At 43.0% G+C, this 72,089-nt stretch overlaps 1 long non-coding RNA gene across 1 annotated transcript; it reads right to left on the bottom strand.

Moving 5' to 3' along the window:
- Positions 1–47,594: 47,594 nt before the first annotated feature.
- On the bottom strand, positions 47,595–51,364 carry LOC138826286 (uncharacterized). The gene is made up of 3 exons (XR_011371636.1): positions 50,660–51,364; positions 49,540–49,633; positions 47,595–48,220 (listed from the first exon to the last, which is right to left on the bottom strand). It is a non-coding gene; the product is annotated as an uncharacterized lncRNA (long non-coding RNA).
- Positions 51,365–72,089: the final 20,725 nt, after the last annotated feature.

Raw genomic sequence — 72,089 nt, 5'->3', positions numbered from 1 at the left:
AATCTTACAAATGGATGAGAATAAAATCATGTCTAGGTGCTTCACGTCTCCAGTCTTGCAAATTGTTATTGCAGATGAATGAATTATGGAAATATAAGCTGATATCAGTTCAAGTGTACGAAGGATTGAAACTCCATGGATAGTATATAAACCTTTCAAAATATTAACAGTTTAACAGAATGACTATCAGGAAGTTGAAACCAGAGAGGAATAATAGTAAAGACAGAATGAATGAAAAATGGAACAAGGGGCAAGTACAGCTAGAATACTCAATGTACACATGTGATAAAGGAAGTGATAAATCTGAAATACATCTTGGAGAAGGGGTTGGTTGAGAATGATAGAAGGAGTCACTCTGATCCAGGAGCATTGGACAATTAGATGGACATATTTATTGTAATACACTTGCACAACCTTTTGAAATTTAATTAAAAAACACAACAAAAAACAAAAACACACAAAAATCATAACCAAACAGCAATCTCTAGAGAGGATATATATGACCTCTCAAAATTTTAAATAGTTCATGAAGGGTAGTCTTGGGAATAGCAAACAAAGCTGTTCAAAGAGGGCAGTTTGGGGTAGCAGAGAATTTTGAACAGATTTAAGTAGATTATCTAAGGTTGTGAATCACCTACATCTGCTGCAAATATTTTCTTCTGTGAGTTCTCTTTGTCTGCAATGGATACTCCAGTCCTCAGCCACACTTGATAGCTTGTGAAGATAGAATGGAAGAAACAAGATCAAGTATCCATTACTCCACTGGAGACAGAAGAGTCCTCTATGTTTTCTCTCTCTCTTCACTACTCTTTCTTCATACTTTTAAGTCAAGTGATTTTGAATTATATCTTTCATTCTTTGCTCTGGCAAAGTAATTAGCCAAACTAATTTCCTAAATATTATTTGCCATTTTTTTCTACCATGCTGTTTACTTGTCCAAGGGAGTCCATTAAGCTTCACCCTTGCATTTGGTTGCCACGAAAATCCAACATCTATGTTAATGAGGACAAACTCTAATGTAAAACTTTGTCTCCAAAAAACCGATCCAAGAAGCTGTGATCACAAATATTTAGCTATAGTTTTTTTCTTTTACCTTGAAAATCTTCTTGTGTCTAAAGTTCCACAAAAATAAGTACTCCACTACTTTTTGGTTCAATCACTTCTAACCTCAAAGATATATTTTGCTAACAAGATGCTTAGAGGAAACCGAAGTATACTCCACTTTTATGTTCTCTCTTAAGACTCTCCTTAGATACCATATCAGGATCAGTGAAGTTATTCTTTGCAAAATTATTTCAATAAATTATTTTTTCTTAGTCTTGCATTTGCTCAGCAAGATGTATGGAATAGAATAGAGTTAAATCATCCATACCTTGGGTAACAGTGTCTATTACAAAGGACAATGCTTCTATGTCCTAATTCTATGTCCTCCTCTTAGCTCTTCCCTGATTTCCAATTAAGCACAGCTTCTTGACTTCAAGTCCAGTGAAGCTGAAAGACTATAAGATCTCCTCCCCACCCCACCCCGCTACATCTTCATTGTTTCTCTTTTAAAACTCTTTTAAGTTGCCTCATTTGGACGTAGAATTTATTTTCCTGTCCTCATTCAAACTGTTCTACATTGTAGTGAGCCAAATAGGCTCTGTAAAATCACTTTAGGTAGCAAAAATATTAAGACAATCTATATCAAAATTTTTGGCCTCCCTCCACTGCTGAAGTCAGTATGCTTAGATAGGGCTTCTAAGAACATTGTTTTCTTACCCTTTCAATTTTCTCAATTCTTTTCTGATCCCAAACTTTTTGGCTTATGTAATAAGAGAAGTCTTCACTACCTCATGTTAATAAGGATATTATTTTTTGTGAGCTACTTAGAAATGTGTAATCATTGGCGTAACCAATCAGATTTTTTCCGTGTTTCAGTGCTTCACGTGCAAAGACATTGTGGAAAGTGTTACAAACAGAAAAGTGTGAACCCAATACCTTCTTTCATTTTGAAGGGCCCTTTCTCCCTAAATATTTTGACCCAAATTATCTTTTTCAAAGAATAATTTGGGTAATTAAAGGTCAATTCACAAAATTTGATGTCTCAGTTTTCTTAAGAACTTTGAATTTCACACAGTGAGAGTATATTTCCTGGGTAAGGACAATTCTCAAGGGAACCTACAGGATTTACAGTAAGGTTTCTGAAGTTTGTTTAGTGTGAAAATGAGCTATCTTTACCCACATTGCTCCCTCTCAACTAGTCCTCCATAGCGTTCTTTGCATGAAAGCCTATTTTCCCAGGCAATTTTCTTAATAGGCTAATTTGTTAAAAATTTGAACAATTAAAATATACCTGTCATAATTTTTAAACTCTTTTGAAATTGCTTTATCAGAATCACGTTTTCCCCAATCCTAATTCAACCTTTTCCATCAAAAACAGTAACATGTTGTTTATTTGATATAGTGTCCATGCAACTATTATTTTCTGGTGGCTTTATGTGTATATATGAACATATAAGCTGATGCTGAGCAAAATGAACTCCAAGATATGGAAACAGAGATTTTTTTGCAGTTGTTTTTAATGTACTATGTGATTTCTATTTTCTTTGGGTTTTCCACCTATGGTTTGGCTTCGGGTGTATTTGATTTTGTGCCCTGTGTATTGTGTATACATTTACCTTAATTAGGGAAGGGAAGAGGAACAACAAAATGGCAAGACAAAGGACAAAGGGCAAGCCAATGCAATAACAATACTCACAAGACAATATGTTGGAAATGTATATTAAAACTTGTGAGGAGTATTGAGGTGAAAGAAAACTGTAAGAAAAATGAAAGAGGGGGTAAAAAGTTTGAAAAGTTATGTTTTCACTACCTTACAATTACTGTAAACCATTGTTCACCAATTTGACAATAAAATTAAATTAAAAAATAAGCTACATAAAAAATAATTTCACTGTATTGTTATAGTAAATATTATTTTATGTATTAACTTTTTAAAAATCAATATTATTTGGCATCTAATTTGAATTGATTACTCCTTTTTTATCAGAGAGTCATCAACTTGAATGTTATACCACTAGACAATATTTTCACAATAAACTTGACAATATTTTGAAAAAAGGAAAAATTTAGTACTTTCTCATACTAAAACTGAATGTAGTTTAATTCTATGGAAACCCATAACTTTTAAAAGTAAATGAGTTGTTAAGAGGACAGAATATATGTGTTCCTCAAAATTCCTATGATTAATAACTACTCATTTTCAAATTCGGAACATTCCATACCTGAGCGATTCAAAACAGTACCTGTTTGCATGTTATGTAATTTTGCAATAGATGCAGTTTCCAATGGAGTGTTACAGATTGAGAAGTCAACAGAAAAATAGCCACATTCTGGTAGAGGATAAAATTATGAAGCATCTGTAATTAATTCTTCAAGAGTAAGCAAATTTTATCAGAGAAAGCTATAATTTCTATGAATCCAAAGATTTATGCCATAAAGTCATCCTAGTCCAATAATTTCCAACTTGTAAAGTGCACCTTAATATTCCCTTAATTCACATCATGAATAGCTTATCTCTATTGTGAAAAAAATACTACACCTCTGATAATGTGATTCTCTCCTTCTTCTGGAAAGAATACTACAATTAACTGGGTTGCATCACTTTTCCCCCAGTAAGATTCTTGAGATCAGAACACTTGCAAATGTTATTTATATTTATACTTTTTTAAACTATCACAGATATTTAGGATGCTAAGGTCAGAAGATTATGGTTCAAATATCCAATAAACTCAGAAAATGTCAGATACAAGTGGCACTGAGATTGAAGTGGTAGCACACGAGCCTTGAGCATAAACAGGCTCAGAGACAGTTCCCAGGCCCAGATTTCAAGCCCTAGGACAAACCAATAAAACAAAAACAAACCCCAAATGTAGCATTTTTCTCATTGTATACAGAGGCACGTAATTAAGGAAATTGTTTCCTGTGTTACATATAGGTAGAAGAAAGAAGATGTCACACAATTATTCTCTTCATACAATGTTATACAAAACCCTCAAAAATTGCAATTTTTCTATAGTTATAAATTAATATCGATTTGTTGGCAACTCTGCCTAGATTATTTACATTATCATTTTATACATGAATTGTTGGAATTTTCTATTAACTAAGATCTAATTATAACTCTCTTGAAAGCATATTCTAGGCAAATAGAATGCCAGAATCATTTGTGAATTTGTCAATTAAACCCTCTACTCAAAAAAATTTTGTAGTATCCTATAAAATATGAAATTAGAAGCAAAACTAAAATATTTATGTTAACTCTAAATTCTAAGTTAGCAAGATCTACAAAGTCCTGCTTTAGATGAACTTTGAAATTCCTCTAGGCTTAAGATTTTGTAATCCTTCCTCATTTCTTTGGAATCCAACAGAATGATGCTTACTTACTTTTTCAAATTTTGGCTGGGAATCATGAGCCATTTTGAATCTAGGAATGTTCTGTAATGAAGAGAGCATTTAAAACAAAACTGAAGATTATATACGAGTTGCATTTCAATAGGAAACTTGACTTCTCAAAACATAATAACAAAATTAGCCCAAACTTCCAACTGTGTATTCCTTTCTTGTTGTTTGGTTTGTTTTATTAGACAAAATTATACTACCTGGTCCAGGAAATGTATCACTATTTAATTCCACTCTCTAATCTCCTGCCTTAGTCTGAGTGCTAGAATTCCAGGTTTGTATCACATTGCCCTGCCATGTTTGTTGGTTTATTTAATCTAGACATAGACTAGCAATTCTGAACTTCTCCAATGATATTATCCACTAGACAGACTGCTCAGAGTGTTTATGTACTATTTTAGAAGATCTTCTAACATTTGACACAGGATATGATCATTTTCAGATGCACCTGCTGGGATCTCTGATTCATTCGGTCCCTTTAATCGTAATTACTTGACTCTCTTACTATCTCTCGTCCCTACCTATGTAATAGTCTCAAACTTTTTTGAAGAAAGTTCATGAGGACTTTCTAATATTAAAATTCATCTCTTAATTCTTACTCAGGACATATTTTCTATTGCTATTTTAAAACTTTTCTACATATTCTAAGAGTTGTTTCATTTGTGTATTTGTGTGTACACATATAAGTGCCTCTGTGTGTATGTGTATGTTTGTATGTATGTATGCAAAAGCCTCAAGCTCTTATTCATCAATCTTGCTCATGCCTGGTATTCCATCACCTGAGACATTCTTCCAATTCAGGTTTTGGCTGGTAGTGTGGCAAAGACTGTTCTGCCCAGGCTGCATGCAAACTGAAATTCCCAGACTGCTTTACATTCTTAGGTTTTATATCTCCAGAAGTATCAACTTTTAAACTACGAACATTTTTGTGAGTGAAAAGTCTAAGTTGTAGCCCACATTTTTAACTCAAAAATTCATATAAAGATAGATGAACATACACATTGCATATGCTGAGTGTATACTGTTAGAAATGTGATCTTAAGCTGCGTGGTGGAGAGATCTGGGGATTGGAGTTCAAAGCCAGCCCAGCTAGGAAAGTCCCAGAGACTTTTTTCTCCAATTAACTACAAGAAAACTGGAAGTGGCACTGTGGCTCAAGTGGTAGAGCAGTAGCCTTGAGCTGAATAGCAGAGGGACAGTGCCCAGGCCCAAAGATCAAGTGCCAAGACCAACAACAACAACAAAATGCAAGTAAAGGAAAGAAAAAGAAATGTGATCTTAGCCACTTGTTCATTGCCAGTATAATCCCTGCTCTCTGGAGATGGACTTGTTTTTCCAGTTAAGTCCATGCCCTTATATCTGACTTTCATTGGAACCAGAATTATTCTTCCATTCTATTTTTAAAAATTTTGCGATTAGGAAACGTGATTGAGAAAGGGAAAGGCCTCATACTTCATATTCCACTTAGGAACACTCCCATAAATCTACATATTGGACTTGGCTTTATTGTTTCGATGTTGTCTTATTTGTAGTCTTCTATATTGTATTGAACCCTTATACTTAAACACAGAACTTCTCTTTCTCCTATTGTTGCAAATGTTTCTCTTACTGTTAATCCATGTGTACTAGGGAAATAACACCCAGCAAATACACTCACAAAAAGAATGATCTGAGGACCTTCTTCCCATTTAAAATTTGGCTTAATTTGCAGAGCAATTATGAAGTTTGAACTAAATGTACTCATGGATAACATATTTATAAGCAATATAAATTTTATATTTTCTCTTTTACTAAGTTTTCTCTGAAACACCTATTACCTCATGTCCAAAAATGTCCTTGTGTTGTGTTATTTCAATGAAGACAGAAAACATTCATTAAACCTCAAGAAGCACCAATGATTGTTACTGGACTTTGTGGAAACTGATCCCAGGAGAGGAATTGAACACAGAGAAATGATAAAGTTCAAATTAACTTGTGCTTTCCTTTTTACTGTACAAGAAAAGAATCCCAAGGATTGAAGGAAACTCTGTCCTTTACTTTTTCCAGTGTGTTTTTTATTCATATAAACTTGTCTGTAAACTTCTAGTTGAGAGTATTACAAAAGATAATAATGTGCCATGTGAAGGCCAGCATAGAATAAAAGGAATTAACGTTGTTGTTTTTTTAGTTAGTTTATTTGTTTTTGCCAATTGTGGGGCCTAAAGTCTGGGCCTGGGCGCTCTCCCTCAGATCTTCATCTCAAGGATAGTGCTCTACCACTTGAACCACAGTGCCATTTTTGACTTTTTCTGTTTATGTGGTACTGAGAAATCAGGGCCTCATGCATGCAAGGCAAGCACTGTACCACTGAACCACATTCCCAGCCCCTAATAACATTGTTTTAAAGTTGTTCTACTGCAAAGAAACAAAGACATGGAGGTTTAAAAGTGTCTTATGTATGGATATTTCATCCCTGAGAAGATTCTCTTTTGGCAGGAGTCAGTTATCAATTCCTTTAGTCTGGTCCTGAGTTCTCCATAGCAATAAGGATTCCAAAAAAGCAGTATCTTGTGAATATGTTCAGCACAAGCAGCCTCTTCTCAGAGCAGTACTCCTTTAAGGACAGTCCCAAAGAAATATCTGGGGGTTGTTTTTGTTTGCTTCTTTGTTTAGTTTGTCCTGGTTCTGGGACATGAACCCAGGGGCTGGACCCTGTCCCTGAACAGTTGTCTTTCTTGCCCACCTATCCTCAAAGCTAGTACTCTACTGCTTGAGCCAAAACTCCACTTCCGGCTTTTTTTAGTGTTTATTTAGAGATAATAGTTTGACAGACTTTCCTGCCTGGATTAGCTTTGAAATAGGATAGTAAGAAAGCCAAGTGATATCGACAGTATGGACTTCTCTTTTGAAAAAAAAATATTAGATGAAGTTTATTATAAAGCTAATATTTGACAATTTTTAAAAGAAGAGAATATGCCCAGCAAAGAAGCCATAACTTAAATAACTCAGTGAAAGTAGGTGCACTGAATCATTTTGTAATTATTTTTTATGCTTGGAAAGATTACTATTGACCTTGTCATTCCTTTTGGGGAAACTGAAAGTCATATTTGCACTTTTTTTGTGGGCGCTGTCCCTCACCTCTTCATCTCAAGTTGAGCACTCTACCACTTTAGCTACAGCACCAATTCCAGGTTTCCTGTGATTAATTGAAGATAAGGGTCTCATGGACTTTCCTGACAAGGCTTGCTTTGAACCACAATTCTCTGGTCTCATCCTTCTGAGTAGCTAGGATTACAGGCTTGAGCTACCAGCACCTGGCTCATATTTGCATTTATGTGTACTTAATGACACTATGTAGACAAAGAATGGAAATTTGAACCAAATGATGACATTGCAGCTTTTCAGAAAAATTGGGGTAGGAATAAATATGTCCTCATTTTTCCATGTTGTTATATTAATGACTCATGAGCTATGGGACTCTTACATTAGCATCCTCTGCCATCTGTGTAGGTGTTATTTAGTACTAGGCAATATTCATAGAGTAATATAGAAAGACTGAGGTTTTTAGAAAGCAAAGGAGATCAGGTATGAAAGAACAGCATAGAAGGAGATACATTTATCACACAGAGATTAAAAACTAGCCTAAGAGATTTACAATGTTAAAGGCAATGAGGTATAAACCTAGTTGATAACTAGTTCTTCAATAACCAAAAATATTTCCCTAGAACAGTTTCTGGTATATGATAGTTACTATCATTTATTCCTTCCATCTGGAGTTATTCCTTCTCTTCTATCACAACTGTTAATTAGTCTCTGCCTTTTTAGTGCCATGACTGACCAAAAAGATTTCCAAATCTCACTTAGACTAGCCTTCTCTGTGATTACCAGTGACCACTCAAAAGCCTGGAATCTTTTAATTTCCAGAATTCATCTTCCCTTGACATCTAAGTACATTCTGGCATTAACTGCAGTGATCTAATGAACAAAATATTTTTTTTTCAACACAGTATCCTAATATAGGCAAAATGCATGAATTAGGGACTATTGTCAGGTATCAGTATGGAAGGAGCAATTATATATTCCAAGTATGTGTTCTTTATTTTGCACTTACTAACTGTTTTCTTTTGTTTTTGACAGTCCAGGGGGCTTAAACTCAGGACTAGGGAATTATTCCTGAGCTTGCTTTTTTTTCCCTCAAGGCTACCACTCAACCACTTGGGGCACAGCCCCTCTTTCAGTGTTTTTCTGTGAGGAATTGAACCCAGGCATTCAGGCAGGCTAGGCAATCACCACACCATGAAGTCACATTTCCAGAGCCCTAAATGACTTTCTTAAAATGGCATTATATTTTCATTCCATAACTATGTATCATAATTTTGGCCAGGTGCTAGAAAATAACATACAAAAAATACTAAGTCCAGTAAGGGTGGATGGACAATGAATACCCGTTATAGTTTAGCCAGGGCACAGAGGGGCTTACCTCATGGAGCTGGTTCAACAGGCTGAGCAAGACAGCTCCTAACTCACAGTCTACCTCCAGAATGAGAGGGCCAACTTGGGTTCCAACCACATGGGGACGCTGGGCCACCTCCTTCAGCACACATTCAACCAGTTCCTGTGAGAGAGAGAAAAAAAGTCAGAATTAAACTTAAGCCGGGTGCCCATGGCTCAGACCTCTAATCCTAACTACACAGGGGGCTGAGATATGAGGATCATGGTTCACAGCCAGCCCGGGCAGGAACGTCTGTGAGCTTCTTATCTCCAAAGAAGCACCAAAAAACTGTAAGCGGCACTGTGGCTTAAGTAGTAGAGTGCTAGTCTTGATCTGAGGAGCTTGGGGATAGTGCCCAGGACCAGAGTTCAAGCCCCACGACTGACAAGAATTGGACTTCTCACCACAAGAAGTGGACTGAATAGCACCCATTGTCCTAGGGAGTATGGCAGAGAAGTCAGGCAGAGCTTCCTGTGAACTGGAGGTCATGAGTATGTCACCTGGCTTCTCCTTGCCTCAGTATCCCCAGCTGCAAAACTGAACACAGTGAAGGATCCCCTTCCTCATGGGGACAAGGTAAGGATGAAAGAGAGACATGTTTTGTTTCATAATCCCTCACCGGTTCCATGATTTATAACAAGCCCCATGTGAGCCTTTTCCAGCTATCTTCCTTTCATTTGCTCACAGAATTGTCAGGAACCGTATCTAATGGCCGCTCCCTCTGTGCCCTGTGCCAGAGATCCCTCTGTATAAATCCCTTGTTTCCTCACAACTGTTCCAAGAGGAGACTGAGGTCCAAGAGTTGAAGCCTAACCCAGGGCTTACCCTGTGGTCAAGAATTGACTGCTGTGCACTAAGAGTTTGAGATAATCCATCTAAACCGATGACTGAACATGGTGCTACATGTCTACTATCCCAACTACAGAGGACCAGGCCTGGTGGAGCATGCCTGTCACAGATAGGAGTACCATGATCCAGCCCAGCCTGACCATATATTTAGTCTCTATTTTGGAAATGCCCAGGACAGAAAGGCTTGGCTCACATGGTGGAATACCTGACTGGCAAGCCTAAGGCCTTGAGTTCAAACCCTAATATACCAAAAAGAATCAGAGGCCCAGAATATGCCTGTAATCCCAGCTACTCAGGAGTCTGAGATCTGAAGATCATAGGTCAAGATTTAAAATAGGGTTGGCCTCAACCATCAGACATCATGATGAGAAGACCCGGAGTCTGACTTATGCTGGTGCACTCCATACTCGCAGGGTGCATATCCTTACTAAGTGCTGGCCACACACTCTGTCCCCCTGGGAAACCACCCCCTGTGAGACGCACCCCCAGGTCCTACCAAGCTGCCACTGCCACCAACCAGGCCCAAGGGAGTAGAGAGCTCCAGGGCACCTAAATCCCTTGGTCTTGTAATTTAAAGGTGATCAGTCCCCTTCAAGCACCTTACCCTTCCAGGCCCCTGGACCTCAGCCATGAAGCCCATACACCCCCCCTCCCCTCGCGAAGATAGCAGGAAAAGTTACCAAAAGGTTCGACCATCTTTGTTGTAACCCACTTCTACACACACACAAATCCAGACTGGTGACAGAAGACTTATCCATGCAGCACCTGAAATTTGCCAATTGATCACTCACCTGAGCACTGTCAGGATGTACAAGTAGAAAGATGTCGAGAGCCCTGCAGGGAGTCTCTCTCTCTGCATGATAAGCTTGACTATCTCGCTGGAACATCTCTCAAGGTTATTTACAGAATCTGGTCTTTTCATCCTGCCCCAAACAAAGACCAAGTAGCTGCTATGGACCACCTTTTCACATTGCCCTAAGCAAACATCTTGCAGCTGCTACGGTCAATGAAAAAGCTTCCTTATTCTAAGCATATAAATACCCCTGTGTGAAAAATAAAATTTGGCAGCTTGATCAGAATCCTTGTCTTGCTGTCCTTCTTCGTGTCTCTTGTCCCTTCATTCCTTCTCGCTTAGGTTCATTGCCCTGGTTGAAGTCCTGCGGGTCGGGACAACTGGCGCCCAACGTGGGGCATGAGCCTCTGACTAAGGAAGGAATGCCATCCTCTGGGAAAACTTGGCCAAGTACAGTCCGAGATTATGAGATCGCCTCGACAGACCCCGCCGAGAGACAGATCCAGGAGGAGAGTGGGGACGGCGCATGGTGAGTGACCCACTATAGGACAAGCAACATTGTCACATGATCTATTTCTGTCAGACCTCAAGGAGGCCCTCAAGACATGGGGAACGTGGGTTAAGAAAAAGGATTTAGAATTATTTTTCTCATTCATAGAGGACTTGTAGGAATCATAGATACAAAAAGATGACGAAGAGTAGGAGATTGTTTAAAAGATTATTATGAAACCTTTGGTCCGGAAAAGGTTCCTGCTACCGCCTTTTCCTATTGGAATTTGATTAATGAAGTTTTGAAATGTTCTCTATTTGATAGTGGAATTTTAAAACCTGTAAAAGCAGGAGAGGAGGTTCTCCAAAATGCCTCTCGGCCCCCCACGGCTTGCCCATCAGTTGTATTATATATGACTGCTGGTCAATTTATTGAAAATCCCTCCCTTTTGTGACCTGGCCTTTCAAGGGCCCACTGCCCCTCCAGATCCAGATTTTTTTCTTCCCGCCCTTTACCTAACCTGGCACCTTTATGCAAGACTCTTCAACATAAGCGAGAACACCTTCAACTTTTAAAAGAACTGTGGTCCCTTATGAACTCCGCATACTGGCCTTGGCCGATATGCCAAAAACGCCTGATAAAATTAAGGTTAGATCAGGCCATCAATCAGTTCTCGCCTTTCCAGTAACTTGGAGCCAGACAGATAGGACCTCAGAGGGTGGGGAGGATGAATCAGAAGAAGAGGAAAAGGAGGATGAGGAACAGGATACTGGGGATGAAGAGGAACAACCCACCCAGGGAAAAGGCCAACAAGAGTATAAGAGGCTTAGGCATCAGTTTGTTGAAAAGCTTAAAAATGCATGTGCCCAATATGGCCTGACTGCCCCTTATACGTTAGCCTTGTTAGAAAACCAAAGTGAGCGCTGGCTCACCCCTAATGATTGAAAGTTTCTGGCCCACGCCACCCTTAGTGGAGGTGATTTTGTTTTATGGAATGTGGACTTTAAGGAACAATGTAGAGAGACCGCGCAAAAAAATTTGGCTAAAACATCTTCAGAAACCTGGACCTATACTAAACTTTTGGGTAATGTACCCTTTGATACCAATGTTAAACAGGCGCGCTTTCCTGCCGGACTTTTGGCACAAATTCAAAATGCTGGCCTTTATGCTTGGAAGCGTCTCCCTCAAAAGGGATTGGCTACTACTTCCCTGGCAAAAGTTAGACAAGAGCCAGATGAACCCTACAATGACTTTGTCTCGCGGCTTAACATGGCTGCAGAAAGGCTTCTTGGGCCTAGTGAAAGTGAAAGTGCCTTTGTTAAACATCTTGCCTTTGAAAATGCTAATCCGGCATGTCAAGATGTCCTCCGACCACATAAAAACAAGGGTGACCTCTCTGAGTTCGTCAGGCTTTGTGCTGGAGTAGGAACCGCCCACCCCATGGGACTCACCATAGATGCTGCCTTTACCAAGCCCTTTCAAGGTTCAGTCCCCAGCTCACATACTTGCTTTAATTGTAAACAACCTGGTCACTTTGCTTGTGAATGTCCCTTCAGCAAACAAAGCCAAGGGGAAATGCCCTCCCAAGCTACAGGTAGACCACTCCCTACCACTCTTTGTCTTTTAGATCAAGAACAAGTGGCCCCAAGGTGGCTGCCAGAATGCTTGATAAAACAGGTTAATGGCTTACCACAACCCAGGGGAAACCTTCCCCCGAGGATGATGCCTTTTCTCTTGCAGATGCAGCTAGAACTCCAGACATGGACCATCCTGTTTGAATTTATTAAATAACAGATTAATCTCTTGGCTTCTAAGCCCATACAGGTTCATCACCATCGCCTTGATATGGCAGACTGCGGCATTGAGATCTAGGATTTACCCCAGGTTTTTAATTAGTGATTTCCCATGAGCTTGTTCCAGTGGGAAACAGCCCTCTTTCTTTTCTTATTTAGAAAATCCTTCTCCTTATTCATAACTCCTGACGATTCAACGGGCAAGACCTATTGCCATAAGGGATAGGTTCACCCCTCCTACTATAGGCCCCTGCGCTTGGGGGAGGATGCACCTATGGGAGGAAGAAAAAATGCTCAAATCAAGGGTGCAGTTAAGACTGCAGGGGGATGGATCTGCGAGATCCCAAAACCCAAGACCCCTGAGTGGCAAGCTCTGGTGCATGACGGTTGGCATGCATATCCACAAGCCATCTCCTCAAAAAACATGCCAAGGCCTGTAAAACTCCCCACCCCGAGTGAGGATGCTTGCTCCGAGCAGAGAAAAACCCTGGGCCCTTAGAGGAACAGAGCCTCTGTCACCCCCTCAAAAAGAGCAGCCAACAATTGATGGTCAATTTTCTAAATAAGAAAGGAGGAGATGTCGGGAGCCCTGTAGGGAGTCTCTCTGCATGATAAGCTTGACTATCTCGCTGGAACATCTCTCAAGGTTATTTACAGAATCTGGTCTTTTCATCCTGCCCCAAACAAAGACCAGGTAGCTGCTATGGACCACCTTTTCACATTGCCCTAAGCAAACATCTTGCAGCTACTATGGCCAATGAAAAAGCTTCCTTATTCTAAGCATATAAATACCCTCGTGTGAAAAATAAAATTTGGCAGCTTGATCAGAATCCTTGTCTTGTTGTCCTTCTTCGTGTCTCTTGTCCCTTCATTCCTTCTTGCTTAGGTTCATTGCCCTGGTTGAAGTCCTGCGGGTCGGGACAGAAAGATGATCTCTCTCTCTCTCTCTCTCTCTCTCTCTCTCTCTCTCTCTCTCTCTCTCTCTCTCTCTCTCTCTCTCTCTCTCTCTTTCTCTCTCTCCCTCTTTCTCTGTCTCTGTTTCTCTAATGCACACACACACACACACACACACACACACACACGACTCAGAGCAGTGCCTCTGTTCTTTCCTCATCTGGGACAATGTACAAGCTGGAGCATGGAGGTTCCCTTGAGACAACCAGGGGCTCCCACCCAAGCGGAGCACCACTCAAATGATGCAACACCACCCCGCCTCTCTGTTTCTCCAGGGTCAGATCCTTCCCCTTGGGAACAACCAGCCTTGACTCTACATTCACCAAAACCCTAGGCCAGGATGCTGGGTGAAGGAGTCCTGAGACAGGTGTCTCCTCAGAGCCTGGGAAAGGAAACTAGCAGAGGATCATGTTGACCTCAGAAGGGTGTCTGACCAGGGGTGGGGAACTGTTGGTGAAATGGATGGAGTCCTGAGGCTACATACATCGACATACTCCTTCCTTCTGGCCTACATGCTTCTGGGCTAATTGGTGGATTCTTGGGGAGGACGAGGAGACCAAATGGACCAAGCATCAGAATATGCTGGCAGAGCTGGGAAAGGTGATGACCCTGTGAGAACTGTTGACAGCTGAGGGGTAGGGGAACAGGACGGGTGTATGTGTGTGTGGGGGGGGGTTGGGGTTATTCCTTCCAGATATTCACCTTCTGCTTTGACCGCCAGCGCCCTTCACCTGCCTTCTGGGCTTTTCTGGGACCCTCTTCAGGTGAAAGGATGACCAAGCACAGAAGACAAGAGCTCACACAGCAAGGGGGGGGTCTACCTTCTGCATCCAACAAAGGAAAAGACCTGAGAAGGCAGGTGTGGAGGTGCTGTTCCCCACCTTTGACTAAAGCCACCAAGTTCCCACTAGGGAGAGAAAGGGTGCAGATGCATGGCTCTGTAGCTCCCACTGCTCCAGGCCAGGGACAATGTGGTACTCCCTTTTCACCCATCACTGCATCTGCCCTTTTCCTGGGACATTGGTCACTAGGGATGGGAGTGGGATTCCCCGGTTAACACCCACCCCCTACCCTTGGGGCGCATTAGTGGCAGAACCCTGGCTGGACTGTGGGGTGTGAGGGAGGTGCAAGTCCGTGACCTGGGGGGGTGTCACCAGGTATGGGTGTTGCAGGGTGCAGGCCCACTGGGCGACCACTCACCTGTGCTGCTGGGAGAAGTTGTTGGTGGATGCTCCTGCATTGCAGACACTCAGGTCCAGAGCAAAGGACTAGGGGCCCAGACCAGGTCAGGGCTGCAAGCCTGCCAGCAGCTTGCCACCAACTGAGGTTTGAAATGCAGTGCCTTGGAGGAAGCAGGGGAGGGGGCTGGGAAGCAGGAGGGCACATCAATTTCCTACTCCAAAGTAGCTTCAAGACTCTTGCTCACTACTCAGCCATCTCTACCTTCTTCAACTGCTGGTAGTGGTGACAACCAACCTAGGGAATTCCAGGGGGTACGAGGCAGCATGGAATGTGGGCGTGGACACCATTCTTGTATTCCATTGGTCAGAAAGAAACATGAAAGAATGGTGGTGTGGCCAGAATCATGTGATGCAGGCAGCATGGGCAGAGTCAAAATGACAGCAACTCCCCCAGCCACTTTCCCAGGGAACTATGTCCAATTCAGTTGGGGACAAGAGGGTAACCTGCTTTAGCCAGATGACTGCACAGATTCTTGTGTGTGCCTATTTTATTTGTTGCCAGTCCCAAACCTTGAAATCAGGATCTGAGCACAGTCCATGAGCTGCTTTTGCTCAAGGCTAGCCCTCTACCACAAGAGCTACACTGCTCTTCTTCTGGCTTTGTTGGCACTGAAGTTGGACAGGGGTCTCAAGGACTTTCCTACTTAGGATAACTTTGATCCTCCCATCACAGCCTTGTAAGTAACAAGGAGGATTGCTGAGAGCCACTGGGCCTGCCTAATCACTGGTCTTGTTTATGTTCTTGGACAGACTGGTGAGTTCCCTATCCTCAGGTTGAAGTGGTGGGAGCTGGAGCCCACTATTCGAATCCAGGTCCTGCCACCTCTAAATGGTAGGAGATCCTAAGAAACTTGTTCCTATCCATATGATTACCAATGTAATGTGATGTAAGTCATGATTGAACAGTTCTTGAATAATTCTAGGATAAAATGATACACAATTATATTATAAGACACTGATTGATTTTAATTAATACTTTATTAAGCATTTAAACAATCACATTCATAAAATTGAGGCATAATGAAATACCTAAGAAATGGACCTTATATACTCTAAAGGTGCCATTTTTTCTGCCAAGACTGGGATTGGAACTCATGGTCTGGGTAACTCTCTTGCACTGTGTGGGAAGGGGAAGATTTCCTCCTTGAAGTCAAGAAAATCAAGTCTGTTCCTTAAGCCTGAAATTGATCCCCACCACTAGAAAATATCCTACTCATGTACAATTTACATATATGATTTATATTTATATACATATGTTGACTCCATATTGCATTCAGTGGAGTTATTCATTTTATTTTTTGTTTTAATCATGTATTGACCGTTTATTTTATTGACTATTATGACACATAGAACATTGATTACATAGGACATAGGTCTGCATATGTATTCCACTTCATACCTGACACCCAGAAGATTCACAGTAAAGGAAAACATGTCACCATCAGATTCTTACTCCATGATTCATTGTTTGGGAGTGCTGGCATCTGAACTCATGGCCTACAAGGCCAAATTCATGAATGGGTGAGTGTCCACATGCCATCCTGGGGCAAATTGAGCTGACAGGCAATTCCTACGACCTAAGATTGAGCCCCAGGGATTGACAAAATAAGAACAGATTGACATGCAGGTGGCAGTATACTAATAAATATATATCTTTATACCATTCCAGAGATGTCTGTCCATTATTCACTTATATAGACTACATTTGTACCAATTCTGGGTACAAATAATAATTACTATTATTATTATTGTTTTCATCTTTAAACTATTAATGAACTCTGTGTCTTGAAATTATTGTGTTCCTATGCTTCATAATATTAAATAAAATCAATCAACCTCCTGAAATTATGCTGTCTAATTTTATAGAAGCATCATTCACAATCAACTCATTCAACCGTGACATTGATAACATTCCATTATTATTCCTATTGATGTGAATAAGTCTCTTAGTATCTCCTGCCATTGGTTGTGTCAGGACAGGGATTCGAAATCAGGGCTTACATTGCCACGTGGGCCTATGGTTTTCCCGGTATTCTGCCAGTCTTCAGCAATGCAAGGTGAAGTATCCTTTGCAACAGTGTCATTTAGACCCAGGAGGTCACCGTGCAAAGGAAGAAAACATAAAAAGCTGTCTCACAGCATTTTTCTGTGCATTTTTTCCCTGCAAGGCCTGGGGCTTTAGGATCCCAGGAGCAGCTATGGGTCCAGTGCCTCCATCCCAGTCTTGAGTGATCAAAGATGAGGCAGAGTTGCCACGACCTGAGTTCAAGTGCCGTGCTGAGCATAAAATAAAATAAAATAAAAAATAAATTAGCTCTCTGGCTTGCAATTTGCACTGTTTATTCTGCACAGTTTTCAATTTGAACTTACGGTCTGGGTACACCTGCAGCACTGTGTATGAACCGGAATCTTACCATACTTGAAGATAAGAAAGTCAGGCCTCGGAAAGTAAACTTGTTCAACCACTTTGGAAAGCAGTATGGAGGTTCCTCAAAAGACTTCACATAGATCTCCCCTATGATCCAGCAATCCCACTTTTGGGCATTTACCCAAATGTTTACAAACAAGACCACACTAAAGCTACCAGCACAACTATGTTTATTGCAGCATTATTTACCATAGCTAAGATATGGAACCAACCCAGATGCCCCTCAGTAGATGAATGGATCAAGAAAATGTGGTATATATACACAATGGAATTCTATGCCTCCATCAGAAAGAATGACATTTTCCCATTTGTTAGGAAATGGAAAGGTTTGGAAAAAATTATATTAAGTGAAGTAAGCCAGGCCCAAAGAAGCATAGGTCCCATGGTTTCCCTTATTTGCAATATCTAGTATAGGTATGAGTCAAGCGGAAAAGGTCAGATAATGTGATGTTAGGAAAATGAACCCTTAAATATGTATTTTAATGTTTTCGTTTCTTTCATGCATGTGTTTCTAACGCATTTATAAGATTATTTCTTTGTTGCTTTGTATGTCCCTCCCCCACAGTGTAACCCCCGCTTTCACTATATTTGATGTCAGTATAACATGTGGAGGAGATGGGGACAAACAAGTCGTTTAAGGATTCAGGTGGACCTGTTGCAACAATGAGAAGTACAAAATGTCATGTCAAAACCAACTTTACAATGTCGGTGTGGGGGGGAGGTGGGTATAATTGGGTGGGGGGAGGGGGGAGGCTGGGAAGGGAGGTGAAGTGTAAACAAAGGAGGAGGCTGCAATGCTTGGTAAGAAATGTATGCATTATCCTGCCCATGTAATTGTAGCCCCTCTGTACAGTATGTTCTCAAATAAAATAAAATTAAATTAAAAAAAAAAAAGTCAGGCCTGTTCATTAGGCACGAATTCAAGCCCCAGCCCTGGAAAACATACTATTTATATACATTGTAAAGATAGGATTTATACTTACCTATAGATATTCAGTCCATACATGTTTGGTGTGGTTGTTCCTTGTATTTTTTTATTCATTTATTTACCATTGATTTTATTTACTATGATGACACCCACTCCATTTATTACATTGATGATATACTATCACATAGCATCTAGATTTGTAGACATATTCTCCATCATGCCTAACACCCAGGACTCTCAGAGAAAAGAAAAATAATTTTCACACTCAGTTTCTTACTTCATGATCCACTTGGTAATGCTGGGATCTGTCTCAGGGCCTAGCAGGACCAATTGGTGAATAGATCAAGGTGAACAAACCAGCCTGTGAGTAACTAAGGAGCTAGGCCATTCCCAGGATCTGACATTGATCCTCAGGGTGCCCCATTATAGTCATAAATTCATTATTTAAACATAGGATCTATATTTACATACATGTGTGGACAGCATTTTGCATTCAGTGTACTTCTTATTTTGTGACTAATTCATGGAGGTATTGTGTATTTTATTGAGTTTGGTGACAGGTATAACTGTGCTGACATGGATAACAACCTGTTCCTATGGTTATAGGGTTGCCTATGCATTCTCCATCCTTGTTGAGACCCCACATTTCACAGGAGAGGAAAACATGTGCAATGATTGCTTTCTGACATAAGGATGAATTTTTGTCAGTGCTGGGATTTTAACACAAGTCTGGGTAGCTCTGTGGCACAGTGGGGGAAGGGGAAGCTCACCATCCTTAAAGACTAGAATGTCAGTCCCAGTCCAGAGCCTAATTTGAAGCCCCAGCACTGGACAAAATAATAAACCCATCTTTTGTAAACATACGATCTCTCTTTACCTACAGGTGTCGTATGCATCTTGCATTCAGTGTAGATTTTTTTTTTATTTTTTATTTATTCATGGATATATTGTGTATATTATTGAGTATGGTGACAGATATAACTGTGCTGACCTGGACAACCTATTTCTATGGCTATAGAGTTGCCTATATAGCATTCTCCATCCTCTCTGAGACCCAGGACTTTCACAGGAAAGGAAAACAGGTAGATCGATTGGATTCTCACATCAGGATGAAACTTTTGGCTGTGCTAAGATTTGAAGTCAAGGCCTAGCAGACCCAATTGGTGAAAGGGTCATCGTGAGCACACCAGCCTGTGAGCCACTAAGGCGCTAGGTCATTCCCTAGACCTGAGATCGAGCCCTGGTGGGGGACAATATAGTCATAAATTCATAATTAAACCAAGGATCTATATTTCCATACATGGGTGGGCAGCATCTTGCATTTGGTGTAGTCATTCTCTTTATTTTGTCTCTTATTCATTGATATATTGTGTATTTTTTTGAGTATAAGATGACAGATATAACTGTGGTGACCTGGATGACAACCTAGTCCCATGAGTATAGAGTTGCTTATACATTCTCCATTCTACTTGAGACCCAGAACTTGCAAAGCACAGGAAAACAGGTGCAATGACTGGCTTCTCACATCAGGGTGAATTTTTGGCAGTGCTGGGATTCACACTCGGGGCCTAGGAGACCCAACTGCCCAATGAGTCTACGTGAGCACACCAGCCTGTGAACCACTAAGGAGCTGGTCTGTTCCCAGGAGCTGAGATCGAGCCCTAGGGAGGCCACAATAGTACTCAATTCATCATTGAAACATGGGATGGATATTCACATCTGTGTTTGGACTGCATCGTGCCTTTAGTGTAGTTATTCTCTATTTTGTATGCTATTCATGGATATATTGTGTATTTTCTTGAGTATATGATGACAGGTATAACTCGGCTGACGTGGATGACACCCTATTCCCATGGCCACAGGGTGGCCCATGCATTCTCCATCCTAGCTGAGACCCAGGACTTAAACAGGAAAGGAAAACAGGTGCAACGATTGGCTTCTGACATCAGTATGAATATTTTGGCAGGCTGGGATCTGAACTCGGGGCCCAGCAAGCCCAATTGGCAAATGGGTCCATATGAGCACAGCAGCCTGTGAACCACCAAGGAGCTAGGCCATTCCCAGGACCTGAGTTTGAGTCCCTGGGGAGGGAGAAGGAGAGCACAATAGTCTTCCATTCATAAGCTGAATTTAATATGCTAATAAGTACATATTTGTATAGAGTAGGAGAGAAGGCGACCTGTGATGGAATCCAATCTACCGTGTGACTTCCGATTTTTGGATCTTTCCTGATGCCTTCATTTCATGACTGTGATGATTATTGTCATGCTTCATCAACTCTTCATTACAAATAATTGATATCCTATGAGTCTTGCCTATCATTTTCTACTCCCATCATGCACAAACTACTCATTCAAGGATGATAACAGTTGCATTCCATGGCTCTTTCTAGGTCCAGAAACGAGAATCCCAGGATCTCCTGCAATTCCCTCCTCCTAGGGGGGCTGAATTCAAGCCTCAGTCCTGGAAAACATACTCCTTATATACCTTTTAAAGAAAGGATTTCTACTTCCATACAGATATTCAGTCCATATCATGTTTGGTGTGGTTATTTATTTTATTTCTTGTTTTATTCATTTATTTACCATTTGTTTTATTGACTCTGATGACACCTATAACATTTATTATATTTTTTACATCCTATCACATAGCATCTAGATTTGTAGATGTGTTCTCCATCATGCATGGTATTGCTAGGATCTGAACGCAGGGCCTAGCAGGCCGAATTCATGAATGGGTGAGTGTGAGCATGGCATCCTCTAGCCAATGAAGCTGTCAGGTGGTTACTAGGCGCTAGTTTGTGCCCCAGGTTTGGCCAAAACAGAGATAAATAGATAGTCAGATGGTGGTATACAAATAAATAAACATTGGTAAACAATGCCAGAGCCTTCTATGACTGAATGACACCTACTACGTTCCTACCAACACTTAGGTATTTATTTTTCCACCATTAAAGGAATATTATTCTTTTCATGCTTAATAAACTATTAAGATCAATCAGCAACCTAGGATTATTGCATCCAATTTTAGACTCAATTTGTGCATGAACTACTCTTTCAATTGGCATTCATATGCAAAGGAACAAGTCCCTTGCATTCTTCTACCATTATTAGGTGTCAGGACCGGGTTTGAACCAAGAGCCTATGTTGACAGGTTGGCCTATGGTTTCCCTGATAGCCCACCAGCTTTCAGCAATGGCAGGTCAGCTCCACTTTGCAACCAGGTAATTAAGACCCAGGATAGTCACCTTGCAAAGAAAAAAATCCTAAAACCCTCCAGCCCTCTGCAGCTCAACACTTTTTGTGCTTTCCAGCTTTTTTTTTCTTCCTGCAATCCCTCTGGGCCTTGGATCCCCCAATCGAATATGGATCCAGATGCTGCGCCCCAGCCTAGGGTGATCGAAGCTAAGGCAGACTTCCACGACATGAGTTCAAGCCCCATAGTTGGTCAAAAAAAAAACAAATAAAAATTAATTAATTACTTAATTAAATAAAAAAAATAAAGCTCACTTGTTTGGAATTTCTGCCAGTTTTCTTTCCTAGCCTGGGATTTGAACTCAGGGTCTTGGTAAATCTGTAGCAATGTGTGGGAAGGTGCAGTGTTGTCACTACTTGAATTCAAACCCTGTGTCAAGCCAAAAATGAAAAAAAATAAGTCACTGACCTGGGCAGTGAGAGTAGTTGTGGAGATGGTAGAGAAGGTATGGTAGGGGGAAAACAAAGGAAGAAGCAACAATGCTCAATAGGAAATGTACTCATTACCTTGCTCATGTAACTGTAACCCCTCTGTCCAACATTTATACAATAAAAATGTACAAAAAATGAAATAATATAGTTCTCAGAGAAGCACTTTAGGGGTAAAGGAAGGATGTCTGAATAGCTGTACAAAATTCGCCACTGCATTTTTGTTTAATGCTCAGTATGAAACTAAATAAACATAACTGCTTCCATTAAAAAAAATTAAGTCTCAGTCTTGGAACTGGTGCCAGTATTTCTGCTATTGCTGGGATTTGATCTCACTGTCCAGGTAACTCTTTTGCACCATAGGTGAAGGCAAATCTCACTGTCCTTGAGGAAAAGAAATTCAGGCTAGAGTTCCCAGGGCCTGAATGAAGGCCCTGCAATGGAAACACTATTTCTATACATGTGTAATATATGATATATACTTGCATATGTATGTTTATTACATATTATGATACTATTGATTTTGTATTTTATTTTTATTTGATTCATTAATTTATTGTTTTATTATTATACACATAATATTTATTACATTTTGAACATACATTATAAAATTATACACAATAATTTAGGATATTAACTCATTTTTCATTAATATTTTATTAAGTGTTGAAACATGATACATAATTAAATGGAGGCATTTGTCACAGTCTTCACATGTTTAGAGTCTCACTCAAGTATGAGCTGTGTTTTACCTTTGCACACCTTACTATAGTGATCTCTTTAGATGATTTATAGTCAGAAGCCTTTTCTTGAGGATAGGCAAGTTGAGGGATAAAATTGTAAGGGTGGGGCAAGAAATGTGGCTTAGTGTTAAAGAGCTCACTCAGCTTGCATGAATGCCAGGGTTTGAATCCTCAGTGCCACATACTCAGAAAAAGCCAGAAGCTGTGGAGGGGCTCAAGTGGTAGAGCACTAGCCTTGAGGAAAAGAAGCCACAAGACTGTCAAAAACAATAGGCCAGATGCCAGTGGCTCACACTTGGAATTCTAGCTTCTCTGGAGGCTGAGATCTGAAGACCACCGTTCAAAGTCAGCCTAGACAAGGAAAGCCTGTTAGACTGTTATCTCCAATGAACCACCAAAAAACCCACGTGGCGCTGTGGATCAAGTGGTACAGTGTTCGCCTTGCTCAGGAAAAGTCCCTAGACTTGATTCAATTCACACAACTAGAAAAAAGTAAGGGTTAATCAAAGTACTTTTTCTATTTGCTAATTAGGAGAACATTCTCTGGAAAATGAACGCTGATATATAGCAGAATTGAAATCAGAGCTCAAGGTTCAAGTGTAGCAGATCCATAAGCCCAGCCTCTCAGACTATAGCATTATAACCTTGTGTCCTACAGGGTTCTGAAAGGTCAAATGTTGAAAGACATAATATGCTCCCCAAGCCCTTTGTGATGAGCAGTTGACTTGTATTGTCGATGTCATTACACTTCTGAACCCAGCAGAACAGCAGTGACCCACACCCATCACCTAGCTCAGGAGGCTGAGATCTGAGGATCATAGGGTGAAGCCAGCTAGGGCAGAAAAGTCTAGGACAATCTAACTTCCACTTTGGAAAGGTCAGATGTTCAAGAGCTTCCTGTGTTTCTCTTGGTGATGAGAAGTTACTTGCACTCTAAATGTTCTTAGAATTCTTGAGCTATGATGAGAAGTTACTTGCACTCTAAATGTTCTTAGAATTCTTGAGCTATAGAAGCCGAAAAGAAACATTTTGACCCATCCTGGGTTCAAATGAAGTTTTCAGGATCCAAGCCCTAGCCCTTTTAGCAGGAAGAACTCCTGTGTAACATTGTATTTGAAGGACCAAAAACAGTTTCAAAAGACCTGCTAGGTGAAGAGACCTAGGCCTGCAGGATTAGGAGGAAGAATGTACATAATCAACAGGGAAGTCAGCTGCAAAACCACTTCATGCATTCCAGGCACAGCCAGCAAAGGGGGGAACCCTGAAACATTTGTTAGAGTTACACCAGGGTCAGGCCTTTCTCAGCCTCTTCAAACAATGACTAATTAACCTTCCTCTCTCAGGTGAAGGGAGCCTCAGGCTATCTTTAGGTTAACAATAGAGCCAGTTTAGAGGGGGAGAGGGGAGGAACAGAGAAGAAAAACCCTGCTCTCTTCCTTAAGGAGTGGGATTTTGACTCTCCATCTGTCAGATTTAAAGACCATTCTTCTACCTCTGCCAGTCCATTCTCCTTCCTTCATTCTGCACATCATTAATGCAAATTCCCAGTCCAAGGAGAGGCAGGGCCCTTTCTCTTCTGTCTCTAAGCACCTGAGTTAAAACCTGGCTCTGCCCTCTTGGCTCTTGGGCCTTCCACTGCCTGAGAAGTGGGACAGAGACAGTCTTCCTGCTCTGTGGTTGTGTGAAGGCAATGTGGTGGCCTGGCTCCCTGCAGAAGGCCTCACACTGGGAAGTATTCCCTTCTTTCTTCCTGACGTCCAAGATCTATCTATCCACCTATCTACCTACCTTCCTTCCTACTTACCTACGTAGCTAGCGATCTCTTACCAGTTCTTGGGATGAACTCAAGGCCTGGGTACTGTTTCTAGCTCTCTGCTACTTGAGCCACAGCACCAATTCTGGCTTTTTTCTGTGTGCTACTGAGGAATCGAACCCAGGGCTCTTGCATGCTAGGCAAGCACTCTCTCACTAATCCAAATACCCAGCCCCCTCATCTTTTTCTTCATTGTAGTTTTTACATAAGTATGCTACCATTTTATGTCCCCAAGTTTAATTCTGAATACTGGTTATTTCTATGAACACTTTTCTTCCCCTGCCTGATTTGTCACTGTCCCTGCTTTGGCCTCATAATAAAATGTAAATAAAGGCAGTTGATAGCTTAAGTGTGCATCATATAAAGACACAGGCCTGCTACCCTGGAAGAGAAAAGCCATGGGCTTGAAATGAAAAGAATGATGCAGTATGTGCAACGAGTATATCTGAAAAATAAATCAGTAAATAAAGCAGAAGCATTGAATATGGTCTGTTTGCACTCAGGGTGGTAATATACACACATAAGTAGGTAGGGCACTGATACATAACTTGGTATTCTCTTCTTTAATTTATTTTGTGGCCATCCCAGGGCTTAATCTCAAAGCCCGATGCGTTCCTCAGCTGTTTTGCTCAAGGGTGAGGCTCTACCACCCTCACAGCTCCACTTCAAGCCATCTGGTCATTAATTGGACATAAGCACCTTCCAAACTTTCTTGCCTGGTCTGGCCTGTTTTTCCTGCTCGGCTTTCTCTCTCAAAGCTGGAGCTCTACCCTCTGGGCCACTGTTTCACTTTTGGTTTTCTGTTGGTTTTGGAGATAAGAGTCTCAAAGACATTCCTTCTTGGGCTGGCTTTGAACGGCAATCTCCTGAGGAGGCTTCAAGCGGCTTTCCTCAAGGATTCGCCAAGGAGGTGCTCCACAAAAATCCTTAGTCTAAATCTTGAGACCATGAGCTCAGAGCAGAAGCCCAGAGCTTTACCATTTTGTGACACAGCTTCACTTCTAGTCTGTGTGTGTGTGTGTGTGCGCGCACGCACACATGCTTCTGCTGTGAGCCCATGGTCAGCACCTAGTCCCTGTGTTCAACCCCAAAACCTAGCCACCAGGGCCCAACTAAGAGAAGTGAAACATTTCAAAACCTGATGAGCTTCACCAGATTCATATGTCAGGAAGCATTGTGATACAAGACATGTGCTTGGATTTCCCAAGCTTCCAGAATCCTGGGAGAGGCATCATAGGTCCATCATTGCTGCAGGTCCTGGGGTTGAACTGTGAGCCTAGGCATACTCTCTGAGCTCCTTTTACTCAAGGGTATTGCATTAACCTTGAATCCAAGACTTACTTCTGGGTTTTTCTGTGATCTCTCAGAAATAGCAATGTCAGGGACTTTCCTATGCTGGCTGGATTCAAACTAAGGTTCTCTACATCTCAGCCTCCTCAGGAGCTAGGATTACAGTCAGCAGCCCTTGGCACCTGCCTTTCTTTTCTTCTTCATTTTTTAATCCGGACAATCTGACTTCTTAACAGGGTCATTCCAATGGTTTGAATTTATAAGTAAACTACCCCAATGTTCTTACAGCTGCTTTCTCTGAGAAGGATTTTCTCTCCTCATCTTCTCCTCTGGTCACAGGTTTGAAGCCAAAAGTGAGAAATGGGTGTCCCAGGATTTGGGAGCAAATATCCACAGGACATGCCAGCTTTGTCACTTAGCATTGAGCTGCAGTGAATTTACTGTTTCAGGATGAGAGAACCGAAAGCTGGAGCAATCCTCATACTCTCTGCATTGCTTCTTTTCCCTATAAAATGACCTAATAATTATGAATGATTTTTTTTGTCTACACCCTTAAGTATCTAGAACACACTAGAAGCATATTCATGTTTCTGTTTTTCTCTAGCATACACACATGCACGTACAGCTTCACTTCTGGTCTGTGTGTGTGTATGTATGTGTGCGTGTGTGTGTGTGTGTGTGCGTACACGCTCATGCACACACGTGCACATGTGTGCATACACCAGTCCTGGAGCTTGAACTCAGGACCTGAGCACTGTACCTAGTTTCTCTTATACAAGGATAGCCCTCTCCCACTTGAGCCACTGAGCCACTTCAGGCTTTTTTCTAGTGATGTGGTCCTGAGAAATCAAGCCCAGGGTTTCATATATGCAAAGTATTCTACCTCTAAGGCACATTCCCAGACCACTAAGTCAGGTTTGTTTGTTTGTTTCTGTTTTTTTTTTATTGTTGTTGTTGTAGGTTGTAGGAGTTAAAGTCTGGGTCTGGTGCTGTCCCTGAGCTCTTCAGCTCAAGTTTGTGCTCTACCACTTGAGCCACAGAGCTACTTCAGGTTTTCTGGTGGTTCATTGGAGCTATATGTCTCAAGGACTTTCCTGCCCAGGTTAGTTTTGAACCATGATCCTCAGATCTCATCCTCCCGAGTAGCTAGGATAACAGGCATGAGTCATAAGCACCCAGCTTCCACTTCAGTTGTCTTAGTGGTGAATTGAAGATAATAGTCTCATGGGACCTTTTGTGTCTGGGATAGTTGGGAACCCATATCCACAGATCTCAATTTCTTATAAGGCAACAGACTTCAGCTATCAACTCCTAGGCCGTGGCATTCTGCTGCAAGGTGGTTAGTGGCTCCACATGGTGGAGTGTTAGCCATGAGCCCAAGAGATAAGGGTCAGCACCTAGGCCCCGAGTTCAAGGTTCATGACTGAGAAAAATCAAAACAAAACAATTGTCCACAGGAGACAACTCACTAGTCTTCAGTAATACATAATTTTGTCTCTGCCATGGGGACATATCTGAGCCTCAATATTCTTGTCTGCATAATCATCTGAGTTGTGGAGGTCTTTGAGTACCAGGTGAAAGAGTGCACCCAATGAAGGACACAGCACATGTTACTCTCTGCAGGACTCAGCTGAGAGCACCCTATGAAGGACTCAGCACATAGCTCTATTCGATAAGCTGTCATTAGGATTGGGGTGCTTTCAGCAGTATCACCATTCTTTGAGGAATATTTCCCAAACCAAACAAGTTCACATCTAATGGTTTAATGGGATTTTTTGGGGGGGAGTTAGCCAGGGTGCTGGAACTCAAAGCATGGGGATACCATTCTAATAACATTTGCTCAAGGCTAAAGTTGTACCACTTCAAGCCACATTTTAAAGTGTCCCGCAGACTCCCTGCTAGGACTGGGTTTTAAAGCCCCCAAGCAGCCAGGATGATATGGGTAAGCCAGCAGTGTCTGGTTCCTTGCAGCTGGGTTGCAGGGGTTTACATCTGGCTAAGTCAGGTTAGGTGGAAGCTCTCAGCACCAGACTCCTAGCTTGCTTTGTGAATAGGTATTTGAAGTCCTGTCCTTCTACAGTTGCAGTTAGAACATTCTGCCTTTTTGGCAGCAGTCCTGGGGCTTGAGTAAGGGCTTCGATAGTGTCCCTAAGCATTTGTGCTCAAGGCTGGCACTCAATTGAGGAAAGGCAGCAGAACTTCCAGGTTTTCTGTTTATGTGGCACTAAGGAATCAAAACCAGAGATTCGTGAGAATTCAACCACTGAGCCCCAGGAGTGAACAAGATATAAATAGATAGAGATTGCTGTATATAAATATTATATACGCAAAAAGAGTGATGCCTGTATATTATTAAATTATAGATAAGATTACTACCAATTATTAGGTATTAAATTATGTCTCTGTTTAATGATGTGTCCCAGTTGAACCATTAATAAAGCATTAATTAATAATTACTCAATATCCTGTTATTATTTATCACATATGTATATACATCCATACATATAATTACATATTTTATAGAACAAGACAGATGTCTACATATAATTAAATTACGTATGCATCATGTGTTACTACCAATTATTATGTATTTAATTATGTCTCCATGCAATTTTTATTCTGTTAGTGCTTAATAAAATATTCATCTTAATGCAGTCCTATAGTTCTTATATCTAATTTTATCCTACAATGATTCACTACTAATTCAATTTGTTTATCATTTACTGTAGTGATAATTTTTCCACCTATGACATTTATTACATTTATGACATCCTCTTACATAGCATATAGATTTGCATACAAATTATACATCCTACCTGACACTGAGCACTTTCAAAGAAAAAGAAAACATGTGTCATGCTCAGCTTCTCACTCCACGATTACATTTTTGGCAGTGCTGGGATCTAAATTCAGGGCCTACAAGGTTTAATTCATGAATGGGTGTCTGTCAGCACAGCAGCCAGTAGCCAATTCATCTGCCAGGCAGTTCCCAGGCCCTGAGATCAAGCCCCATATGTTGACTCCATATTGCGTTTAGTGTATTCATTTTATTTTTTTGTATTATTCATTTATCTACCATTTATTTTATTGACTGTTAATACACATGGAATATTTATTACATAGGGCATAGATTTGCCTGTGTATGAAACTTCACACCTGACACCCAGACCTTTCACAGAAAAGGAAACATGTGTCACTTTGGGCTTCTTAATCCGCGATTCAATTTTTGTGAGTGCTGGCATCTGAACTTACAGCCTAAAGGTCCAATGCATAAGTGGGTGAGTGTCAGCATGTCAGCCTGGGGCATATGGAGCTGACAAGCAGATCCCAGCATCTGAGATCGAGTCCCCGGGGTTGACAAAATAAGAACAGATTGACATGCAGATGGTAGTACACAAATAAATATAGATCTTTATAGTGCCAGAGATGTTTATACATGATTCAGTTATATATGTTACATTCCTACCAATTTGTGGATATTCATTATGACTCCATGTAATTAATATTATTGTTTTCATCCTTAATGAATTATTAATTAAATCAACCACTGTCCTGAAATTATTGTGTCCATGTAATTAATTGTATTCTTTTAAGGTGTCAAAAATATTAATTAAAATCCATCGGCCTCCTAAAATCACTCTAATTTTATAGTAGTATCATTCAGGAAGAACTAATTCAACCTGGACATTCAAAACCTTCCATTGGAATTCCTATGAATATGAACGAGACTCTTAGAATGTCCTGCCATTGGTAGGGGTCAGAACTGGGCTTCGAACTCAGGGCCTATGTTGCCATGTTGGCCTATGGCTTCCCTGGTAGCCGACCAGCTTTCAGTAAGCCACGTTAAGAGCATTTTTCAGCTGTGTCATTCAGGTCCAGGACGGTCACCTTGCAAAGAAAACACATGTAAAACTGTCAGCCATCTGCAAGTTGAACAGTTTTATTCTGTGTTGATTTATTTATTTTTTCCTGTCAGCCTTTGGGGCCTAGGAACCCAGCATTGGCTGTGGATCCGGTGGCTGCACCCCAGGCTAGAGTGATCAAAGCTGAGGCAGAGTTGCCACGACATGGGTTCAAGCCCTGTGGCAAAATAAAAATACATACACACATACACACATACACACATACATATGTACACTATAAATATTTTAAAAATTATGAGGCTCCTTGGCTTGGAATTTATGCCATTTTTATCTGGCAGGCCTGGGATTTGAACTCAGGATCTGGGTAAATCTACAGGACTGTGGGGGAAGGGCAAGCTCACTGTGTTGGAAGACAAGAAAGTCAGGCCTGTTCCCAGGGCCTGAATTCAACCCTAGCATTTAAAAAAAAATATTCTTGTACATTTTAAATACATGACTTACATTTACTCTCAATTGTTTATTGCAGGGGCTGGGAAGGTGGCTCAGTGGTAGAATGCTTTCCTTGAATGCCTGAGGCCCTGGGTTCGATTCCTCAGCACCACATAAGCAAAAAGAAAAAGGCCAGAAGTGGCACTGTGGCTCAAGTGGTAGAGTGCTAGCCTTGAGCTGAAGAGCTGAGAGACAGCACCCAGGCCCAGAGTTCAAGCCCCACAACCAGACCCAAAAACAACTGTTTACTGCATATTACAGTTAGTGTATTAATTGTTTTATTTTGTTTTTAATTATTTGTTATGTATTTTAGTGAGTATGATTACATGTATAACATTTTTTACATCCTATCACATAGGACATAGATTTGCATATATATTGTACATCATACTTGAGACTCAGGACTTTGACCGGTAAGGAAAACATGTGGGACAATTGGCTTCTTTCACCAGGATTAAGTTTTTGGCAATTCTGTGATTTGAACTCAGGGCCTAGAAGGCCCACTTCATGAATGGGTCAATGTTAGCATACCAGTCTGATGCAAGTGAAGTTGTCGGGCAAATTTGAGGACCCAAGTTCATGTCCTAGGAGTTGCCAATATATAAACAGATAGATGTGTAGACTGAAGTGTGTGTGTGTGTATTTGTATATGTATATGCATCTATCAATAAATGTATACAGAGACAGACATTCATGTAGATTCTAGTGTATAACTATATATAAAGTGTGATATCTATATTGTATTTATATATATATATTCTATTACTACCAATTATTTGGTATAAAATTATGCCTCCATTAATTAATCACGGTAGAAGACTTAATAAAGTATTAATTAAATTAATCAATAATCTATATTTATTGTGTACAATCTTATACTAGAATGACTTGCTAATTAGTGATTCAATTATGACATGTCAACATTCTATTAGTGTTCCTATAGATAGGAACTAGTTTCCTAGGATCTTCAGCCATGTGTAGGTGGCAGTCCTAGGATCGAACTAAGGGCCTCTGTGCATGGATTGGGCTCAGGCTTCATTGACAGCCACCCAGCCTCAGCTATGCAAGGTCACATAAAATTTTCAAGCCTAGTCACTGTCACCCAGGATGGTTACAGTGCAAAGGAAACAAAGGTAATACTGTTGTGTAAAACTTCTTGGTTTATTCATCCTCCGTTTTTGTTGGTTTGATGATTTTTTGCCAGTGAAGGGAGTTGAACTTGGTTCCTAGGATCCCTGGGTCATCTGTGGGTGTAAAAACTGCACCCCAGCTTAGGGTAATCAAGGCTGAGGCAGAGTTAGGAAAACCTAATTTTAAGACCCATGCCTGCCCCCCCCAACAAAAAATGTTAAGGCATTGACTTGGAATTTAGGCCATTTTTTCTGCCATACCTGGGATTTGAACTCAGGGGCTGGGTAACTCTATTGTGATCTGGGTGACATAGGAGCTCACCGCCTTGAAGAAAAGAAATTCAGGAACATTTCCCAAGGCATGAATTCCAGGCCCAGGATTGGCAAAAATAATCTTTATATACATTTATAATGTATATCATATATATGTATGTATTTGCATAGATATTACATATTGTACCTAGGACACAAGATTTTCACAGCAAGGAAAACAGTTCAAAATTGGCTTCTTACTCCACCTATTAACTTTGGCACTGCTAGGATTTGAATTGGGCCTGGAATGCCCAATTCATCAAGTGGCCATTAAGTACAGCAGCCTCAAAAAAATTTACTGCCAGGCAGTTCTCAGGACCTGACTTCTAGCCCAAGGAGTCGCCAATATATAAATAGATAGAAGTGTAAATTGCTGCAAATATATATATATATATATATATATATATATATATATATATATATATATATATAATATATGTGTGTGTGTGTATATATATATATATATATATATATATATATATATATAGAGAGAGAGAGAGAGAGAGAGAGAGAGAGAGAGAGAGAGAGAGAGGGCTGGGGGAGAGAGAGATTTATAGGTTTATTTGATTGTATATTTAAATATATAAAAATATTTATAGAATGCAAGATGTTTACATATTAAATTACATGTAATATATTACTAATAATTAATAGATATTGAATTATGCGTCCATTTAATGATGTATCATGTTTTAAGGCACAATAAAATGCTTCCTTGAGCAAAAGGAGCTCAGGGACAATGTCGAGGATCACAGTTCAAGACTCAGGACCTGCTGCAAAAAAAAGAGCCAGTAACTCCACCTATCTGTGTATATATGCAAGTATTTCTATCGGTGAACATCCAGAGTCCCTATGAAGAAAGGAACCCAGCTAGGAAATTTGCTTTGAATAGAATGATTTCATAGCACAGCTTTCAAGACAGTGCATGTTCCAGAGCTCTCCTCACTGTTCCCAGTGTAACTTGAGGGTTTCTCCACACCCCAGGCTGCTGGAGGAAGTCTGCTTCATTGTTGGAACAGGCAAACAAAAAGCCTTACTCCTGTACAGCTGTGTAACAAACATTTCATCTGGGGCAATTAGTGAGGATGAGTGTGGGTGGGCTCTAAAGGCCAGGTGAAAAAACCCTCCTTTTCCCCAAGCTATCTCTCTTCCCAGTGCTCTGTTTTGACAGGAAGCCTTCATTTGTGCCACCTCCTGTGGCAGGCCAAGTTCCCTGCACTCATCCTGTCTTTGTTACACTATGTTCCAATGTTGAGACAAACTGCTACAATTAATTGAAGAGTCCTTCTGGCAGACAACTAGGGCCCTGAATCTAATGAAATGATTCATTATTGGCAGTGTTGCCTCCCTAGGTTTCCGGAAGCTTGCTAAATCTAAGCACTTGTGCAAAATCACAATGCTTCCTGTCATCTAGTGCTGGTGAAGCACATCAAGATTTGAAACCTTTGACCTCTCCTAGTTGTGCCCTTGGTGGCTAGATTTTGGGGTTGAACACTGGGCGAAGCTGCTGACCATGAGTTCAGAGCAGAAGCTCAGTGTTTTCCCATTTGGTGTCACAGCTTCACTTCTGGTCTCTCTCTCTCTCTCTCTCTGTGTGTGTGTGTGTGTGTGTGTGTGTGTGTGTGTGTGTGTGTGTGTGTGTGTGTGTGTGCATACACTAGTCCTGAAGGACTCAGGAACTGACCACTGACCTAAGTTTCTCTTGTACAAGGACAGCACTCTACCACTTGAGCCACAGAGCACTTTAGATTTTTTTTTCTAGTGAGGTGGCACTGAGTATTCAAGCCCAGGTTTCATGCATGCAAAGCACTCTACCCCTAAGACACATTCCTAGCACTCCACTTCAGGTTTATTTTTTCTTATAAGTTGGAGGAGTTGAAGTCTGGGCCTGGGTGCTGTCTCTTCAGCTCAAGTCTAGAGCTCTACCACTTGTGCTAAAGAGCCCCTTCAGATTTCTGGTGGTTCATTGGAGATAACCATCTCAAGGAATTTCCTGCTCAGGCTGGCTTTGGACTGTGATCCTCAGCTCTCAGCCTCCTGAGTAGCTAGGATGACAGGTGCGAGTCACCGGTACGCAGCTTCCACTTCAAGTTTCTAAGTGGTGAATAGGAGATAATAGTCTCATGGGACCTTTTGTGTCTGGGATAGTTTGGAACGCAGATCATCAGATTTCAGCTTCCTGAGTAGGCAGGATGACAGACCTCAGCTAAAGACACCTAAGCTCTCACACTATACTGAAAAGAGTCATTGGCTCCACGTGGTAGAGTGCTAGCCATGAGCCCAAGATGAAAGTCAGTGCCTCGGCTCTGAGTTCAAGGTACATGATGGAGAAAAGTAAACCAAAATAATTGTTGCAGGAAACAACTCACTACATTTCAGTACATACATCATTTTGGCCCTGACATGGGGACATATCTGAGCCTCAACTTTCCCATCTGTACAATCATCTTACTTGTGGAGCTTTTACAAGGACCAGATGAAAGAATGAACCCCGTGAAGGACTAGGCATACAACTCATGAAGAACTCATCACATAGCTGTATCCCACATGCTGTCATTAGAATTAGGGTGCTTTAATCATTATCACCATTCTTTTAGAAACACATCACAAACCTCACAAAGTTCACATCTAATGATTTAGAGGGGTGGGGTGGTTTTTTTTGGGGGGAGTCAGCCACATGGATTGCACTCAAAGGTTGGGGGTACTATCCTAAGATATTTAGCTCAAGCCTAGAGCTCTGCCAGAGTTTCGCAGACTTCATGCCAGGACTGAGTTCTAAACCCACCACTGTCAGATCTCAGCCCCCGAGTATCTTGCATGACAGGGGTGAGTGAGCCAGCAGCATCTGTTTTGGTGGAGCTGGGTTGCAGTAGTTTACCTCTGGCTAAGTCGGGTTAGAAGTCACCTGTCAACACCAGACTCCCAGCTTGCTCTGTGATGAGGTATTTGCTGCCTATCCTTATATCATTGCAGTCAGAACATTCTATCTTCTTTTTTTTGGTGCCACTACTAGGGTCTTGAATAAGGGTCTAGACACACCCCCTATGCTTTTATCCTCAAAGCTAGTACTCAACTACTTAAGCAAGACAGCACAACTTTTGGATTTTTCTGTGCATGTGGTAGTGAGGAATCAAACCCAGGGCTTTGTATGTCCTAGGAGAGCACACTACCACTGATCCCCAGGAGTGACAAGAGTACAAACAGATAAATGTGTAGATTGGTGTATAGATAGGTAAGTAGGTAGATAGATAGATAGACAGATAGATAGATAGATAGAGAGGTATATGCTTAAAACAAGAAAGAGATGTCTGTACATTATGAAATAGCATATACAATATTGCTACCGATTATTGGCAATTAAATTATTCCTTCCTTTTTTAAGTATCATGATTGAATACATAATAAAGTATTAATTGAAAATTAATGTAGTATAATTTTTGTATATAGTTTTATAATATAATCATACACTAGTAATTTATTTGTTACTTTTATAACATTTCATTTGTATGGATGTATATCAGAATGCGCCTTAGAATCTCCCACCATTCATTAGTGGCAGTACCAGGATTCAACCTCCAGGCCTAAGTTGCCTCTTTTGGCTATGGCTTCCCTAATAGCCCACCAAATATCAGCAATGCAAGGTCATGTACACTTTCTGGGCCTTGTCATTTAGACCCTGGATGGCCACAACGCAAAGGTGGAAGAAAAAGTAAAACCACCTACTTGAACGTCTCAGTTTTTCTTTTTTGTGTGAGAATACCATAAAGAGGAGTTACAATTACATGGGCAAGATAACCAGTACCCTTCTTATCAAGCATTGTTGCCTCCTCTTTGTTTCCCCTTCCCATCTCAATTTATCTTTCTCTTTTTTTTTTTTTTTTTTTTTTTTTTTTTACTAGCCTCAAGATTTGAACTCTGGTCCTAGGATCCCAGGGTTGGTTGTGGCAGAGATGCCAAGACCTGAGTTCAAGCCCCATGCTTTGGCCCAAAAAAAAATAATAAGGCCCTGGCTTGGAATTTGCACCATTTTTCTGGCAGGCTTTTGATTTGAACTCAGGGTCTGGGTAAATCTGTGACACTGTAGGTGAAGGGGAAGATCACCGTCCTTGAAAACAAGAAATTCAGACCAATTCCTAGAGCCTGAATTGAAGCCCCAGCACTGGAAAAACTAATATTTATATATGAGATCTATTTATATTGCATGGTTTTACAGCTTATGACGTTTATTACACTTATTAATTTAGTATTATTACACATATAATGTTTCATTTCCTCATATCACCTAGGATATATTTGAATATGGATTATACATCATACTGAGACCAAGGACTGTCACAGAGAAGAAAAAAATGTGTCAAAATTAGCTTCTTACTCCATGAATAAATTTTTGGCCATGCTGGGATTTCAACTCACAATGCCCAATCCATAAATGCAGTCACAATTTTAGCAGACCAGGGTGTGGCAAACTGAGCTGCCAGGAAGTCCTGAGGACCTGTGATCAAGCCACAGTAGTGCACAATAGATAGATAGATAGATAGATAGATAGATAGATAGATAGATAGATAGATAGATAGATAGATAGATAGATAGATAGATAGATGTATATATATGTGAGTATGTGTGTATATATATATATGCATATATATTCAGGGAGGGAATGTTAAGATATTATATATATAACCAATTATTAGTGATTACATTATGCCTCCATTTAATGAAGTATTATGGTTGAATACTTACAAAATCTGTAATTAAAAATTAGTCAAAACCCTTTCATTAGGTGCTAGAATGGAAGATATAAATCCAGTAATTTGTGTGTGGCACTCTAAAATAGAATCAAGAATTAACTGCAAATTATTACTTTTATGCATTCCATTAGCATTCACATGAATAGGAATGAGTTTGTCAGATTCTCCCTCTATTTGTGGGGGGCAGTCCTAGCATTCGAACTCCAGGCATGGGTAGTTTCCTTCGAATGCAACCCATTGGAATGGCACTGTGAAGACTTCAGATTGTCACGATTAAAAAAAGAACAAGAAGAAAAGAAAGCCAGGTGTCAGCAGCTTCTGCCTATAATCCTAGCTCCTCAGGAGGCTGAGATGTAGAGAATGCCAGTTTGAATTCAGCTGGGGCAGGAAATTTCCTGACACTCTTATTTCTAAAAGACCACAGGGAAAAAAATGCACACATGGGTGTGGCTGTGGCTCAAGGGCAGAGCACTCCCCTTGAGCAAAAGGAGCTCAGGGACAGCGCCTAGGCTCATAGTTCAATCCCGGACCTGCCAAAAAAAAAAAAAAAAAAAAGGAGGCAGTAATTCTATGTCTCTGTGTATGGATGGATGGTGTATGGATGATGGGCATTCACCAGGTTGCCCATGCCCAGCCCCCAAACCTGGGCAAGCTGGGACAAGCACTGAGACAATACTAAGTCTGAGCCGGCAGCTTGAACAAAGCATCCTTCTCTGCCATTTAAGTACTGAAGCCCCAAAGGCTTTGCCTGGGCTGGTGTGTGCAACAGGTGCATTATATTGTGGGTGAGGTGTCCCATCAGGACACCTAGAAGCCAGCCACTGCCTCCAGGGAGACCACAGTTCCTAGGCTGTAGGAGTTGTCCAAGGTTCTGGCTCCATATTCTAGATCCCTCTGTAGGATGTGGGGCCTGGTGCCTATCACTCATTCATCATTCCTGACTGCCAAGTCTCAGGCTGGTCCCAAATCCTGGGAAAGATAGGACATAGCCAGTGATTTCTGTGCCGAAAGGGGTTAGCCAATAAATTCCACCCTCATAGCTCCTGTTAGAAGTGAGCCTTGGACTGCGAATGTGGCTTAATTGTAGAGTGCTTACCTAGATTGCATGAAGTCATGGGTTCGATTCCTCTGTACCACAGAAAAAGAAAAAGCCAAAAGTGGCACTGTGACTTAAGTGATAGAGCGCTAGCCTTCAGAAAAGAAGCTCAGGAACATGCTCAGACCTTGAGTTTAAGCCCCAAGACTGTCAAAAAAATAAAAAGGGACCCGGTTGAGACATATTCTTCTGGGACTCAGAGGTCAGAAGTAAGAGGTAGAGGTCAGGTACTGGTGGCTCACCCCTGTAATCTTAGCTACTCAAGAGGCTGGGATCTGAGGATCAAAATTACAAGCAGGAAAGACTATGAGACACTTTTCTCCAATTAAACACCCAAAAAGCCAAAAGTAGAGCTGTGGTTCAAGTACTGGTGTGTTAGCCTTGAACACAAAAGCTCAGGGATACTGTCAAGGTGATGAATTCAAACCCCCCAGTCTGGCAAAACACACACACCAGTCAGCCTTCACAAGTTCCATCTCTAGCAATTCTATATTTTTTTTTTAAAAAAAGAGGGAAAAGTGAAGGTAAGAGCTGCTCCAGGAGGTGATACAACCTGTGCCAAAATTCCACAGGAGTTATAAGATGTGGAACAGGACAGAGAGCCTCAGGCAGAAGGTACAGCATGGGCAAAGGTCCTGAGGTATGGTGTAGAGCCGGTGGTGTGGGTGGAATGAAGGTTCTGTGGCTTCAGACAAGTCTGGCAGGACATTCAAGGCTGGGTCAAGGTTTGTACTTGAATCACAGGTAGGGCAGAGGGTGGGGACCCAGAATGGGGCCCAGAGGGAAGATTAGCTTGGCTTTTCACCATGGACCCCAGCCATTTTCAGTGGCTGGAAGCCTATTTTTCACAGCTCCTGACCCTCAGAGGCCTCCTTTGCATGGAAGAGTCAGGGCAAATGCAGGGAAGAACTTTTTCTTAAGAAAAGTTTCTAGCCATCAGTGGCTCAACCCCTGTAAATACTAGCTATCCAGGAGACTGAGGTCAGATATAGTGGGTCAAATACAGCTCAGGAGAAAAAAGTTGGTGAGACTCTTTTCTTGCCAATGAACTACCAAAAGACAGAAATGGAAATGTGGCTCAAGTGGTAAAGTGCCAGCTTGAGAAAAAGTTAAGAGACCAGGGCTCAAACTGAGTTCAAACCCCAGTACTGGCACAGAAAAAAAATAAAGAAAAGCTTTAAAAGCTCCTAGCCCACTGTGGTGAAAGGCCAGATCAGCTAAGTGCATGTGGCTCTTACATGTCCTCCTAGATCCTCAGGAAGCTGAGATCAGAGGATCGTGGTTCAAATCCAGCCCTGGAAGAAAGTCCAGGAGACTCTGATCTCCAAGGAACCATCAGAAAACTGGAGGACACGCTGTGGCTCAAGTGGTAAGCTGAAGAGCTGAGCTACAGTGCCCAGGCCCAGAGTTTGAGCCCCATGATCAACACCTGCTTGTAGCTCACTCTGTGACTCTAGGCAGAGTACTTTCCAATGGGTCCCTGAGAGTCGGGTCTCCCAATGTCTAGGTGTCTTCAGAGCAGTCTCTTTGACGGCCTTTGTGTATGGAACGGGCCACAGTATCAGAGAAGGGTCCCGCCTTCGGGCATGGAGGTCATCAGCCTGGTCATCAGAATGGCATCAGTCATGGGTACAGTGTGCATCTGAGCAGTAAACCAATGTCTCAGACCATGGTTCTGGGCCAGGAGGGCCAGGAGCTGCAAGATGGCACAGCAGGTAATGCCTACTCATGCGGGTATCACAAGTTTGCGACTCTGTCAGGCACACCTTGGGCAGGTGTTGAGTTGGGCTCATGAAAGACTTGTAGGCTCAGGAATCCACAGCTGGCTGGCTGATGCTTGTAGCAGTCGCTATCCCAGGAGTCACAGGGCTCGGAGCCCTGCTTTCCTCTCCACTGCTTGGGGACAGATGAAGGTCTTCAATCTTGGACTGACTACAAAGGAGCATCCATAGTGTCCTTCCCTTGGTCCTGTGGCCCCGTGCACGGATGGAGGGGCAGATTCCATGGAACTTCCTGCCATGGCCCAGACCCACTTGGCCCAAGAAGGACTTATGGAGAAACCACTTGATCTACTTTGAGAGTTTACTATGACTATGCCTCAGGAGTGCCCCCAGTTCTAGCTCAGCTCATCATTATCACCTTCTTCTGTGTGTGTGTGTGTGTCTGTGTGTGTCTGTGTGTGTGTGTCTGTGTGTATGTGTGTGAGCATGTGCATGTGTGCATGCATACCCATGCATCTTTGTGCTAGGGCTTGAACTCAGGGCCTGGGATCTGTCCCTCAGTTTTTCCATTCAAGGCTACCACTCTACCAGTTGAGCCACAGCTTTTCTTCCAGCTTTTGGGTGGTTATTTGCAGAAGGGAGTCTCACACACTTTTCTAGCTGGACTGGCTCTGAATGGTAATCCTCACATCTCAGCCTCCTGAGGAGCTAGGAATAGGACAGCATCAGCTAGTAGCATCTGGCCACACTTTCCTTCTTGGCTAAAACAGAGTACCTCTCTCCCAGCTGAGTACGCAGCTGCAGCTACCCCTCCTAACCCAGGCTTCAGAGGAAACATTCCCTCCCCTGAGGACAAAGAAATAGGATCAAGTTTGAGCTTTATGTTCTCCACACAGTCAGGGGCTGCTGGGAGCTGATGTGGAGGTCAGAGGATCTAGGCAAGGGCAAGTAGACAATGTGTTAGAACAGAAGAGAGTATGAGAAGACATCCTTGTAGCTAGATGCCAGTGGCTCATGTCTGTAATCCTAGCTACTCAAGAGTGACACCTGAGGATCAATCAAGATTCAAAGCTAGCCTTGGCAGACTCTTCTCTCCAATGAATCACCAAAAACACTGGAAAGCAGAGCTACCCTAGTTCAAGTGGTACAGCACCAACCTTGTGCAAACAAGCTAATGGATACCTCCGAGGATCTGAGTTCAAGCCCTGGTAAACACACACACACACACACACACACACACACACACACACACACACACACTTACATGTGCACGGACACACACATACACACGGTAACATCTTTAGCAGTTGCCAATGGCTCATACCATCAACCCCAGCTACTCAGAAGCTGAGCTCTCAAGATGGCAGCTTGAAGCCAGCCCAGGCAGGAAAGTCCACTAGACTCTTCTCTCCACTAAACTAGTAAAAAGGTTGAAAGGTGAGCTGTGGCTCAAGTGGTACAGTGTTAGCTCAGGGACAGTGCCTAGGCCCTGAGTTCCAGCTCTGAGATATTTTTTCTTAATAGACACCCTTTGCCATCCCCATCCCCACAGGCCATACATCCAGATTTTGGTTATCCTAGATCTCATTTCCACTCCTGCCACTTCCACAGCACTGCCACAAGAGGCTGGTGTGTGGCCAGCACTGGATTAACAAGTGAACATACACAAGGGGGGCATAGCCAGATCAAGGCTAATGCCCCAGAACATTGAGGTATTGGCCATACCAGTCTCTCATCCCCCAGTTCCCTGGCCATGGAATCTAAAGCCTGTGCCTCTGTATTCTGGGCATCTGGAATTGTCTAGAAGGACCTAGAGAGGCCCAGCTGGGGCTGGAAGATACTTTCCTGTGGTAAGGTACATTGACATTTCCTAGACACTGACAGATACTTCCAAGCCACCATGGCCTCACCTCCCATGTAGCCCCAGAAGATCCTTGGTTGGGCGGCCTTCAGTCAGCTATCATGCTTGAGTTGGCCAGAGCCACTGGCAACCACCCTTCCCCAGCTCCACTACCAGCCTACAGGAAGGGACATGCAGCCAGAAGCCCAACTGAGAAAAAGTACAGGACATCACATGAATGAGCCCTCGCCCCCCTCACCCTGTTGTCAGGGGAGAACCTATGCCAGCCTGCCCTGCTAACCCAGAATCCCCTGGAGGTGGCCAAAGACATGTATGACCAGACTTGGGCCCCAAAGAAAAGCTGGAATATGCAGGTCTCTGGCAATTTAAGACTCATTGTAGACCCTGGTAGGGGGCTAAAGGCAAGGTTGCTGTGCAGGAAGGGCACCAACTGAAGTCAGAAAGAGGCAAACAGGCACCAATGAAGGGGACAGAGAAAGATGAGGGAAAAATACACACACACACACACACACACACACACACACACACACACACACACGCACACACACACACACACGCACACACACACACACACACACACACACACACACACACACACACACACACACACACACACACCATGGGTAGCCCAAGGCCTCAGCAGTCCCTGAGCACCTTAACATCCCAACCCTTGAGAAGATGGCACTACCACCCTCAGACCAACTGTAGACAAAACTCAGAAACTCTCACATGTCTGGAATGGCTCATGACACAGCATGCCATTTCCTACTGTACACACCGCTATGTAGAATACTCAGCTATCTTATTTTTATTTGTTGCTCATGGGGTTTGAACTTTGGGCTTGTGCGCAGTCCCTCAGCTCTTCAGTTGAAGGTGCACGCTCTACCACTGGAGCCACAGTGCCACTTCCGGTTTTCTGGTGGTTCACTGGAGATAAAGTCTCACAGATTTTCCTGCCCAAGCTAGCTTTGAAACTTGATCCTCAGATCTCAGCCTCCTGAGTAACTAGGATTACAGTTGTGAGCCACTGGCAACGCCTGGCTTCAGTCACCTTCTCACACCCAGGGTAAACCCACCTTGTCAGGCCACAAACTACATGCAGCCCTTCCCTTCAGACTTTGACACCAGCATACAAAACCATTCTGCCATGGATGGGGAGAATATAATTGACACTACCCTCCCACCCCTATTCCCATTCGCCACTCCTTGCCTAAGAAAGGCCACGACCTCTGGAGTTCTTGGTAAGGCAAAGCCCACCATGCTGTAACTTCACCCTTGGGCAAAACTGGGCAGTTAGAAATGTCTGTACCCTGAGGCCAGCACCTGGTCCCCAACCACAGCAAACCCACTCCTTCACCATCTCTTGCAGGCAAGGGCAAGGGGTGTCTTTCTTTCTTGGTTTTTTTTTTTTTTTTTTTTTTTTTTTTTTGGTTGAGGGTCTTAAACTCAGGGCTTGGGTACTGTCCCTGATGATGATTTTTGCTCAAGGCCAGTGCTCTACCATTTGAGCCATGGTGCCACTTCTGGTTGGAGATTGGAGATGATACTCTCCTGGGACATTCCTGCCTGTGCTGGGGAAACAAGATACTCCCGAGTAGCCAGGATGACAGCCATGAGCCATCAGCGCATGGTTTATGGTGTCTCAGACTTTAGAATTTCCAACTAGTCCTCCTCTAGACACTCCCACCTAGTCACTCCTCTAGATCCCTTAGGGACAGCAAAGGGAGGCTCAGAATCTGGGTAGGGCCATAGGCATTAAAGTGCCCCTTCCATATCACTACTCCTCTCTAACCTCCCATCTACCTCCTCTGGAAAGCATGGTCATCTGGGGCAGATCAGACCCACTAGGACTTCTGGGGCCTGCCCTGTATCCCCCTGCCCCACCCAACCGGTATCTGAGGATTTCTGGGGCCAGCTGTTCCATGTCGTGGTGGATGTTGGGAGGGTTGCTGATAACTGGGTCCAGGGGATGCCAGGGCAGAAGGAGTGTCCAGCTCCCCTCTGTCAAAGAAGGAGACACATAAAAATGGATGGATCTACTAAGAGCTACAGGGCATAGCCATCCACCTGTCACCAAGGACTCTTGGAGTGCTGTTTTATGTTGACAGTCTAAGGGCTATACCTCGGGGTTTAGGTGCTATACACAAGCTTCTTTTGGTCGAGGCCAGTGCTCTTCCACCTGAGCCACGGTGCCACTTCCAGCTTTTTCTGTGTATGTGGGACCTAGGAATAGAACCCAGGGTTTCCTGTGTGCTAGTCGAGCCCACTACTGCTAAGACACAATCCCAACCCTGGATAGCTGTTCTTCTGTAACCCCTCAGGCGTGTCTCAGGACAGTCTTGCACATCTGTACTGAGTTTCTCAGCAGCAGCTATGGCTGAAAGTGAACATGCTCCTCTATGTTGTTCTTTATGTACAGCACCTTTGCTCTGTGTGCTTCCTGTCAGAAACTCCTTGTTAAGCAAGACCCCTTTTCAAGTGCTGCTTCTAAGAAGCCTGCTCCAATCACCCTGGCAGAGTGGGGTCTTCTCTCCTCTGCAGGATGTTGGCCTTGTCACGCTCTCCCTTCCTGCTGGTGTGGGTTGAAAGCAGATGAAGGGGAAGGTCTGGCTTTTACCACCCAATTTCTGAAGGCTCTGATACACTACCCAGGGACTGGTTCTGTATCACACTCCGTGAGAGGGCACTCGAGGCCCAGGCAATCTGGGGGCAACAACATGGGTCCATTTCTTTGGTGGGCTTGAACTGAGGATCTGGGAGCTGCGTCTGTGAGTTTTTGTGCTCAAGGCTGGTGCTTTACCACGTGAGCCACAGCTACACTTCTGACTTTTTGGTGGTTCCATGGAGAGAAGAGTCTCACCAGCTTTCCAGCTTATGGCTGGCTGCAATCTTTGATCCTGAGATGTCTGCCTCCCAAGAAGCCAGGATGTCAGGTGTGAGCCTGAGCCAGTGCCACGGACCGGCTCTGTCGGGACGATGGAGGACACCTGGTGGAGGTAACTGGAACAGGTGGGGAGATGGCAAACAAACAACTCACACACAAGAGGAGTGAATGCTGAGTGCGATTTATTGCAGAGGATAACAAGCTTTTATAGCAAAAGTCTCCATGAGAAAGGGCAAAAAGTTACACAATCTTGTTGCAAGGCTTCGTTCTTGGGTGGTCACCAGCTGGTCGCCTGATCTTGTTTTTTGGATGACGAGTTATGATGATAGGCACTTGTTTTCGGCTTTATCTCTATTTTTAAGAAATACAATTGGTTTTGATGTTTATCACCTATTAACCATTAACCAGAGCATATGGGCAAAGTGCTGGACAGAAAGGCATGAACTCTAGTACTTTATTATTATTTTTGTTTAGTTTTGTACTTTATGTGTTTTAAATCTTTTCTAAGCAATTGTGCTTCTTTGCCATTCTTTAGAGGGTCCCCAATTTGTGGCCAAAAATCATGATATTCAGTATACTTAGTTAAATCTGGCCATATATCAAATTTAAGCTCATAGTGTCTTCTCTGTAACCCATTCACAAAATTTTTTACTCTTTTTCATAGAGGCCTTAACTGTCTCATAAGGTCTTTCTTGTTTCTTTTTTTTTTTTTTTTTATAATAAGCACTAGAGCTAGCAAGTCTCTCAGCAAATAGAGAGTAATAGGAAGTTCTTTCTCCTAAGTAGTTTACCCAACGGTTGCCATCCTTATCATACACACCTGTAAAAGGCTATGGATCTGAGGGAAGTCTTTGGGGTCCTCTAGATAATGGAGGATTCCACCGTTTTCTTTTGATAAGTCATTGCCACCTTCCATCTACCAACCTTTTAGGAATCTTATTTAGCTTTTGGTCTAAATATCCCTCTACATCTTTCTTATCTACAGGATATCTATATGGGTCTATTGTATATGTTTCAGGATTAAAGGGAAGTCTCCAATAGCCATGCACTCTTTTTGTTTTAGCTGTGCCGACAGCTTCTTGTAAATCTCTTACAAACAATTCCTTCTGCTGAAGTGACGTCATGAAACCCCCAATACTTTTATATTTACTTATGACTTGTCTAATAGCCTCCATAAGAGGGGCTTTTAGGGTAGCACTTAACTCTGGTGAGTTAGTCATATTCTTACGACACTCATCAGATGTTGGAGTCATCAACACTTCCAAGAAAGAGCCCTGAATAAGGGAACTTTGAGCATGAGTAAGTAGAACAAACAGCAGGAACAGTAAAAGATTAATAGGCACTCCTATACAGCGAAGAAAAGAAAAACAGGAACAGAAACACATCTTTCCCAGGGGCTTGCCAGCCTTTCCAGGAGGTAGGCCTCTTTGAAGCCCCATTCTCTGAGGTAGACTTCGGTGAAGTCCATTCTCAGAGGTAGGCTTCTGTGAAGCCCCATTCTCAGGTCTGAAAGTAGGTGTTCCATGCTAAGCAGACTCCGCCGGAGTAGGCGTGGCAGTGACGGGCACCAAAGCCTTTCTTTTGAGCTTCTTTTTATCTCATGTCAAGTAGCGAGCCCTAGTTAAAATAGTCATTTACAGGGGATCAAGTTCCTCTCCTAGGTCAGTTAATCCAAGGAGATGAAGTGTCTTTGGAAAAGCTAGTCTGAATTGGCTTGGGTGAGTATGTGTGTGTGTGTGTGTGTGTGTGTGTGTGTGTGTGTGTGTGTGTGTGTGTGTGTGTGTGTGTAAGTTTTGGGGATACCTACTCTATCTCTCTGGTTCCTTATCCTCCCTGTGGTGAGTACAACCAGGCTCCCCACCCCAAGGAAGGCGGGCAGGGGAGGGTACACAAGGTCACATTGAGTGGAATGATCTGAATTCTATCCTTCAACTGAAGCCTGGAAAGATAATGGAGAGAAGGAGAAGTTTAGAGGAACATCAAGAGAAGCCCATTATCTTTGGATACAAGTACCAGAGAGAAGACTGAATCCATCCTTTTTGGTAGTAAGGTAACAGACGCCCATTCTTCATTTATTTCATTATTTTTTGTGAGTCCTAGGGCTTGGATTCAGGGCCTGATTGTCATCCCTGAGCTTCTTTTACTCAAGGATGAGGCTCTACCACTTGAGCCACAGCACCACATCTGGATTTGTGTGTGTTGTGGGGTGGTTGTTGCTTTATGGGAGATAAGAATCTCACAGACGCTCCTGTCCTGGCTGGCTTTGAGTCACGTCCATCAGACCTCAGCCTCCCCAATAGCCAGGATGATGTGCAGGAACCACCGACACCTGACCACCACCATCCACTTATAATCCCCTAGGGCAAGTGCTGGACCACCTGCACTGCACCCCCTTGTGAGTGGGAAGCAGACATGGGTGGGTTTGATACTTCAACAGCCTACATACCTTTGAGCATTGTTCCAGGTCAGTCTGATGGCGGCTTCCTCGTCATACACAGCAATGACTTGGCTCTGTCACAAGAACAAATGTCCCCCAGGAGGTGGCAGTTCTGGGGTCTTTCCTCTTCACACTGCCCCCACTCCTCGAAATGACACCCCAGCAAAGCGATATAGACATAGAGTGAATTCATTTTCTTATAACCAGGGTCTGGCCAGAAAGGTAACAGTGAGGAATCCCGATGCAGACCAGCCTGAGCATATATTGAGACTCTATCTCAGAAATGCCCAAGACAGAAAGTCTTGGCTCGCATGTTAGAAGACCTGACTAGCAAGTCTAAAGCCTTGAATTCAAACCCTAATATACCAAAAAGAATCAGAAGCCCTGGTGCCAGAGGCTCATGCCAATAATCCTAGCTACTCAGGAGGCTAAGATCTGAAGATCACAGCTCAACATTTAAAATAGGGTTGGCCACACCCATCAGACATCATGATAAGACCCAAAGTCTGAACCATGAAAGTGTGCTCCATATTAACAGGGCTCTCATCCTTACTAAGTGCTGGCCATGCTCTTTGTCCCCCTGGGGAGCCACCTCCTGTGGGCTCCACCCCCAGGTCCTCCTAAGCTCCTTCTGCCACCAACCAGGCCCAAGGAAGTAGACAGCTCCAGGACATACAAATCCCTTGGTCTTATAATTTAGCAGTGCTGAATCCCCATCAAGCATCTCACCCTTTCAGGTCCCCAGACCTCAGCCACAAAGTCCATGTACCCACCACAGAAAGCACGCAGAAGTTACCAAAGGGTCCACTGCTCCTTGTTACAGCCCACTTCCACACTCACATACACACACACACACACACACACACACACACACACACACACACACACACACACACACACAACCTGCAGGGGTGGTTCATGTTTGTCTTCCATGCTACTCAGGAGGCTGATGTTTGAAGATCACAGTTCAAAGCCAGCCCATTCTGGAAAGACTGTGAGGCTCTTATCTACAGTGAACCACCAAAAATCTAGAGGTGGAGCTATGGCTAAAGTGTCAGAGCAAAAGCTTTGATCACAGAAGCTCAGGAACAGCACCTAGACCCTGAGTTCAAGGCCCAGATCCTCTAACTCCAAACACACACACACAGACATAGACACAGACACAGAAACACACACACATGCACACACACACACACACACACACACACACACACACACACACACACACACACACACACACACACGGACAGCCCAAGGCTTTGGCAGTCCCTGAGTACAGACCCATGAACTGTCTCAATTAGGATCACATCCTACCCTCAAGAAGGTGGCACTACCGACATCAGACCTACTATAGAAAAACCAGTAAGCCTCTCACATATCTGGAATGTATCATAGTCCAACATGGCAGTTCTTAATGTACATACTGCTATGTGGAAAACTTAGCCCCCTCTTTTTTTGTAGTTGGTCATGGGGTTTGAACTCTGCACCAGGGTGCTGTCCCTCAGCCCTTCAGCTGAAGGTGAGCAATATCCCACTTGAGCCACAGCACCAAATCCTGTTCTCTGGTGGTCCATTGGACATCAAGTCTCACAGACTTTTCTGCCCAAGCTGGCTTGGAACCATGGTCTTCACATTTCAGCCTTCTGAGTAGCTAGGATGACAGTTGTGAGCCACCAGCGGCTTCCGGCTTCACCTCGTCAGGCCACAATCTTCTTTCAACCCTTCACTTCAGACTTTGTCACCCAGCATCCAAATCCGTCCTTCAATGGAGAGAATACAGACATAATAATCCCACCCCTGCACCCATTTGCCCACTCCCTGCCTGCCACAGTCCAAGTCCTCTTGAAGCTCTGGCTTCAAACTGGGGCAAACGGGGAGTTCTTAAAAATGTCTATACATTGAAGCCAGCAGATGGTCTCCCAAACAAAGCCTCTCCCACACACACACCTCCACCATTTTGCTTTCTTTCTTTTTTCAGTTGTGGGGCTTGAATTCTGGGCCTGGGTGCTGTCCTTGAGTTCTTCAGCTCAAGGCAAGCACTCTACTACTTGAGCCACAGCACCACTTCCAGTTTTCAAGTGGTCCGTTGGAGATAAGAATCTCAGGGTCTTTCCTGCCCATGATAGCTTTGAACCATGATGCTCAGATCTCAGCTTCTAAGTACCTAGGATGGCAGCCATGAGCTACTGGCACCTGGCCAAAGATAATTTTCCATCCTTTTCATCCTATCCCCTCAGGAGACTGATATCTGAAGACTACAGTTGGATTCCACCCATGGCACAAAGTCCATTAGAACTTTTTTTCTACAATTAAACACCCAAAAATGTTGGAAGTGAAGCTTTGGCTCAAATGGTAGAGGACTAGCTTTGATCATCAAAGACAAGGGATAAAACCCAGTCCTTAGTTTCAAGCTTTTTCTAGCAAAGACCCACCCAAAAAGGGAAGCAGGTTGGTACACGGGAGCTCAAAGTTCACACATAATACTCAGGACTCCCAGAACAGACCCCATCCGGCTCTGATTCTCTAGATTCTATGTCCTACATCATGGCAGTCTTAGATGGGACTGACCATGCACCAACTTAGGATGTTGAAGTACAATCTCATACTGAGGATCCCCTGACCTTATCAAAGACTCAGGATCTCTCATTCTCCTGCATTGACACTGGGCAGCAAGGTGAGTTGCAGTTATCCAACCACAGGATGTGAATATGAAAGGATTTCTCTGCCAGGGACTCCAACTGGAGGGGCTCTAGGTCCCTCTCTCTCTGGAAGAAAAGTGCTGGTCCATCCCAGGAATGTTCCTAGGTTGTAAGTATCCTCAAAGAAACAACCCTGCTCAGAGCCCAGTGCCTCTTGTTTTCCCACCAGCCTCTATCCAAGCCTGCCCCACCTTCAGTCAGCCCTTTCTGAATCCCAGATCTGCCATGTAGACTAAAGGTTGAGCCAGCAAAGAGACCCACCTCTGCCTCTGAGAATGGCAGTCACGTGGTCCTAGTGCCCTCTACAGGAAGTCTCGAAGTAACTCAGGTCTCCACTCCTTCCTCATTCCCTGACTGTCCTGTGCCAGTGGCCCACTTACCTCTGTCTATGTTGGCGGAATAAACACCGGGAGTGTCATCTTCTGATTGAGCCAACGAAAGTCCCGGTCCCCAAGGATGTACTGCACAGGCATCCTGCAGTGGACAACAGCCAGGCAGACAATGGTGAACCCAAGGTTCCAGGACTCTTAATAGAAGTGTGGCTGGGTCAAAGACTCTATAACTGGTGGTCTATAGTGTCAGGAAAGGTCATGGCTCCAATGTCCTGAAACACCTGACCTTGGATCTTCCTACCTCTTCCCTCATCCCAACACCTCCCTAGCCCTTAGACAATTTCTTATTATCTGTCCAGGAAATAAACTTGCTGGGGCTGGGATAATTGAAACCTGGTGACCCCCCCTGAGCCCTAGGTCCTTCCTGAGGCTGCTTCCCCCTGCAGTTGGTGACCACACAGCTCCTGGATGTCATGAAGTTGCTGAAGGGTCAGTGGCTTAATCCTACATACTGGCTTTAGGCTCTGAAATGTTACCCACAGAGATTGTGAGTGGTTGGCTTTCTTGATCCAGGGACTCCAAACCAAGGCTCGCATGCTCCCTTCTTCCTTCCTTTCCTCTTTTTTTCCCTTCATCCTTCCTTCCTCTCTCTCTGTTTCCTTCCTTTGTCTCACTCCTGGCCTTGAATTCAGAGCCTGGGTGCTGTCCTTGAGCCTTTTTACTCAAGGTGACCAGTCTACAGCTTGAGGTACACATCCATTTCTGGCATTTTCTTTTTGGTTGTTAGTTGGAGATAAGAGTCTTATAGTCTTTCCTGTCTGGGCCTTAAGCCTTGATCCTCCCATCTCAGCCTCCTAAGTAGCTAGGATGACAGGCATGAATCCCCAGCATCCAGTTCAAACCAAGGTTTCTTCATGTGCTGTGGAACCAGCACCAGAACCTTTCATCATCTATGACCCCCACTCCCTTACCTCCTTGAGCATGGCACATACTGTAACTCTTTGTTGGATTACTAAATGAGCATCTGTCTATTACAATATTATAGAAAAGTCCCATTCAATTCATGTAAGTATCCTGGGGCAGGGCGGGGGGAGGCAAAGCCTGATGTAGCTCTCCCACAGTTCTCCCTCGTCCCTCTTCCCACCCTCCTGATGCCACCACACTTAACTGTTTTGGCTCCCAGGATGTGAGCCACGATGTGCTCGTTGGATTCTGGGGCCACTGGGATGCCTATCTTCTCAAAGATCTCTGTCCAGTGGCGGACCAACTCTGTGGCACTCCATGCCCCCTCAGGTGTGAATGAGGTTGCCGTGAGCTGAACCCCTGGCTCAAGTGGCCTCCTTTCCTCTCCGTGGGGCCAGACAGGATGGTCCACTATATCTGGCCCCAAGTTTCATGTTACAGAGAAAGGATTCTCGAGGCATCCCGGATCTCTAAATCTCCCACAGTCCATTGCAGGTGCTGAAAATCATCTCTGCTCACAGCTGGCAGGCTGGGGATGGTGAGGTCACTCTCTGCTCCCCATGACATCCTTGACTGTGGTGGTCACCCTAGAGAGAGCTGTAGAAGAATCAGCACCTGCCAGAGAAAGGCAGTCAAGGCACGACATTCATAGCAGGAGACCATCTGGCTTGGGAACTCTGTGTGTGCCACTTTGAACTTCACTGTCTGACCGCTGAATTGGTTCATGTAATTTGACCCATGAACCCAGGCATTAGTGGAAATTGCCAGCTTCAAGAAAAAAAAAACCTGGAAAAGGTGGCATATCACTTGTCCCAATCAAATTTAAAGGGTTCCAAAATCAGTGGTCCCCTTTTCCTTCCAGACAGCCTACAGCAGGTTATAGAAACTGGCAATCAGAGAGCTCTAGCTAACTGCCACGGTATGATACCGAACAGGCTCCAGGAGGGGAAACTTGCCTACCACTGTCTAGCTGGAAACGGCCCAGGTGGGACACAAATTGGAGACTGCAGGACTCTAGGGAGGACTACACATGGATGCACTGCCCCAGGAGGGAATCCACGCCACCAGAGGGGGCCCAGAGCCCTCTGCCCAGATGCCCATAGACACCGTCAATGTCGTGGGTAAGGTTCTCCTCTCATCCTTGGTTGTGGTGAACCATCTGCCTTGTTACACCGTTCACCACTCCCCAGACACTCCTAGCTTCACAGCCCTTGCCCTACTCCCACCCATCTCATTCCTTAATTATGTTTGGCAGGCACATTCCCAACCCTTGAATTAGCTCCAACTATACACATGAGAGCAGAGTGTCTGGCTGGAAGAGTGTGGCTGTGGTCACACTGGCCTCACGAGACTTCTGGCTGAAGACAGGACAGGTGTCCACTCTGTTCTGTGGTTCACACAGGCCTCCTAGGGAGTCCATGCAGGTCCAGCAGCTACTGTGGCTGCAAGAAAGTGGAAGAGGGAGGTGGAAAGAGGTGGAAAGGAACATATACTGAAACCTTCCCCAAAGGAGCCATGAAATGGTGAAAGAGAAAACAAAAATTGTGGCTGAGCTCATACTGGGCATTATGAAAAAAGAACAACAAATACACACATACACACAAATAAACTGCTTTTGCTCTTTTTAGACATGATGACTTAAATATACTTTCATTTTTCTCATCTCCTAATCTCCCAACACACACAAACACACACACACGCACACAAACACACACACACACACACACACACACACACACACACACACACACACACACACACACACACACATCTAAACCGGTCACAAAAGACTCACCATGCAGCACCTGTAATTTGCCAACTGATCACTGATCTGAGCACAGTCAGGCTGTACGAGGAGAAAGATGATCGATATCTACCTCCCTCCCTCCTTCCCTCCCTCTCTCTCTCTCTCTCTCTCTCTCTCTCTCTCTCATACACACACACACACACACACACACACACACAGAGAGAGAGAGAGAGAGAGAGAGAGAGAGAGAGAGAGAGAGATTCAGAGCAGTGCCTCTCCTGAGTATTTTAGTTCCTCATCTGGGCAATGTACAAGCTCGAGCATGGCAGTTCCCTTGTCAGAACCAGGGGCTCCCACCCAAGGGGATCACTGCTCTAATAATGCAGAACCACCCTGCCTCTGGCTTTACCAAGGGCCAGACCCTTCCACTGGGAACAACCAGCCTTGACTCCCCATTCACCAAAACCCTAGGCCCGGACACTAGGTGAAGGAATCCCGAGACAAGTGACTCCTCAGAGCCCGGACAAAAACAAATCAGGCAGTTCTGGTGCCTCCAGAGAGGTGTCTGACTTAGGGTGGGAGCGTTGTTAGGGAATTTGATGGGGTCTTAAATGCTACATACATGGATGGATTGCCTACTTCCAGCCTAGATGCTTCTGGGCTAACTGGCGGATTCTTGGGGAGGACTAGGAGACCAGAAGGACCAGGAATACCAGCAGAAGCTCTCAATGCTGGGAAATGTGATCACCCTGTGAGTACTGGGGGGGGCAGGATAGGTGTGTGTGTATCAGAGGGGGTGTGTTCCTCCCAGATAGTCACCCTCTGAACCCCTGTGCCCTCACCTCCCTAGTGGGTTCTTCTGGGACCCTCCTCAGGTGAAAGGGTGACCTAGCACAGAAGACAAGGGCTCACACAGCAAGGGGGGCCTATCCCCTGCATCCAACACCCCCCACCCCCAGCAAAAAGGAAAAGACCCGAGAAGGCAGGTGTGGAGGTGCTCCTCCCCACATCTGACTAAAGCCACTAGGTTCCCACCAGGGAGAGGAAGGGTGCAGATGTGGCTTCCACTGCTCTAGGCCAGGGTTTCTGTGGTGCTCTCTCCTCACCAATCACTGTATCTGCCCTTTTCCTGGCACACTGGCTGCTAGGAATTGGGGTGGGATCCTTGGGTGACACCCACCCCCCTCTCCTGGGGCACATTTGTGGCAGAGCCAGGGTGGACTGTGGGGTGCAGAGGAGGTGCAGGCAGGATGGGAGAGAGTAGGCTGGAGGCGGGGGTCTGGGTCTGCGGGGGAGGGAGTGAGGAGGTTCGCTGGGTGTGGGAGTCACCAGGTGTGGTCCCATGGGGCAGCCACTCACGCGTGCTGCTGGGAGAAGCTGTAGGCAATGGTTCTGGGTGCATCCAGGCCCGGAGTGCAAGGACCAAGGGCAGGGACCAGGTCGGGCCTCATGCCAGGCAGGGACCCACCATCTCTGCTGGGAGATTGCTTATGGGGCCGCCTATCAGAGCAGGCAGAGCCATATTTGAAACTCGGTGCTGCTGGGAGGGGGCGGGGGCACCTGCACGGGGCTGTGCTTTCTGCCACCCCTGCCTCAGCTGCCATCACCACCACCACCACCTCTGCCTCAGCTGCCTGCTTCCGCTGCCTCCACCACAGAAGCCACCACCGTGCTTCCCGTGCCAGGACCTCAGATTCAGGGCAGCCATGGCCGCCATGCCCTGTGGGGCTGCCCGCAGTGATGTGCCTGCCTTGCTGGCTCCAGGTGTTCTGTGCTCCTGTCCAGGACTGCACTTTGTTTGCAGCAGCCGCCAGCAGCTGGAACGGCTTCCCCTTGTGCTTGTGCTTGCTCTTCTCTCTGCTCTTTCTCTCTCTGCCCCCGCTCCACTCCTGGGCCACCACACAGGCATGCCTACTCTCCCCCCATTGCTGCCATCACAGTGTACCCCAGGGCCCCACCCCCTCCTCCACTTGGCCATGCCCACTCCTCCCTTAGGCCATGCCCCCTACCCTTAGATGCAATCACAGCCCTGACTGGGCTCTAAGGCTACCAGGCCATGGCAATTGCATTATCACCTCAGCTCAGCACGCTCCCCCAACCCCAGTACCTTCCCCAGGGATGGAATCTCCCCTCAGCTCCACCCCTGGAAGAGACTCTCCTCCATCCTCCTTCACTCCACACACTAAGAATGTGCATGGTGACCCTTGTGTGTGTGTGTGTGTGTGTGTGTGTGTGTGTGTGTGTGTGATTGTTGGGGATAATTACCTCTCAAGGACTCAGAACATAGCACTCTTTGGGATGACACACAGCACACTTCCAAAAACAGCACAAAGCACCCTGTGTAAAGGACTCAGCACACAGCTCCCTTTGAAGGACTCAGCATATAGTACCCTGTATAGAGTACTCAGCACACAGCACCCTTTGAAAGAGGGAGTCCATAGCTTGCAGTGTAAAGGACTCAGCACATTGCATGCTTTGAAAAACTCAGTACATAGCACAGTTTCCCAGGGGCTCATTACACAGCACCCTCTGTGTTAATACTCCACACATAACCCTTTGAAAGGCTAAGTACAAAGCACCCTTTGTAAATCACTCATTGCATAGCACCCTTCGAAGAACTCAGCACATAGAAGAATTTTGAAGGTTTCATCACATACCGCACTATGGCAGGACTCAGCACATACCACACTGTGGAAGCACTCAGCACACAGCACCATTTGAAAGACAATACTGAGCACCCTGTGTAAAGGACTCAGCACACAGCACTCAAAAAACTCACCTCATCCCTCTCTTCTCAAGAGCTCAGCACATAGCAGGACCCTTTCAGATGAATTAGCACACCACACCTTTTGAAGGACTCAGCATACAGTACGTTGTGTAATGGACTCAGCACACAGCACCCTTTGAAAAACTCAGCACTGCCCACACTTCTCAGGGACTCAGCACATAGCACCCTATGTGATGTCTCAGCAAACAGCACCTTTTGGAGGACTCAGAACAAAACCCCCATGTGGGAAAGACCCAACAAATAGCACCCTTTGAAGGACTCAGTACATAGCTGTATGTCACAGGTTCAGCTTTCATTAGAATTAGGGTGCTTTCTTCAGTATCCCCATTCTTCAGAAACACTTCACAAATCCTACTAGTTCACATTTAGCCAACCTGTGTTTTATGGGGGAGGATCAGCTGGGGGTCTGTCCCTGAGCTCTTTGGTTCAGTGCTAGAGCTCTACCACGTGGAGGCACAGCTCCAATTTTGTTTTTTTGGGTTGTTCTTTGACAGGTCTTATGGTGATAAGGAAGACCAAGTTGGGGTGTCTGTGTGCAAAGGCTCTTAGCTCAACCTGGAGCTGACCTCTCTCTTTCTTGTGCCCCTGGGAAGCTAGGCCTCCTGGAGCTCTCTTGGCCTAGGGTGGAACAGACTTGCTCTGGCATCAGCACTCAGGGTGAACAAAAGTCAGCTTGGCCCTGGTCACTTCTTAAAATTGAAATTTAGAGGACAATGTCACGGGGCCGCATGTCCCGCAACTGGCCACCAGGGGGGAGGAGTGTCCCGCCATAGGGATTCTACCTGTGAGTTGTGTTACTTTTGCTTCCCTGGGGTCTCCATCATGCTTCCAAGTCACCCTGGACAGGAAAATCATTGAGACACTTACCTACATTTAACAGTCGAAAGGCAAGTGGGGCTGTGGCTCAAGTGGCAGAGCAGTAGCCTTGAGCAAGAAAACTCAGAGATAGAGCCTAGGCCCTGAGTTTACACACACACACACACACACACACACACACACACACACACACACACACACACACACACACACACACACACACACACACACACACACACACTACATGCATGGAAAATCAGAGATTTCTACACCGCAATCTTTGGGTATTCTCTACTTTTCCCCCACTAAGCCTGGTGGCTGCTGGCCTAGATGTCTGATGCATACACCGCTACCTGGCATCTTTAATTTTGGGAACAGAATGGGTAGAAGGTCATCCTTCTCCGATCCCAGCTCCTTGATTGGGTCATGTTCTATCCAGGCCCTTTGGGGCTCCTTTACAAAATTGCCAAGATACCTTCAAAAGTCATCACATACTGGACACTGGTGGCTCATGCCTGACATCCTAGCTACTCAGGAAGCTGAGATTTGGAGGATCACAGTGCCAAGACAGCCTGGGCAGAAAGTGTGTGACACTCTTATCCTCGATGAACTGTCAGAAAACAAAAGTGGTCCTGTGGCTCAAATGGTAGAGTGCCAGCCTTGAGAATAAGAGCTCAGGTACAGTGTTCATGGCCAACAACAAGGAGAGGCTTTGCATGTTGGCTTTGGGATTGGCATTGGCCAATTATAATTGGAATTTTCAAGTGCTCCACGACAAAGCAGTGCCTCCTTTAGTCCTGTGCTGGTCCATCTTTTCTCACCCCTTGGTGTTGTCCATGTTTTAGGTCAGCATGGCTCTGGATGGAAGGGAGGGCTCCAAGGAGGAAGATCCCAGAGCAATCACCGCATCTCCTTCTGCCATGCTCACCCTGCTGCTTCTGCTCTTTGCCACAGACCTTCTTCCTGGTATCCATCCATGAGGTCATCACCGCCAACATAGTGGTGAGTGGTGGGTTTGGCCTAACTCAGGGCAGTCAGAGGTGGAAGTAGTTCTGGGATTAGAAGCTTCCACCCTGGGTGTGGGCTGAGCCCAGGGTTGACTTTTATTTCATCCTGAGCCTTGCAGTGGTGGGAAGACAGTGTAGACTCCACATTGAGTCAGGTAAATTGGAATCTGGAGGACCCCTTGTGTGGGGGAGGATGTGGGGCTCATGGGGCCACTATTAATAGTCCTCTCTTGGTACTCCCCTCTCCCTCCCTCATCCCTCAATGGTATAAGAGAAACTTCAAGTAAGGGTTTGGGAATAGGGGGCGGAGAAGTATTTTGGTGTGAACCAGAAGTGCTTCATATTAATCCTAGCCCCTATTTCTTATTTATCTGAGGAATGGCCATATGGGTTTGGGAGGGATGAATCATCCTAGCTGAGAATGTGGCTCAGTGATAGAGTGGTCACCTAGCATTACTGAAGCCCTGGGCTTGATTCCACACAGAAAAAGTTGGAAGGGGAAGTGGGGCTCAACTGGTTGAGCAACAGCCTTGATCAAAAAGAGCTCAGGGACAGTGGCCAGGCCCTTAGTTCAAGCCCCAGTACTGGAAGAAAAAAATCTTTGTTGGAGGCTTTTTTCCCCTCTGAAAACAATTTATTCTTTGTGATAAGCATAACATGGGTCCCTTCCCTCGCCACCAATGGGCCATTAGATGTCCCTTGAACTTGGGCCACCTCCAGGGAGCCTCTACCCTACCCGACCCCCAGTTTAACCTTCCCATCACCCAGCAGATGGAGGCCTGAGAGAAGGCCACCTGACCACCTAATTCCGGTGGCTGCCAAGGCTTTTGAGAGTCAGTATGTCATATGGAGAGTCATTATCTGCATCAGTCTACAGAAGAAAGAGAGGGAATGCTCCTCACCTGAGCTGTGGGCAGATCTGTATCTGGGGCATCTGCAGCAAGATATGCTCCTTGGGGGAGTCCTCTATGGTGATGAGAACCCTGACCTATCCTCTGGCAGTTTCCACGCTGTCTTCAAGTTGCAATTCTTCAAAACCTTTCTGCTCCTCCCTTAATTTACCCACCACAGGCCCTGATGCATCTGAAGCAGCTTTGGTGGTGGGGCTCAGCCTGTGTTGCATCTGGAGCCTGCTGTCCATGCCTTCCTCTGTGAGGATCAACAGCAGCTCCTGTAGCACTCTCCTCTTCTCCATCTTCTCCTGGAACAGCCAGCACACACACTTGGCTTTCTCCCAAAACAGCTCATTCAGGACCAACATCTGCTCTTTACACACCACAAGGGACTCCTCAATTGTTTGGATGTGTGCTGACAGCTGGCTGCATCGATGGTGGAGCTCACCTGCTGGATTCTGGAAGTCCACCTCATCAGGCAGGTTGTGGATGAATCAGATTTTCTTCTTGGACGCCCATGTGTCATGCTTCCCATTCCCATGATTGCTGTGGTGGCAGCTCATGGGGCAGGGGGCTGTAGCTCCAGCTCAGTCTGGCACTGAGCTGCCAGTAGGGCCAGGTGCCTACAGCTGGCCCACCGCTCCTGTGGTATGATTTCCCCCCTGTTGATCTCAGCCTCAGTGTGTTAACAGAGCCTCATCCATCTACCAGGCAACATGGAATGTGGGCGTAGCCACAATTCTTGTATCCCACTGGTCAGAAAGAAACATGAAATAATGGGGGTGTGGCCAGAAACCTGTGATGCAGGCAGAATGGGCAGAGTTAAGATGACAGTGGCTCCCCCAGCCCCTTTCCCAGGGAACTCTGTCCAATTCAGTTGGGGACAAGAGGGTGACCTGCTCGAGCCGGATGTCTGCACAGATTATTGTGTATGTCCATTTGTTTCTAGTTTTGGACCTTGAACTCAGGATCTGGCACAGTCCCTGAGCTGCTTTTGCTCAAGGATAGCCCTCTACCACAGGAGCCACACGGCTCTGCTTCTGGCTTTGTTGGCATTGAAGTTGGACAGGGGTTTCAAGGACTTTCTGACTTAGAGTGACCATGATCCTCCTATCACAGCCTTGTAAGTATCAAGGAGGAGCCACTGGTGCCTGCCTCATCATTGGTTTTGCTGATGTTCTTGGACACACCCTTGAGTTCCCTATCCTCAGGATTAAGTGGTGGGAGCTGGAGCCCACAGTTGGAATCCTGTTCCTGCCACTTCCAAATGCAGGAGATCCGAAGAAACTCATTCCTATCCATATGAATACCAATGGAATGTGATGTATGTTGTGATTGAATGGGCAGTTCTTGCATGATTCTAGGATAAAATTATACACGATTGTATTCTAGCATACTGATCAATTTTAATTAATACTTTATGAAGCATTTAAACAATCACATTTATTAAATGGAGGCAGAATGAAATACCGAAGAATTGGGCATCACATAGTATAGAGATGCCATTTTTTCTGCCCAGACTTTCTTTACTTAATTGCTATATAACATTTTCTGAATGTACTTTGGTATATGCAAGTAGGATATATTATACTTGATCTGGAAATCAATTATTCAAACTGTTTTTTTTTATCAAAATGCTTATAGCACAATAAAGAGGTAAATCAAAATTATGTATATTTGAAGACAATGCTTGGTTAGTCCTCTTCTCACATTACCCATTCCCTTCTTGAGAATAATACACATTGTAAGGAAATGCTTAGAATGTTTTGGAGAAATAGGTTGAATTTAAACCAGAGTTACTCTATGTTGCATTTTGTTTACTTTATATCTAGTAAAGCTAAATTCTTACCTTATCATTTTCCTTAGGCTTTATATTCAGGTTTAATCTCTGATGGGCAACAGATAAAGATATAAACATTTTTTAACAGTTGTTAAATTTAGGCTGAGGAATCTAGGTACAATTATGCTCATGCAGATAGGCCTCATCAGTCATGAGACCATGATACCAAAATGTTAACCAATGCTTATTGGTGTCATGCTTATGACATTTTGTGTATTATAAACAGTGGTTATTACTATTTATTTTGTAATCAACATCATTTCATGGGTTAGGAATTGATGTGAGACATTATACTCAGAACTATATTGAAGGAGGAATCCAAAATTAGTTACCAAGATATAGACTTAACGCAATGTTTTTAAAATGCAAGTGAAAGAAATAATTTATGAAAAAGTCAACATTTACAATAAATACAGAATCAGTATGATTGATATTTTCTTTTATCCCAGTTGCAATACGGCTTGCATGATGACTTTTCTGGTTATATGTTTAGTTAGGACTTGATATTTAGTTGAAGTTCTGTTTTTTCATATATTCATTTCTCAGATCAAAGAGGAAATTAATTCCATGCCAGAGTCAACATCCATAATAATGTTATAGTTGTATCCTGCTACTTTGCCAAAGTTTCAAATGAGCATGAGTATCTTGGGTCTTTTTTGGATCTAATTAAATATGTATGCAATTTTGTCAGTAGTAGAAAGATTTTTTGACCACCATTTATTAAACTATTATTTTCCAGAAACAACTACTGTCTTTTCATGAGAGTAGTTGTTTTCAGGTCGTGGGGCCTGAACTCTGAGCCTGAGCACTGTCTCTCAGCTCTTCAGCTCAAGGCTAGTGCTCTACCACTTGGGCCACAGCACCACTTCCGGCTTCTTTATTTTTGCTTATGTGGTGCTGAGGAATCGAAACCAGGGCCTCATGCATGCAAGGCAAGCACTCTACCACTGAGCCATCATACCAGCCCTTTTCATGAGATTTTTAATATCATTTATTTCATGGGTTGATATTTTCCTTTAAATAACCCACATTCTGTCTGCTACAAAGTGTAATTTGGAGTAGTTTTAAATTATGTACACTCAGGTACACTGCTCAGATTCTACTATTTGCATATTTTGTTCTTGTTGAATCAGTAGGATTTAGGTCTCAATATGGATACTATTAGACTTATTCATTGCATTTCTGAATTTTTTAAGATGTCATGATTTTTGTTATTTTATTCTCTTAAATATATTCAGATCTCAATCCACGTACAGTCACATTTCTTTTAAACAGTTTGATCCATTCAAGGGATTTGCTATATTAGGTTCATCTAGATGAATTTAATTACAAATGAACACAACTGTATTTCTGAGACACAGTTATCTTTATGGTTCTAGTCAAGGGTAACATGTATTTGAGGTTTTTGTGCTTAAAAATAACTGGGCCCAACATGTTTTAGTTCCTGAGGGCGTTCTAATTTGTTGGTTGTTTTTCCAGCTGTGGTGACTTCAACATATGTGTGCATTTTATTTCAATTGTTTTGTGTCTATATTTTGTTTCATATAACAGAAAGTACAAAAAGAATAAGTGATTTAGAACTTTTCGAAATAGAGTTCTAAGGGAGATACTTGAAGTTTTGTGACATCTGGGACTGGATAGGTCTTGTTAGTGGAGGGGGTAGTAGAATAACAGAGACATTGACATGATTTGAATCTTCCTCTTATTGCCTCACTATTTCATATAGTAATACTTCAAAGTCTTTAGTGGAAAGAAAATAATTTTGTTTGTATGCACTCAGAATTTTTGCTTTAATTGGGACACACTACACATTTATAATTGATTTTAACTCTAAAACCTTCTTTCCTTCTTTTAAAATTACAGATGTGAATTTATATTGCTAAAATAGCATCTACTAATTTATATGAAATAATCCAAACTATTTTCGCTTCACACTATATGTAATATAGACTGTAATAATCGTGAGTAATATAGTACATAATAACTGACTTTGGGGAAAGTCAATTACAGTGGATTTTGTGAGATACTGAGTAATAGTAAAAATTATATTTGATTCTATTAAAAAGTTCACAGTTACATCTAAAAATAACTCATAGTTATAAACTAATGCTAAAAACTAAGATTGCTTATTGGAAAAACCAGAAGTTTCAATAAGCTTGCTTTTTAAACATTGACTTGGATCTGGGCATTGGAGGCTCATGCCTATAATCCTAATTACTCAGGAGTCTGAGATTGAGGATAATGGTTCAAAGCCAGCCTCAGCAGAAAAGTTGTGAGACTCTTATCTCCAATAACCCACTTGAAAACTAGAAATGGCACTGTGGGTCAAATGGTACAGTGGTATCGATGAGCTGAAGAACTCATTGAAATCTGCGACCAGGCCCATAGTTCAAGCCCCACGACCACCAAAAAAAATTGACATGGATTTTTACTTTATTATTTCATGATTTTTTATTGTGAAAATAAATATAGAGGGCTTAAAATTACATGAGCAAAGTAATGATTCCATTTCTTATCAAACATTGTTTCCCCCTCCCTTGTGTTCCCTTCCCATTCCTTCCCATCTTCCCCGCAAAGCAACCCATGCACCAAAGTTCTAAAGTTCATTTTCCGACATAACTTGTTGTATATCTGATTGTGGCATGGGACCACCTGTATCCCTATTTAAACAACTTGTTTTTCCCTTCCCCTCCACAAATTATAACAACATCAAATACAATGAAAACAAGGTTTATGTCATGGGGGAGGGACATACAAAGCAACAAAGAAATCATCTTATAAATATCCTAAAAAAAAACAATAGCAAGAGAAAAAACATTTGAGTCCTTATCTTTGGGTTCATTTCGCCCAACATAAACTTATCTGATCATTTCTGCTTGTCCAAGATAATGAGTACATTCCTTTTCAAGAATTGTAGCCTCCTCCTTTGTTTCCCCTTCCCATCCCACCCTCCCCACGCGCCCCCAAACAGCTCTCCCACCCCACCAAAGTTGTAAAGTTCATTTTCCACATAACGATTTATTCATCTCATTGTTGCAATAGGTCCACCTGAATACCTATTTAAACTATTTGTTTTTCCCTTCCCCTCCACAAATTATAACAACATCAAATACAGTGAAAGCAGAGGTTATACCATGGGGAGGGACATACAAAGCAACAAAGAAATAATCTTATAAATGTGTTAGAAACACATGCATGAAAGAAAAAAAAATTTGAATACATATCTTAGGGTTCATTTCCCTAACATCAACTTATCTGACCTTTTCTGCTTGACTCAGACATATACTACTTATTGCAAATAAGGGAAATCATGGGGCCTAAGTTTCATTGGGCCTGGCTTACTTCACTTAATATAATTTTTTCCAAGACTTTCCATTCCCTAACAAATGGGGAAATGCCATTCTTTCTGATGGAGGCATAGAATTCCATTGTGTATATATACCACATTTTCTTGATCCATTCATCTACTGAGGGGTATCTGGGTTGGTTCCATATCTTAGCTAGGGTAAAGGTAATTAAGGCTGCAATAAACATAGTTGTGCTGGTAGCTTTAGTGTGGTCTTGTTTGTGAACATTTGGGAAAATGCCCAAAAGTGGGATTCCTGTGTCATAAGGGAGCTCTTTTGAGGAACCTCTTTACTACTTTCCAAAGTGGTTGAACAAGTTTACACTCCCACCAACAATTCAGTAAGGTTCCCTTCTGTCCACATCCGCTCCAGCATCTGTTGTTATTAAAGTTCTTGATTTTAGCCATTCTAACTGGGGTGAGGTGGTATCTCAATGTGGTTTTGATTTGCATTACTTTTATGGCTAGAGAAGTTGAGCATATCTTCATGTGTCTAATGGCAATCCTTCATTCCTCTTCAGAGAAATTTCTCTGTAAGTCTTTAGCCCACTTATTTATTGGGCAGTTGTTTCTTTGAAAATTTGTTGTTGGGGAATTTAATTTTTTGAGTTCCAGTTATATTTTGGATATGAGACCCTTATCTGTTGTATGGCTAGTGAAGACCTTCTCCCAATCCGTGGGCTTTCTATTGATCTTGCTAGCTATGTCCTTTGCCATGCAGAAGCTCTGCAATTTCATGCAATCCCATTTGTCCAACCTTTCTTTTATGTGTTGTGTTTCTGGGTCTCTATTAAGAAAATTTTGGCCTGTGCCAAGAGACCTAGGGTTTCTCCTATTCAATCCTGTAAAGTTTTCAGAATGTCTGTTTGACTCCGAGGACTTTGATCCATTTGGAGTTGATTCTGGTGCAGGGTGATATATAAGGATCTAGCTTTAGTTTTCTACAAGTAGTTAACCAATTTAGCCAACATCATTTACTGAAGAGCCTGTCATCAAGTTTGTAATATAACAACGACATATACAATTTCAATTTCTTCTAATTCACTATGAGGATACTGTAATAACCAGTGGAGCCAGAATTATCTGTGGGAGCCATTAATCTTTGTAAATTCTTGGCCTGGCCCACCGGAGAGTGTGGGGAATGCCACCAAAGGTGAAGGTGTCAAGCCTCACTTGGTGAGCTGTCAAGAAGTGATTGAACATTGGGCAGTTTGGAAAGTGACGGTTGAAAACAGGCAGAAGACTCTTTGGAGTGAGGAGAGGTACAATCTATATATAAGTTGCATTTTTAGATCATTGGAAGGGAATATAAAAATGAGAGCTACCTGGATGGAAGAAAGTGGTAAGGCAGCAGGAAGGGAAAAACCTGAGAAGAGAGGAAGCAGAAAAGTGGTCATTAGGGCAGAGTAGTGTAGGCATGTGGAGACTGGAGAGGCCTGAAGAGAAGAAGGAAATGGTGGAAGGGAAAAAGAGAAAGACCAGAAAGGAATGACAGGTCTGTACTGAAGGAGGGAGTAATGGAAAAGTTAAAAGCCTTGCCCATTGAGGTTTGGAGCTTTGGAGATCATAATTTTTTGGCTGGTGGTTTGCAGACCAACTAAGATAGGGCGGGGCTGCCCATTGGAGGTCTCAGGTTTGGTGGTCAAGGCTGATCTTGGACCTGGTTATCCAGTCCAGGATAAGGTAATCACAGTCTCTTTTCTAGTGTAAATTGGATTATTATATTAAATGTGACTCAATGGTTTGTCTCCTTGCCTTAGAGGTAATAAGTACGCAAGTTCACAGAAAGAGCTTCAAGTCTCAAAGGCCGTGAATTTTTTAAGATGTGTTGTAGCCATAATAGGTTTGTAAAAACACAATGGGACAGTGAAATAACAATGCCAATACCACAATATCATCTCAAAATAATGCTTTGATACCACAATTAGTTGTTGATACCATTCTCATGATGAGGTCACAATAAGTTTGTGATGTCACAATAGGTTCATGATGTCAGAGTGGCATGGGATATCTCAAATGTCATTAATTGATAATGAATATATGAGCTTAAAAAGGGACTGTAATGTCTCCAAAGGCATGTGTTGTCACAAATGTGATGCTGTTCTAACAGCTTTGTGATGTCACAATGTGACACAATGGTCATGACATCTGGCAGTATGATGTCATAAGGGATTTCTGATATCACATGTCATACCAGAAATATGAGATTGAAAACAGATTATGAGCTCACAAAGGCCCTACTATATGACAATGGCAGCATGTCACAAAACTTACAAGGACAGGACTGGTTGTGAAGGCACAGCAGGTTAATAATATCACAATGGCAATGTGATGTCACAAAGGATTGTGATATCACATTGGTTATATGGTCAAAATGGGTTTCTGAAACAGAATGAATTCACAGAATCGGCCTTCACACTGTTAAGTCATAACAATGTCACTGTGATTTATAATGCTATGATGCCATTGTTGTTTAGTGATGTCACAATGAACTGATGGTGTCATAATGACAATTTGATGTCACTGCTGATTTATGATGTTACAATGGTTATGAGGTCACATTATGTTTCTGATATCAACACACATGTCAAATTTGAAATAGAATGAAAAAGCCGGGCGCCGGTGCCTATAAACCTAGCTACTCAGGAGGCTGAGATCTGAGGATCGCAGTTCAAAGCCAGCTCAGGCAGGAAAGTCTATGAGACTCTTATTTCCAATGAAAACCACTAGAAAACCAGAAGTGGCTCTGTGGCTCAAGCGATAGCTTGCTCACCTTGAGCTGAAGAACAGGGACAGCACCCAAGCCTAGAGTTCAAGCCCCAGGACTGAAAAAAAAATTAAAAACAGGCATTCATAATCTTATTATAACATCACAATGGTAGTGTGATCTCATAATGCTATCTTGTCATTGTAGATTTGTGATGTCAAAAGTAGTTGATGCTGCCATAATGACAATATTATGTCACACTTGTGATGTCACAAAGGGTTTGTGATGTTACAATGGCATGTTTGATATCAATTGTCAGTTCACAATGAGGTTATAGTTACACAAAGGGACTGTGATGTCACAAAGGCCATGTGTTTTTGCAAAGATGCTAAGAAGTCCTAATAGGTTTGGGATGTCACAATGTGATAGTGATTGTCAAATGGCAATGAAAGCTCACAATGGGTTTGTGATGTCACATTTGTGATGAAATCAAATAATTTTGTGAAGTCATATCTCATAATCACATGTCGAATTTCAGTTGCTACTATTTCACAATGAGGATATGAGTTCACAGAAGAAGACTGAAGTATTAAAGGCTATGAATTTTCTAAAACGCTGTGAAGACACAGGTTTTTGAAAACACAGTGGAACAGTGACATCACAATGGCAATGTGATGTTGCAATATGATGACTTCGTAATGTTTTGATATCACAATTGGTGATGCAACACTGGTGATGAGTTTACAAGAGGTGTGTCACAATGTCACAATGGGTTGGTGATATCAAAATGACACATGTGATCTCAATTGTCATTAACCCACAATAAGTATATGAGCTCACAAAGGGACTGTGATGTCTCCAAAGGCATGTGTTGTCACAAAAGTGATGAAGTCCTAACAGGTGTGTGTTGTCAGAATATGACAAAATGCTCATAACATCTATCAGTGTGATGTCACCATAATCAAGATGTCACACTGGATTCGGGTATCACATTTCATACCTGGATTGGGTATGAGAGGATTGGAATTTCACATTGCGTTAGTGATATCACTATCGAAATATGGGGTCATGCAGGGATTGTGCTACCACAATGGCTATTAGATCACAATGTGTTTCTACTATAATACATTTGTGCTGTCACAATTGGTTGGAAACGTCACAATGGTATGCCGGGTCTCAAATGTCATTAATTCGCAATGAAAATATGAGTTCACAAAGGGACTGTGTTGTCTCCAAAGTCATGTCATTGGCACAAATGTGATGAAGCCCTAACAAATTTGTGAGTTCACAATGTGACACCTTGTTCTTGATGTCTATCAATGTGATGTCACAATGTTCATGTCAGAGTCAATTTCTGATATCATATGTCATACCTGAAATATTATGAGTTTGAAAACAGATTATAAGCTTACTAAAGGCCTAAAATATCCTAATGGCAGCATATCGCAAAAGTTATGACTAAAAACTCATGGTCTTTGGAGCTTTTCTTTCTTTGAAATTGTTTCCTCATTGTGAACTAGTAGAAATTGAAATTGGACATGTCATTGTGATATTACAAACTCATAATGACATCACAAACTCATTGTGACCTTATCACCACTGTGACATCACAAAACCATTGTGACATCACATTGCTGTTGTGCCTTCACAATCACATTTTGACATCACAAAGCTATTGTGAACTCTGGAGATGTACAAGTCGTTATGTCGAAAACGAACTTTACAACTTTCATTGGGAGGGGGGAGGGGGAGCGGGGAAGATTGGGTGGGGGGGCAGGGGGAGGATGGGAAGGGATAGGAAGGGGAAACAAAGGAGTAGGCTACAATGTTTGATAAGAAATGTACTCATTATCTTGCCCATGTAATTGTAACCCCTCGGTACGGTATTTTCACACACAAAAAAAACATGAAAAAAAAAACAACACATGACCTCTGTGGCATCACAGACCATTTGTGTACTCATATCTTCATAGTGAACTAATAAAAATTGTTATCACACATAGCATTTTATCATCACAAATACTTTGTGCAATAATTATGACTGTGAAATCACATTGTCATCATGACACCACCATTTATTGTGACATCACCAAACCCCAATGACACCATGCCATATTTTTCTTTTTTTAATTCTGTGTTTTTTTTATTGTAAATACACTGTACAGAGGATTACAGTTACACGAGCAAGGTAATGAGTACATATACTATCATCATTGCTGCCTTGACATCACATTGTCATTTTCATGTCATAGACCCATTTTGAATGCCTATCTTTGATTTCACTCTATCTGAAATGTGCCATTTGCATTGATATCAGGAAACCATAGTGAATTCATAACCTTTGTGACATCTAAATCTCTTTGTCACAGCACATTGCCTTTGTTATATCACTAACCCAATGTGACATCAAATACCTCTCCTGTTCTCATAATTTTGTGACATGCCATTGTGATATCTTAGGTCCTTTGTGAGTTGAAAATCTGTGTTTGACCTCGTATTTCAGATATGACATGAGATATCTAAAATCCTGTGTAACATCATGATATCACATCGCTGGACACCATAACCAATACGTCACTTTGTGACATCTCAGACCTGTTAGTTCTTCACCTTTTTGACTACATATGCTTTGCTGACATCAGAATCCCTTCCCAAACTTATATACTCATGGTGTGTTAATGACAATTGAGATCCCACATGCCATTGTGCCATCACCAACCCCTTGGGACATCTCAAATCTATTGCAACCTCCTCATCAGTATTGCATCACCAATTGTGACATCAAAACATTCTTATAACAGGATGGTGAGATATCACATTGTCATTGTGAAATCACTGTCCCATTGGGTTTTCACATAGTATGACCTCATACTATGGAGCTTCTTCTATCACCTGGTATCCTCATATTGAATTATGAGTCATTGAAATTTGATATATCATTCCATTCTGATATTACAAGCAAACTGTGACATCACAAAATCATTGCGACCTGATCACCACTGTGACATGAAAAACCCAATGGGATATCTCATTTCCATTGTGACATTATGGGTCACATTGGGCCATCCCAAACTTATTATGACCTCTTACCACCTTTGAAAACACACATGGCCTCTGTGACATCACAGAACCTTTTTGTATCCATATCCTCATGAGGAACTAATGAAAACTGACATCAGATATACCATTGAAACATAACAAATCCTTTCTGACATAATCATAATTGTGACAATATGTTGCTATTATGACACCATCAGCTCATTTTGACATGTAAAACTACAATGACATCATAGCATTATAACATCACATTGTCATTCTGATGTCATAGACACGTTGTGTTTGCCTATTATGTTATTTGATTCTATTTCTAATGTGGCATGTTGGTTGATATCAGAAATCCATTGTGAGTTCATGACCATTGTAATATCACGGTGCCTTACTAGCATCACATTGCCAGTGTGATGTCACATTGCCAAATGGATGTCAAAAAGGGATTTTGATGTGACAATGGTTATGACATCACAATGAGTTTCTGATATCAACCCACATGCCACATTTCAAATACAATGAAATCACAGATTTGGCATTCATAATGTGACAATGATGTCACAATGACAATGGCAAATGCTATACTGTCATTATCATTTTGTGATGTCACCATAAGCTAAAGATGTCATAAAAACAATATAATGTCACACTGGTTATGATGTCACACAGGGTTTATTATCTTACAATGGTTATGAGGTCACAATGTGTTTCTGATATTAACTGATATGCCACATTTGAAATAGAATGAAATCACAAGATATACATTCACAATGTGTCTATGACAGCAAAATGTCAATGCGATGTCATAATGCTATGATGTCACTGTAGCTTGGTGATGTCACAATGAGCTGATGGTGTCATAATGACAGTCTGATGTCACACTGGTGATGATGTCACAAAGGGTTTATGATGTCACAATGGCATGTCAGATCTTAATTTCCATTAGTTTATAGTGAGGATATGAGAATGAAGTCACAATGACATATACAAATGAACTGTGATGAAACAAAGGCCATGTTTTTTGTCAAAAGTGCTAGGGTTCTTAACAGGTTCTGGTTGTCAAAGTGTTAATGATATAAAAATGGGTTAGTGATGTCAAAACTAGTTTGCAATATCACATCTAATTTCTATTTTCAATTGCTACAAGTTCACAATGATACAAGTTCACGGAAGGAGCTTGATGTCTCAAAGGCCATAATTTTCTAAGATGTGATGAGATCATAATAGGTTTGTGAAAGCATGAGGGTTCAGTAATATCACAATTGCAATATGATGTCAAATTATAATGTCATAAGAGTGTTGTTATGTCACAATTAGTTGGTGATGCCATAATAGTGATGAGTTCAAAATAGTTTTGTGATGTCACAGTAGTTTGGTGATGTGACAATGGCATTCCAGACCTCAATTTTCATTAACTCATAATGAGTATATGAGTTTGAATGGGATTGTGAGGATTCCAAAGTCATTTGTTGGCACAAATGTGATGAAGTCAGAACAGATTTGTGATGTGACAATGTGACACAATGGTCATTACAATGGTCATTACAATGTCACAATATTCATAATATCACAGTATATTTCTAATATTTAATGTCATACCTGAAATAATATGAGATCAAAAATAGATTGAGCTCTCAATGGGCCTAACACAGTGGAAACATGTCACAAAACTTACGAGGACAGAATATGTTTGAGTTGTCACAGTTGTTTAGAGATATCACAATGGCAATGTTATATCACAAAGGTATTGTCATGTCACAATGGTTATGAAGTCAAAATGTGTTTTTGATATGAACCCACATTTGAAATACAACGAAATCACATAATAGGCCTTCATAATGTATATATGTTGTCACAATGACAATGTGGTGTCATAGTGGTATGATGTCATTACAGATTTGTGATGTCACAATGACCTGATATTGTCAAAAAGACAATATGATGTCACACCAATGATTATATTGTAAATGCTTTGTGATATTACAATGACATATCTGATCTCAATTGATATTTCACAATGAGGATACGGATACACAGAGGGACTGTGATGTCACAAAGGCCATGTGTTTTTTCAAAGATGCGAAAGATGTCATAATGGGTTTGGGAGGTATCAAGGTGATTGTAATGTCACAACAGCAATGTGATATCACAATGGCTTTGTGATGTCACATTGGTGATGAGCTCACAATGGACAAGACAGGTTTGTGATGTCAGAACAGGCTAATGATATCACAATGGCACTGTGATGTCACAAAGGGATTTTCATGTCACAATGGCTTTGAGGTCACAATAGATTTCTGATATCCACCAATATTGTTAGCTTGTAATAGAATGAAATCACAGAATAGGAATTCACATATGTCTCTAATGTCACTATGACATATAATGCCATAATATTATGATATTTAAGTTTAGTGATGTCAAAATGGCATGTCTAATCTTATTGGTAATTAAATTACCATGAGGATCCCAAAAGTTGCTATATGCTGAGTCCTTCAAAAGGCACATTGTGCTAAATCCATTACACAGAGTTCTTAGTGCTTTTTTTAAAAGTGTGCTGTGTGTTGTCATCCCAAAAGATTCAATGTTCTGAGTCCTCGAGAGGACAATCACACAACACACACACACACACACACACACACACACACACACACACACACACACACACACACACACACACACACAAACTCGGAGCATTATCTTGCACCTGCTTGGTGTGTGGTGTGGATGGAGAAGAGTCTCCCCAAGTGATTGGGCTGAGGGTATCTTCAATTCCCCCAGGCAGCTGCTGGGGTTAGGGGGAAGCCCTGAGCTGAGGTGAGGCTGCTTCTGCCATGGCCTGGTAGTCTTAGGGCAGAGTCAGGGCAGCACAAAGCCAGGGGCGGGGGCATGCCCGAGGTGGGGAGGGAGTGTGACTGAGGGGAGGACAGGGTGTGGCTGAAGGGGCACATAGTTGCTGCAGCCAGGGGCACACGGGAGCTGGCACACTTGTGCAGCAGGGGCTGGGTAGCCTGCATGAAAAGTGGGGGCAGAGAGCGAACAGAGAGCAGGCACATGCACCAGGGGTGTCAGCATCCATGACTGGCCTCCGCTGCTGTAGGAGCACAGGTCTGGGCCAGGAGCACAGAGGACACAAAGCCAGCACAGCAGGCATATCCCTCTCAGCTCCAGGGAGGCTCAGAGGCCAGGTAGGACCTGAGTCCAAGGCCCCTGCACCAGGAGCTCAGCTGTGGAGGGGGTGAGCTCAGCCCTGTCACCTGCCCACCGTTGCCCCGGCCCCTTCTCCTGCCCTCCCCGTAGCACCTCGTTTGAAACAGGTTGCTGCCAGCTTGGACCCGTGGTGCCTCTTGGAGTCATCCAGAGATGGTGCATCCCTGGCCTTCTTGCGGCCCTGACCCGGTCCTGGTCCCCAGTGGAAGCCCCTCGGGTCTGCACCTCATGAC

This window comes from Dipodomys merriami, unplaced genomic scaffold (assembly GCF_024711535.1).
Source record: "Dipodomys merriami isolate MVZ:Mamm:240054 unplaced genomic scaffold, mDipMer1.0.p SCAF_141, whole genome shotgun sequence".
Lineage (NCBI taxonomy): Eukaryota > Metazoa > Chordata > Mammalia > Rodentia > Heteromyidae > Dipodomys > Dipodomys merriami.
Note: the sequence above shows the minus strand (reverse complement) of the source record. Positions and strands in the feature narration are given on the sequence as shown.